The 72089-nt window shown below is 39.5% G+C and overlaps 1 protein-coding gene across 1 annotated transcript; it reads left to right on the forward strand.

Moving 5' to 3' along the window:
* Positions 1–2783: 2783 nt before the first annotated feature.
* Positions 2784–34483, forward strand: hhip (hedgehog interacting protein). Its single transcript, XM_083538718.1, has 13 exons — positions 2784–3101; positions 7084–7276; positions 12884–13028; positions 14814–15015; positions 20546–20697; positions 21254–21427; positions 21687–21830; positions 22671–22792; positions 23677–23800; positions 24120–24250; positions 25150–25234; positions 31326–31474; positions 31572–34483. The coding sequence occupies exons 1-13, from the start codon at positions 2826–2828 to the stop codon at positions 31766–31768; spliced, it is 2094 nt and encodes a 697-aa protein (XP_083394844.1). The 5' UTR covers positions 2784–2825; the 3' UTR covers positions 31769–34483.
* The last annotated feature ends 37606 nt before the right edge of the window (positions 34484–72089 follow it).

Raw genomic sequence — 72089 nt, forward strand, 5'->3', positions numbered from 1 at the left:
ATATATATATATATATATATATATATATATATATATATATATATATATAGGTTTCTGGAAGAAAAGGTGTATTTTTTCCCTATTGTTGTTCCGTGTAATTCCCATAATATCTGCCAACACTACAAACTACCAAAATAGATTTAAAATGGGAAGCACTGATCTGAAGCATTTCCATAGATGTCCAAAGTTTCACAATCTGTGTGGATTCCTGCAGCTCCTGATCTATAGTGATAAAGCAAGCTGAGCCCTGGTCAGGGTTAGACCCCCAAGGAAGTACAGGTGTGGCTGTTGAGCTGATTTGAGGTCTGTTCTGAGGTCTCTCGCTCTTTTTTTTTTTTATTACAGCGGACATTCCCTCATGGACTGGCAATCTGTTGATCTCTCTGAAGACGAGAAGAAAAGAGAACTTGTCCTGCGTTTGGCTCTGTCTTATCAGGAGCCTTCTGAAGAACAGAAATGCCAGGCATTCTAACATCCCTACTTGTGTAATGGCGTAGCATGTTTTAATCAACGGAGACCATCCCGCTGTGGCCTCCTGATTAGCCCTGGAAAGAGTTTGTTTGCATTTAATGACCAACAAAAGTTAAAGGGGAGATTCCATTATCTCATTCCCCTGGGTATGCTAGATGTAGGCTTGGGTCCAACGTCTAAATCAGCAAGAATATGTTTCACTGAGTTTGCAATAAGCACAACTGTCCATGATGCCATAAAACTTGCATCAACAAACATTTCCTTTCCCCAGAGGGGTTTTTAATTAAAATGTTATTTGTCAATAAATGTTTTCACTGAAGCATTTTATTTACAAAAATACCTCATTTTTTTGCATTCTTTGATTATTTAATGTCGTTGTTTTTAGTAATTATTGGATGTGACTTTTTTTCCTGGTATTAATGTAAATAAAAAACAACAACAATAACAAAATACTGAGCTTTCAATGTCCTTAACAGCAAATTATTGGTCAGTATTATTGAGTTTCTACTTTTGATTTTTTTTTATAAAGTTTAAACTTTGTGGGTAAACCTGTGACCAGCAACATTTTTAATTTTCCTCCAAACATTTTAATGCAGCAAAAGTAAACAAGCAAACGGTGGCACAGAAGGTCTGAGGAGTGCATTTCATTCTTGCAAAATTTTCCGACCGATGATTCCCGATTAAATCATTTCGAAGCTTAACACTTTTTCATTTGCAGACTTTTTTTCTTTTCTTTTTTTTGCCCAGGAGTGTACTATAATGCTCCTTTTACATTGTTAAGTCTGGAAAGTTTTTTTTTTTCACCATATTTTTGTGGGTTCTTTCTGAGATATGAATAATTATGATGCTCTACATTGTCTAAGTGTACAGTTTCAGGCAGATAGGATTGGGGTCTTAAAAAAAAAAGTCAAAATAAAAAAAAATATATATTTTTTTGTTGGCTTAATTTTTGCATCTTAATTTTCATCCTGCATTCCATTAATGTGGATGATTTAGTCAAAGTACATAATGATATAAAGAAAGATACATACTAACTGTACAATAGACGTACTCTTAAGGTTTCACCACAGTACACAGACCTTCCGATCAGTAACCCAAAGCCGTAGCAACTGAGCCACCACAGACCCTACAGACCCTACAGACAGACAGACAGACAGACAGACAGACAGACAGACAGACAGACAGACAGATAGACAGACAGATAGACAGATAGATAGATAGATAGATAGATAGATAGATAGATAGATAGATAGATAGATAGATAGATAGATAGATAGATAGATAGATAGATAGATAGATAGCTAGATAGATAGATAGATAGAGCAGGACCACACTTAGGAACCATGGCTTATTTCTTCCACCCTTATCTCTCGTTTATCTCTGACGCTCTTCCCAGCGTCTTAAAATGTGCCTTGCATGCGCAAGTTAAAGACCTCGATGAAGAACCATGGTTCTAACACACATTAACACACACTACACTCTAATACTGAGGAGGAGGAGGAGGAGGACGAGGTGGAGGAGGAGGTTGTTAGAGCAGGGGATGGCCGCAATACGCGTGCAGGATTTGCGCCGCTCCATCCTAATCGGAGCGACGCGTCCCAAACAGGTAGCGCTGCACTGCGCGTTCGCCTATTGCGCGCTCTCGTCGACGCACGTCATCCGGCCCGCTTCTCGCGCGCTGGTTAAAAAGAAGACGGGAGAGAGGAGACGGGGCGAGCACGTGAGCGCGCGGAGAGAGGGATAGAGAGAGAGAGAGAGGGAGAGAGAGAGATTCACACACGACTAAACTTGGTGCTACTTTTTTTTGCGCACCGCTTGAACGGGATTTAACGAGGAAACCGGCTAAGAGTCAATTTTTGGATGCGTATTTTTTACATTATGAAACGAAACGTTTTTTCACGTGTCGGACAATGCAAAGCCGCACTTGTAGCCTGATTTATTGCCGTGAATTTGTTGGTTTATTTCCTTTTTGATATACACGTGATATTTGATTTCGAAGTTACTTTATCAATTTATTTTTAAGTTAATAATAATTGTTTGTGCGGAAAAATAAACCTTTTTTTTCTTGCAAACGTCTTTCCGAATCAACCAGATTTCTTATAATCCTTTACACATACACACACACACACACATATATATATATATATATATATATATATATATATATATATATATATATATATATATATATATATATATATATATATATATATATATATATATACGTACGTGTATATATATATATATATATATATATATATATATATATATATATATATATATATATATATATATATATATATATATATATATATATATATACACATACATATACAAAAATTCTTTCCTCTGCGATGAGGCATCTGAAGTTTGTGCTGATACTGTTGATCGCCGCCACCGACCTGTGGGAGTGCGCGGACGCCAAGTGGGGCGATAAGGGCGAGCTGAGTCCGCGCAGGCGGAGATGCTACGACGGAAGTCTGCCGAGGCGCCTGAAGAAGAAGGAGCGCAAAGTGGCCGCCGGCGGGGGTGGTGGTGGCGGCAGCAGCGACGGGGACGTGTGCTCCGCGCTCTACCCGCGCGCCTCGTGCTGCCCGACCCGCAGAGTCCCGCACCGGACAGACCCCACGGTAACCCACACGCACACACGGCTCATGCATGCTTGTTTTTACCCTCACGTCATGCTCGTGCTCTCTAGTCAAAGCAAAGTGCAATCCTGTTTTCATACACCTACCTGGTCGCTCAGTGGTTAAGACGTTCCGATCGGAAGGTTGTGAGTTTAAATCCCACCACCTTTAAGATGTCACTGCTGGGCCCTTGACCAAGGCCCCAAACTTTAAATTGTATAAATGAGATAATTGTAAGTCACGTTAAATAAGGGCATCTGCTAATTAACGTGTTTTTGCAGTAGAGTGGAGTTAAGGGCCTTGCTCAAGGGCCCATTAATGGCTTGGTTGAATTTTCTTTTTAGTGATTTAGCGTTACTGAATTTAGTGATACCGAGTTTTGAACCCACAGACCTCCTGATCAGTAACCCAAAGCTGTAAATACTAAGCTACCGCTTATATAGTTAAATGTTTCCTGGTAAACCCTAATAATTTATGCTTTATGAACATAAAATAAACTCTAAATATAAAAATGGATATGAATTAACCTCTAACCCTACTCGTTAACCCAAACCCTAACCTTTACAACTTTTACATAAAAAAAAAAATCGAATCACGTTATGAATGCATTTTTTTTCCGGTGTACACTTGACTAAAAAGCATCCTGAAAGCATTCTAAAAAGTTGGACATTACTGAAAGCATCTAAAAACCTTTTTTTTTTCATTTAAATTATTACGTGTTCATGCATATTGTACTTAAAAGCGGAGCACTCATAAGCTTTGCAACATGTCAAGGTGGGTCTAAAAAAACTCATTAAATATTTCCACCTCACCAAAAAGAATGTTTAAGTCATCAACTGTACTTCTGCAAGGTTCGTACGATTATTAATTTCACAGCAGTTTCCTACCTGTTTCATGCATCGTTTTGTAAATGTTTGTGATTATTTGGCATTTTTTATGCATGCACCCAATCTCTATAGTATGTACCTGTCCGGTCCAGTCATTCTCTATTATTAACTATTATTCTCCAACCACCACCTGAACAAATCACGTGTAAACACCTGATGATTTCCAGCACACAAGTTTCTATTTGAATGCAGATTTAGTGTTTAATTGCCTGGTCTTCTGCACCGGCAAACTGAGTCCTGTTGGCTACATGCTTAAATTCAACCATGGAACAAATTAAAACCAAGGTTTGTGATTCTATAGTGAATTCACAGCAAAAAAAAAAAAAAAAGCAAAAGGTGCCCCCTTTCTCATGTAAAAGCCCTCGGTTCGAGCAGCCCATGCGGCTGGGTGGCATTACACTTTAGTAGAAAAAAAGCCATATTGCATCATTTCATTTGCTCAAGTCATGCAAATAAGAGTGGTTCTGAATGGAACAAAAACAGGGAGTGGACATCTCCTCCTCCACGCTACACTGCCCACACACGGAGTCTTTTGAGCCGATGGCAAAAGAATAACAACAACACCATTGTGTTTGTTAGTTTCACTAATGGCTGGAGCTGGAGAACATCACTCTCTCGAGTGCTTGGCCCTGGCCAAGTGTTAATGCCGTGGGGAGAGCGTCCTGCTACCCCACCCCCCTCGCTAACTTACACCTATTCTCCCCGAGGGACTAAAAGTGTTTGGCTTAAGCCTTTAAACACCCGCCAGAGTTCTGGCTCCTTCAGAGAACCAGATAGTAAAAAACAAAAATAGCCAGGTTTATGTGATGTCCCACTAAAATATTCTGTTTATATCTGCGCATCATGTCTGGTGCTGGTTTAGTGAAGAAGAAAACTCCATATTTACACCCTCTGGACCTCTCTATGATGTAATGTGACTCCTTGGCCTCCTGGTTGCCTCTTACCGTGTGGCCTTGTGGGACTTTGGCGGCCTCCATTGTTTAAGGATGAATGACAAGCAATTGTTTTCAAGTGTGTCTTTGTGTGTTTATATGTTTGTTCTGGTAATCTCACTGACAAAGGGAATTGTGCAGATCTTAATAAGTAACCTCAGCAGCTGCAATGGCTGATGAATGAAAAAAAAAACATATGATGGCAATGATAATACAAAGCCTAAGCAACATTTATTGAAGGAAAACCGGTCCTGGGAAATGCACCGAACAGAACTTTTCAAAGTGCAATTGGATCGAGGGAAGTTTTAAAACAAGTTTATTCCATGTTCAGTGTTTGTTTAATGGGTCATTTAAAACATGGCTATTCATGTTTACCTTGTTGTATGACTTGGCCATCGTTCTTGTTAAGTAATGGAAGCAATATATTCATGAAGGAACTTGTCAGGGAATGATGTCTGACTTAAAAAGGCTGAAATCTGCATTACTTTCACTGATGCTTGTTCACCCTGTTTGAGGAAATGCTTTAAAATTTTAGAGCACATGTAGGTGTTTTTTTTTCCCTACCCCAACAAACAAAGGTGCTCTTGTTTGTGGTACGGGTGATGCCATTACTGGAGCCTATCCCAACAGCATATGGGCACTGGGCATGCTTGAGAGCGCACAAATGCTCCTCTCCAAGGACCATGTGCCAGTCCATGGCTCACTAAATCAATAGGCAGTTTAGTGCAGGAGAACTGGTCCTTGATGTGCTGGAGAAACTAAGGAAAAGCTCTAAAACAGGACAGGAGAGGAGCTTGAGATGTTCGGAAGATCTGAATGCGTTTAGCTTCATTTGCTGGCATCTTCATCTTCATTGATTTGCTTCGGTGCAACCCTAGAATTGTAGGATTTTACATAGACATTTTCATCGCTGTGTTTTCTTACTTCTGTAACCGCCAACCACTTAAATGTCTTTCAGTGCTCAATTTGGCTTAATTATAGACTTAATTCTAAAGTTAAAAACCCCAACTTTTGTGGCTGTAGGTTCCTGTTTAAAAGGCTGGGGGCCACAGCTTTAATTGACTTGGACAGACTGATAATTTGTTGATCCCAGCGGTGAAATGATGTGCCTGTCTATCTCTAAATTGGTGTTTACACACGGACCTCACACAGAGCAGGCGAGTGGTACCAGGCGGCTGCTGCTGGGCCACAGGCGCACGCCTGTGGAGCGGAGGCCCATTACACTGTTGTTTTATTACAGCTAATTTGTTACGTAAATAAGCCTGCTAATTTTCTCGGCCCCAATCTATTTGTTTGCATTTGTTTGCTTGACTTAAAAGAACTCAGAATGAATTTGTTTTGTTTTGTTTTGTTTTCCATTTAGCTTTGCTGGGTCCTTTTTTTAGCATGGAATGCACTGTGCAAGTTTAGATCGAACTGATTTCAATTGTTTGTCAAAATCTATGAAATAAATATCGAAGGTGAATTAGTTCTATCAAGTGGCTCAGGAATCTTTGTGAATATTAAATCATGTTTTTTAAAGATGTGTCCATCAAATATATGTTTTATTCTGCTGTAAACCACTTGGCCTATCAAACTGACCTCAAAGCCTTAAAAAAACTGTAAAAACTAAATCAACAAATGTCAATCAACACAATTGTAAATATACTCCAATCAGGCTTTTTACAATAAAAATTGACTCCCCAAAAGCAGCAAGATTCAAAAAGTCAGGGGACTAATACCAAAGCCAGAGAGAGTCAAAAGCCAGACCCTTATCCCAATACCATCCAGGCTCACCTCAATACCAATGAGAGTACTAGACTCAGCACAGTTCCAGTAAGACTTTTCCTAGTTTCAGTCAGAATATTCTGCAGTCACACACTTATCGTCCACAAAAACCCAAGACCCAATCACCCCTAAAGACCAGTAATATTCCAAAAACCAGAACCTTATCCCAATGACACCAAACACTGAGTAAACAATGTCAACAAGACTCACTCATTTCCTATAAGTGTCTACGACCAGGTAGACACACCCCAAAGTCAATCAGATTCACTCCAAATCCCATCATCCAAAAGCCTTTCAAGACACCCCATAGTATGCCATCCAAACGCTTTTTTTTTATCAATAATCTTTAGCGAAATCTAAAATGTTGATGCATTAATACTGGCCACCTGATCTTCTCAGATATTTTCCTCCAATAACACGGAGTGTTCCAGACTGCTGGAGGAGATCAAGTGTGCCCGATGCTCACCAAATGCCCAGATGCTTTTCCACTTATCCGAACAAGAGCCGGCACGGCACCGTGAACCAGACCTGCCACGTCTTTGCCTGGACTACTGCCAAGAGTTCTACTACACCTGTAGGGGACACATACCAGGTAACACAAACCGACACAAAAAAAAATTCAACCAGAAACCCATATTTGATGCTTCAGAGCTGTTTATAAGACCAACGCTTGCAAACCTTAAATGGCAGTGTGGAATTGCACAGCACTTTAATTTGTTCCCAAACAAAAATGAACCGAATGTTGTAACAGAAATGGCTTAGCTTACACTGTGTTCAACAACGTTTCAGCAAACATCCAATACCGTGTTTATTCCGAAGGTCTTTTCACTGTATAATACAACTCCTAAGCTCGGTGAGCGCATGGTCGTTTACAGCATGCATGCTTCGCCTCAAGCCAAAGAACAAGACGTCAGAGCCAAACCCTTTCCAAATGTTTGAATACAATCCCAGCAAAGGTTAGAATACAAGGATTATCATTCCACAGATGCTACGCAAAGACAATGTGCAAAAAGGTATTGCCTTATCCCATAGCGGCGGCCACTGTTTATGGGTCACACAAATAAATATGGTGCTGTAGGGCTACTGCCAAACCCTAACAAAGCCGACTGATTAGTACTGGCATCCAGGACGTACCACTTGTCTTGTTTCTCCTCACAATGCCATCCCACGCCTTGGAAAGGTTCTATAAGCCGCTCGAGCCCTGCCTTTCTGTCCTTTCAGTTAAAGGATTATGTGAATGTCTAAATATTTCAGCTTTTTAAAAATTATTTTGGTACGTTCTAAAACACAGCAGAATCCTCTTGGATTCATGCTACTTGTATATTATGGTACAAAATCTAGCATCAGTCTTCAGTGTTAGCACAGCAAACTTCGGCCATAAAGTCAAATCACAAGTGGTGTTCTCACACGCTGTCATGTCGCAGCTGTCAGACACACCTCAGCAGCCATGAGTGGACACACACACACACACACACACACACACACACACACACACACACATACACACAAACCCAAACAAAGCCCGACAATAGATGCGAACGATCGGTTTAATGACAAGTTCCTTTTTTTCTTATTCCTGGCAAGCATCTGTGTTTTTGTCAGTGGAGCCTGGGTGCACGAGCATGACTAAGGTCTAGACAAGGCTGACCCTGACACCTTGCCCTAGTACACGATGCGGCTGAAAATACCAGCTGTTTTTAAGACAGCCGTCTGCTTCAGCAGTTTGTTTTTCCTGCCGGTGCGTTCAAGAACGTGAAAAAGCAATCGAGAAAATCGCGCCGTTTAAACGCCAGTTAAACAGCAGCCGCAGGGTTTATGTTAATTTCTCCATAGCATGAATGGCATTACGAACAAACTTCCTGTGTTTGCCTGGGTGTGTCACCATGCAGGGCCACAACTGTCACTGCTTGGCACATTCCATCAGATGGGATGGTATGTAGATTAGACAGGGGGCTGATACGCAAGCAGGCCACACACATGCACACTTATGCACACTTATTCACAAACAAATCAGTCATCCTGAACACTTCGTTGGTCAAGCGTACTGAAAACGATCGAGAAAAAAAAAATGTTGCGGTAAAAGTCCCAGTCTGAAAGCGCCGCAGACTAAAGACCAGAAGTCCACAAACCTCAGCTCTCCTCCTCGACTTCTTCCTCCCTCCTCCCCTCTTGTTCTCTTTCAAAATCAGCATATGTGGTGACGAATGACACATTTATTTTTCTACAAAGGTTGTGTATATGTAAAACTGCTGAAGTGCATCAAGATGTCAAGTACTTTGGGTGGCCACCCAGGTTGCTCTGGAAGATAACCAGATGGAAGTATAACCATAGAAGCGGCGATGTGGACAGTCTCGCTCTCAGAGCAGAGTACAATAAAACTGGGCTGTGCTGTGTGGACGCTCAGACAGTGTGTGGCCACATAGTAATTTTGCCATATGCTTAGGCAAGTTGTTCACTATAAATGGCCCAAATTAGAACAGGTTTTTTTTTTTCTTCAAGTACATATAATTTATTTTTAAGTGAACATTTCTATAATCTGGGGCTTTTTTCCTTCTGCAATTTCTTATACATACAAGACTGAAATTAAAAGAAAAACTCTTTACTCCCTTTTCCACCGTGCTGATTATATATCAGTATCATAAAGATCAGAGCACTAAGGATGGCATGCTTCACACTGATGAGCTCGATTAGGTAGGTAATGCTACACGGCATGATAGTATAGGAAGATAATAAAGGATTGGGGTGGTGTGATATCGACGTACGAGAATAATAATTATTTCCAATAACTGCATGTTTTATAAAGCATTTTTTTGTTTTTGTTAAATTGAAGTAAGCTGCAAATCTTTATATAAGCTAAAATGATCACGTGACGGACAGGATTTCTAGCAAGGATTTTGTAGCTTACTTTTTGAATGCTATAAAATGCTATATAGTGTCCTACAAAAAGCATAAAATGCATTGCTATTCATTTTTTTTTTATTATTTTAAAGAACTTCTGGATTTGCCTGTATAGATGTATAGATTCATCAATGCCCTCATCCACAAAAGGTCATGAATTAGCACTGATCCAAATGATGAATTGTTTTCCAATAATAGCACATAATGTAGTATTTTTGCCCTTTTATACCAACAATAGTTGCAAATATTTACAATTGTTAATTTGCAAATGAATATAATACATTAAGCTTGTTTATAGTTTTAATATTGTGGAAACGTCCACAAAACCAGTTATCCAGTTTCCTGTTATCAAGCATGCTATCCAGAAAACTTTGTTTCCCTTCTGTTTTTAAGTTAATAAGGCACAAAAATTGCAAATCTAAAATCTAAAACATTTTCTCTCTAAATAGAAAGCTAACTAAAAGGAAAATTTTAGTTAGGTATTATATACATGTATTGCGATGTATAATATCCTTACTGCCAATATCACACAATACTGTTAATATTATTGTACAAGCAACAATTTTCCTTCTTAATTTATTCAAATTCTAGTGGTTGCAAAATTACTTGGTTAATTATTGTTACTTGTTAAAAACCTAATGAATGCTAATGACTTAGCTCAATCCTACACCAACCTGAGAAGAGTCTGGAAGTCTGGATTGTGCAAAATGTATACTAAATGAGCTTCATGATCATTTAGGTCTATGTCTGGATCCTAATGATTTTTTCCAACATATCCAGGAAATGAGTGTTAAATCCTACAGGCCATGTTATAGGCAACAGTCTGTGAGCTGTTAGATTGACTCATATGGATTGACTTTATATTACAATATTACAGATTTTTAATAGATAAATATGGAGATATTTAATATAAGCAGCTGGTCAACCTATGGTACATGGTTTTCTTCCATTTATCTACATTTTACACACTTGTGTATTGCTGTATTGCTATTTTGTTATCTAAAGCGACTTTGACACGGGATACGACTGATAGGGTAGTAATGGATATATTATAGCCAGAAATAAATGCTGGATAGATATCACAGAAAACACACACATACAGCAAGAACTTTTTTTGTCAATCACCATTTTTGTAAAATGGTTAAAAGGTGACTAAGCATCAGCATAGTTTAGCTAGCGGCACTTCACGTGACGGACAGGATTTCGAGCAAGGATTTTGTAGCTTACTTTTTGAATGCTATAATTTCTCATTTGCTATATAGTATCCTACAAAAAGCATAAAATGAATTGCTATTCTTTTTTTTTTTTTTTTATTAATATTATTCTAAAGAACCTCTGGATTTGCCTGTATAGATGTCCCTATTCATCAATGCCCTCATCCACAAAAGGTCATGAATTAGCACTGATCCACTTCGGCAGAGGTTTCCTAGCCTATAAACGGTAACTTTTACGGGCTTCTTATCAATCCTTCAGCACTACAGACACCCCAGTCCACTTCCAGACTAGGTAGTAAAGGCAATTATGGCTTTGCCTCACTCCGTCGCACTGCTGTGACCCAGCACTCGCGCTAGCAGGCCTGAGATAACCACTTGCGCGTGGGTGGCATGGCTGAGTGTGTATGTGCGTGTGTCTTTGATCTCCCTGTTTTGTTTAGATGTTTAGGGATATCCTATCACCTCAGTTGTTGGTGTGGTCACCCCCAGCACCAGCACCAGCGCATACACACAAACACCCACTCCTCAGGCGCGCAAAGGGAGAAGATGAAAGTAAGGAGGGGAGCGTGTTTATGTTTGTTTTGCCCTCCCTAGCAGACGCTCCTTTCAGCGAGGCTTTAGTTTAAGAGGAAATTTGTTTATTAGGTCGCCATGGAGCTGTTAACAACTTACAATCTTACAAAGACCACTGTAAAGCCTTACCAAGTAGGCCACGATTAGGTTTTAGAATTCCCACTTCCTAAGTTTGCGTGTTGTGGGCTTTTCTGATCCTTCGACATTCATGTTGGCTGTTAATCGAGGAATAAATCAGTGTTTCCCCTGATAGCAAGCAAGCAAGAGCTAATCTGCGCAGCACAATCAATCAAATTTTAGTGTTCATTTATCATTTCTTTGAATTTGACTGACATGTTCCAGATGAAAAATGTGCTTCAGACTGAATGTTTGACAAGTTTGAGTTTGACATGCTCACTTTTGTTTAAACCCTCCACATATGTCTAAATGAAGTGTGTAATATCTCTCTGCTGTATGTGGTGATAGTTGGACGATTCCATGATTGTGGTGTAACTAAACTTTATTTTTATGACTTTTAACCTTAAAAAAACAAGCATTTACTCCTTCTGAAAAACAAAACAAAACATTGTAGTTTTTGTCATGAAGACATCTGCATTCTGTTTCTTCCCTGAGTAACAGGGTTGAAAGTAACAAATCTTTAGCATCTAATAAGCCAAACAAACACATGCAGGTATCATCCATGCTAATAGAATACAAACTTTATTTTTAATCCATTTTCAAAGTCAGTCAATAGCACAATATATTTTAACTTACTTTTCTTCTTTCCATGATCTTGCAGAAATTCAGAAGACAAAACCTCCTGTAGAATGATTTTGGAGGAATATTTCAAATATTTCATGGCCTGAAGCTTGTGGCTGTGTAAATGTTATTATTAAAATAAATCAGTAAATCAGTAAAATCAGTAAAATAAGTCAAATAAAATAATATATAATATATATAAAATAAAATATTTATATATATATATATATATATATATATATATATATATATATATATATATATATATATATATATATATATTTATATTTTATAAAAAAAGATATATATTTTAATTATTTATTATTATTATTATTATTATTATTATTATTATTATTATTATTATTATTATTAATATTATTATTATTATTATTATTGATTTCTGTTACACATTGCTTGCATTTTAGTTTGTTTGGTAAAGGACATTTTAAAATTTATTGTATTTGTAAATGCAATATCAGTGGTACACTTACCATGGTCTCACCTATGTTGCGGATTTGAGGTTCACGAAACAAATGTTACAGTGAGTTGTTCTAAATGCTAAAGTGTGCATCTTCATGTCCAAAAAAATCGCACCAGAACCACAGATGGGATTTAGCTTGAGCCTGTGGTGAGACGTCTCGAACTGTGTGAGCTTGCCTGGGGAACAGCTTTAACTACAGGGGATTCTGCTGGTCTTGGAGGTGATGACATCATCCTCCAAGACTCGCGTGGTGTCTGTTTCAGGCTGAGCACGGTTGTCTGTCTGTGTTTGGCAGAGCTCTTCCAAGCCGATGTAGACGAATTCTGCCAGTACTACGGGCGGAGGAATGGGGGCCTATGCTTTCCCGATTTTCACCGAAAGCTACTGCGTGGGCAGGACTCCAACTACCTGGGAGATGAAAGATTAGAAGTAACCAACAGGTATGTATAAAAGGACAGTTAGATTTTATTGATTTATAGGTTTGCTTCCTTAATGAGAGCAATCCCGGATATTTAAAGTTCCAGACAGTTTTTGTAGCAATTCTGCAGCAGTTAATTTCAAATTGATGATTTTGAAAATTGTATTCATCAACCCTTATCAGATCCATCTTTCCTGCTTTCCTGGATAAGACCATAGGTCACTGATGTCCCACCATGCATGAATGAGCCTACATGTAAAAATATTCCCGCTTGTGCTTTCAGCCTGGCTTGATGCCCCCTCCTTCCCATGGCCGAGCCACGTTTGTTTGTCTAGTGCTGGTTTAGCCAGCATTAAGGGCACAAAGAAAGTGCTTATACTGCTCCTGCTCTGATCTGGACCAGTGGGCTTTGAAGCTTATGTGAAAAGACATGGTGTGGGACGGTCTCTAAAAGCAGCTATCTCAGCTGATAGAATCAGAGGAGCACCAACAAACAGGGTCTGTCTTTTGAAAAATGGTTCAGCCTAAAGACCCCAACTGTTTGAACACATTAATGTATTCATTGGTATTCATTGATATTTATTGATATGGTAACAAATTTAGTTTTTTTAATGTTAATTTAGTTTGCACTTATTTAGTACACTTTGATCCATCCCGTAAAATTATTGCTCATTTGTGCAGTTCATGAACCCTGCACAAAGTAAATTACTGTTTAAAAAATCCATACCCATGTTTCATAATAATTGTTTTACAACTTGCATAAGACAAAATTTCAATTTGTCATATCCAAAAAAAAAAACTTTTGTTTTTATTTTTTTTATTTTCCAGACACAGAAGTTTATTTCGCCTGTTATTCTAACCAAATCTGATCTAATGTATGATTGATAGAACAAATCCTTCACATCATAACAGTTTCTTCACCTGAAGTAAACTTCTGTTTATAAATTGGAAAATCTTCATTTGTTTATATGCACCAAACTAGGTCATTTTAAAGTATGAAGATTTACTTTGACCAAACAAATATATAAATGTATAAATGTTAAACTTTATTTTCATTGACAAATCCTCCCTTATCATGAATAAAAGCTTCACACACTCTTGGCATTCAGACAGCTTGTTTCTCCAAACATTTAGCTGAAACACTTTGCCATGCCTCTTGGAAAACCTGCCAAAGATTTTCTTTGCTAGTTGGATATTTCTATCTGGCCTTGCAAACCAGTTCATCCCAAAGCAGTTTTATAGGATTACAGAATCCTGAAGTGTTATCCAAAATAGATAACACTTCACGTATGGTCATATGGACGTATGGTCATTGTCTTGTGTTATGGTAAAGTTGGCCAATGAGCCGCAGTCCAGGCAGAATTGCATGGTATTGAAGTATGAAATGGCAGCCATGTTGGTTTAGTATTCCTTACACCTGGAATAGGTCTCCAACCTTCCCTGCTTGGAACAAACCCAACCATTAAGCTTTCACCTCCATGTTTGATAGTGAGGATGAGGCAGTCTGCTAACATCTCTCCTGTTCTTCATCTTACACTCTTCTGTTTGAGGCAAAATGGCCCATTTGGACTCCAAAAAAGTTTCTCCATCATTCATTGTCCAATTCTTATTTATTTTGGACTTTTACCTAGTCTGTTGCATATAAACAAAAATAACATTCATGTGTCTCAAAAAACATAAAAGACTACGTGTTTCCCAACTTTCCACAGGCTCTGTAACAGATTTTTCACTGTCTAAACACTAAATTGGTAAACAAGAGGTGTAAAAGTTATTTCTAATGATCTGACCGAGCTGCTCTCATTAACAGGAAGCATAAGCACAACTGCTACTGTGCTCAGGAGATCTTGAGTGGGCTACGGCAGCCCGTGGCCATGGTGCATTGTGGGGATGGATCACAGCGCCTCTTCATCGTGGAGAGGGAAGGCTTTGTCCGCATCCTCACTCATGATATGGAGCTTCTTAAAGAGCCGTACCTGGACATCCACAAACTAGTGCAAACTGGGATCAAGGTAAGAGACATTATGGATGACTTAAATGCTAGTGGGTGGAACAGTGTAAACATGTTTTGTTTTGTATTTTTGGCTCAGGAAAAAAGCACAGTAGACTTTTAGCAAGGCTTATACTATCTATGGGCATCTGGAAAAACCTGGTGAGCATTGCATGGGCTTAATTCAATTGCTAAAAATCAGTCGAAAAATTTGGTTTCAAATAGAAATTGGGTTTTTCTAGTAATTATATATTTTGACACCCACCACCAACATATTACAATAATGAAAACTTTCACATGGCAAAAACAATCTAATATTGTTAAAAATTATTTGTCATAAAATTCATATAAAGTTAGTAATCATAATCATGATCATTAAGGAGTTTTGAGTATTGCATGGTCCAACTTTATTTACAGAAGCATTTAGGGGAAAAATAATGCTATATATATATAAAAATATAAAAATATATATATATATATATATATATATATATATATATATATATATATATATATATATATATATATATATATAATTTTATATATATATATATATATATATATATATATATATATATATATATATATATATATATATATATATATATATATAAAAACTATAACCATATGGTTCAGGGACCTTTGTGATTTGTATTACCTAAACTCATCATGGAAGCACCTTGCTTCCATGTAAACACATGTAAACACATGTCTTTAGTGTCTGGCATGGTCATAAATTGTTTGGGGAGAAAAGTGCTTCTTTAACTATACACATTGCACATCTTCATGGATTTGCAGGAAGATGTGGAAATGTCTGTATTGTAAAACAATTTGCACCTACTGGAGATCCAGCAATCCTGGCTTTCCACAATAGGAGAAGTTGGATCTTCAGTTCTGACAGGATGCCTTACAGCAAATGCATTTTCAGGACATATTCTCATACTAAATTAAAAAGAGATCTATCAGGTTTGTACAAAAACCTACAGCAATACATTATATAATCTACCTCGCTCTTTGCATTGTTCCCTTCGATCCTGGAACCTTAAAAAGCTCAAGCAAGGTATGATGTTGGCAAAAAGCACAAGATGGAACAATGTTAATAGCAACATATGGTAGTGGCAACGGGAAAATGTAAAAGAAAATCTAATTTTACTGTTATTACCTCAAGAATGCTTTCTAGTGTATAATTAAGCCCACTTTTTGTCTTACACTGATTGATAATGTAAGCAAAACATAGCAGAACATTCTACGTGCTATCACTTGACAAACTTGACAAAGTTTTAATCATGGCCATTTTGCACAGTGCGACAGGTAATAATGAAACAAATTAAATATAAGACACTATGTATATTACATATACTTGCAGGGTATTGCATATGCAGCTGTTAATAGCGGCAATGTTATATGTTTTATTTGAGCAGAGAGAATGTGGCCACATGATTATAGGAAATCCTCCCATACGTCAATGGAAGCTTTGCCGTGTGCCACTACGGATGTTTATCTGTCCGCATTACAAAAATACTCTGTTTAAAGACATTTATTTGCAAAAGTGTCCCTAGATGGAGGAAGTGGTTGACGTTCTGACAGGAAGTTTACATATGTCGCATGCTTCTTTTACTTCCCCAGAGAGAGCGATTATGGGCTTCCGTGAATTTGACATGCGAACGCTTCGCTAGGAAGACCTTGTGCACCTTATCGTAATTAAACATAATTGGCTGTGGATCCAACACTCATTATGTCACAATTAGGGGAGTCTCAAGCCCTGGTAGTCCCCAAGAGTCCTATTCTGTAAAGTTTGGCTGCTATCGTAGAAGCTACACAGAACGGATGGTGTTTAACGCGAAGCAGCAACAGGATGTTGCTCTCTTTGTGTGCGCGGTAGGTCCCCTGGTTCCTAAGGAAAAGTAGATAGTGTTTTTATCACAACTTTGATTCTAATGTTCTATGTTTCCTCAAACCTTCAATCCTCCCGCTGCCAATTACACCAACTCAGAAACAATGGTCCGTCCACTGTGGGGAGGTCCCTCAAGCGCTGTGGGTGTTCTTGGATTAAATGGTATCTGCTGTCTTTCCAACCCCAAGGGCTCAGAAACACATGCATATCTCATCTCTGTCATCATTATTCCCGAATGATGCTTGTTTTTAGACTAGCATAGTTTGCAAGTTTACCATTGTGCCCGAAAACACAACGATTCTTCTGAACTTCTTTCTATAAGAAGAGTCAATAGCTAGTGTTTTTCCTCTCTCTTTAATTACTAAACAATCCTGCAAGCCAGTGCAATGCTTAAATGGAACAATTAAACCATGTCAGTTGACAAACAAGCCAACTGGCTAATCTGAATGGCTTGCAGTTTCTCAGTTTGCCGTTTGAAACTTTTTAAATTCTTATTCAGCTGTGCATTGTGGGATAATGATCTTGCTCGATTTAATCCTTCACGCCATCACAGCTGTTCTGTGTTTACCAGGTTAACCAGCTGCTAACATCGCCTGAATATGACAGAGCAAGACTGTGCTTAAGCACCGGTGCTTCGCCAATTAACTTGTTTTGGGTTTGCGTTGAGTCAAGCTTTTCCAGATGCCGAAATGAACTCCAGCCCTCATGGTGACACGTAAAGACCCTGAGCATGTGTTGATCTTTTAAAATATTTGTATGAGGGAGATGGTGATTAAGAGTTTAGCCTTGATTTGATGCACGTTGAATTGTTAGCAGCGAAAGCACGGGACCGCTCCACTGTTGTGTCTGCTGAACCCGGGTGCATGGCGGTGGAGATGAAGACATCTGTATGCAACGTGAGCATGGCTCTATTGCCAGAGTGAGGGCAGCCAGCTGCAATAAAGTATTTCTTGCTGAAGCAAATAGTTCACGGCATGTCATGCTCTCTGTCACACTACACACACAGCTGTTGGGTTTTTTCAGTCCGATGAGCAAGAAGGGCTCTCAGACCTGTCTGAGATAAGTACCCCAGCTTTGACAAATGTCCGTTTTCCTCCCCCTTACCCCCTCCTTTTTAAAAGATCACTTCAGGAAACGATCACTGCTGTCATCTCACTTGACTTAACTTCCCCCCAGCACTGTCTTCATCCACAGAAGAAAGTTTTGCTCTTGAAGAATATTTCCAGGCAAAGTAATATATAATAACAGGTGTAGGAGTGTGTGTTTTGGAGAAGGTAAAACACTGGATGTGTGTGAATCCCAAGCTCAGAGTTGAGGATCAAGATTTCAGCTAGCTTTTGAGGTATGCCTGTTTTTTTATTAGTTACTGGGTGATGCTTTTAAAACCTTTTTATGCAGGATTTCCCAAGCACTGGGATCAAAATGTGCACCACAGCAATGCTTAAGCTAAGCTAAGAATCACAGCTTGAAAGCTAAAAGCCAGGAAAATGGCAATGGCTACATAAAATTTAGGGGGAGTGCTGTTTAGTTTGCTTTCTGGCTCTGGTTTCACTACTGGCAGAACATTTGTAAGGGCAGGCTCTTTTGGCTATCACTTGTTTGCTTTCTTGAATCTGGATATTATAAAACAGACACACACTTGATATGCTAAAACGCTCTTTGGGAGGAGTTTTAAAGAATTTGGTGTTGGTATAATGCACTTAAAATCTAAGTCAAAAAGTGAATCCAGAAGGTTATCATAGCCGGCCTAATTCCCACTGATTAGAGTATTCTGTTATGGTTACAGTTATATAAAAAAGATATCTTACAATATGTCCAGCTTGTAAATTCCTGAGGAGGTTGCAAATACATGGTTGGAGTGTCTTGGCTTCAGTTGAGGATGCTTGTGCCAGCGTTGCAATTAAGCAGACCTGTTCAATCTGTACGAGTCTGCCAACAACTTGCCCCCATTGGTATTCCTACTCTTCTAATGATAAATGAACCACAATTGAGTGATTCTGGCTTCATTTCAGTTCACTTCAGCTGTTAATTTGTATCCAGAGGAGTGGAGTTTTCTGCACAGTATCATCACTGGGGTTTGCATTCTCCCTGTCCAGAGATCATTAAACTCCTCAATTGACGTTGTATTTGAGTTATAATATCAACCCAGCATATCAATCTGGTGGTTCAAAAACACATTTTGGTCTTTCAATTGCATTGTACCTTCCAACTACCCAATGAACCAGCATTTGATGGCAATAAAAAAACCCACAATAAAAGGTCTTGTCAAGCCTAATGAGCCCATAAGTCATTATTTATCTGTCAGCTCTTATGGCTTTCCCATTCTTGTGGTCAAATTGAAAAGACTCCGGAGTGTGATTATTCAAATGTCTGAAGATCTTTTACACACTTCTGTGTAGCATTCCAGAGATGGTGCAGACTCACGTCCACATTTGTGCCACTGGCCTGTCCAACTTGGATTAGTTCAGCACAGCCTAACAGAGCTTCTCTGACCAATTTATGGTCTGTGTGTTTTGGCTCATTCTGCAGGCTAAACCACAGAGTTAACTCAAGCAGTTCACAGAAGACCTCTCTTTACTCAGTTCCTGTGAATTATTGAAAAGGAATGCCGCATAACTGACATGACGGCATGCTGTATTTGTTTATTGGACATGCTGCATTGGCTCATTGTGGGGTGAAAACACTCCTCCCATGTTATATCCGATCCCAAAGCGCTAAATCTCGGCAATTCTTGTTCAAAAACAAGCTCGCTTGAAATGCTGTTATTCACACGTTCTGAACACATACGCCTGGCATTCTGTACATTCTTTTCATTTTCCCAACAATGCAAGAAAGAGAGATGAACGCCGACCCTGATCATTTGGCCAGGGATTGAAATGATACAGCTGCTTATTACAGCTGACGATGATGAGAAGACCACCAGAGTTGTGACAACTGATGTAGCTGCCCCTGGGGTAAAACAAAGGTTTACCTATTACACAAGAAATTTCATTGAATTTTTAAACATGTTGCCAAGACAGTGGGAGTTATCAGCTTGCTCCTTGTTTATATTTATTCTTTTCTTTTTATTTTATTCCTCTCTTAGAGGAATGAAAAAAAAGGAACAGGGGATAGGAGGGAAACAGGGTGGGAGTCGGGGTGGAATAAGGAGGTGGAGGCCCACAGCTTGGGCTGAAGGACTCCTGGGCTTTTTTGTGCTCTCTATGAACTGCCAGTGAGCTAATAAATTCTTTCAGCCTCTCGCCACTGCATCCGCGGATATCCCCCCAAAGATTACACACACAAATCACTAGTGTGGCGGAGGCTGCAGGGAGGGCCCGTGCATCATGGAGGGGCCTCACCCCGAAAATGAGCCACACATAACCAAAAGAGGGACAAGAAAGAAGGGGGTTGCTGGGAGTCAAATGTTTTATAATTGTTTGTAATGCAGTAGTCAAGGAGGTAGAAAGGAGGGCGAGAAGAAAAGAAAGCTGGAGCAAGAGGGCATGGGGGTAACTGGCTCCCATATGGAGAGAGCGAGATAGAAAAGGAGAGAATAAGAAAGAGAGGGACAGAAAGGGACACGGGGGGCCTGGCTTTAGGCCTGGCCCTACGCTGGCTTTTAAAAAGGGAACATAATTAACTTCTAGATTCTTTGTACTCCCCATCTGACTTGCAGGGAGGAGATGAAAGGGGCTTGCTAAGCCTGGCATTCCACCCCAATTATAAGAAAAACGGCAAGCTCTACGTCTCCTACACGACGAACCAGGAGCGCTGGGCAATCGGCCCTCATGATCACATTCTTCGTGTGGCCGAGTATACAGTGTCCAGGTAACAGTCAGCCACTTACGCACCGCTCACATCTCATACTGACCCATTTCCAGGGGTAGAAGGTAAATAAAATGGGTTTAATGATTGTTATTAAATGTTTCAGGATACATGTGGTTTCAAAACCAGTTTTTTTGGCTGCCAAGGATGGTGTAAAATATTTTATGACACTGATGGATGTTTTATAGAGATTTAATGGTGGTGCATAATTAAACAATTTCCTTGACTGAAATTCTTTTCTGCTGCATTGTAAAACATGGTGCAGCAAAGATAGCAACTCAATTATAGCAGTTTATGACCAATCTCAAATATTAAACACGTTATAAATAACAATCTAGCAATCAAGAGTGAACGTTTGGTTTGTTTTGCAGGATTTGTGATTATATTATGACATTCCTGCCTAAAAACATGCAAAAGATTTTCTCATTATAAAGTTCCATAAACTTTGTTTTTTTCATGAGGAAAATCATATAATTTCATAATTTTATATCATATAATTTGGCAGAAATAAACTTGATGAAATAAACCTAGACTCTAAAATGTTCTTATTGTTTTCAAGGAAAAACCCCAACCAGGTGGACACTAGGACCTTTCGAGTCTTAATGGAGGTGGCCGAGCTCCACAGGAAGCACTTGGGTGGGCAGCTGCTCTTCGGACTTAATGGACTTTTGCATATCTTTCTTGGAGATGGGATGATCACTCTGGATGATATGGAGGAGATGGATGGATTGAGGTGATTCTAACAACAATGTACAGCAGGACCATCAGCATCTAGTCATTGAGAGTCACACAAAAACACAACAGACCTTTATATATAATAGATCATTTAAAATCACTAACCCACACACTCTATAAACCTCGAAAACCATGTGATTAGAATCCAATTATGGTGTAATGAGCAGTGAGATTGTAGTGTAGGACATCTTGATCTTGTTCTTAGCTATGTGATTCTAATTCTGTAAACCTACTAAGATAGATATTTGCTATTGCAGTGACTTTACTGGATCGGTTCTGAGGGTAGATGTCGACACAGATCAGTGCTCCACTCCCTATGTCATTCCAGGGGACAACCCATACTTCAACAGCACCAATCAACCACCAGAAATCTTCGCCCATGGACTGCATGATCCTGGCAGGTGAGTGGTAATGTGAGGGTGCTTCAGAAAATGTCGGCATGCGGAACAATTCATAAATATAATGTATAAATAGAATACAGCTAAGGTTTGGTTGGAATTATGCTGGTATGGTTTGACTTGACCTCAGCTTGGAGAGAAACATCACTATACATAAATGCAACGATATATGCTATGGACATCAGACTTACCATATCTTTCCACCACCATCTATTCACTACCATCATTCAATTCACTTAAATTAATGTTTATTTGTATAGAGCTTTTAACGATGGTTTGGTCTCAAAGGAGAGAAAGAGATTTAATTAGTTTGTCCGTTATAATTGTGTGTTTGTTCCTAATTAACAAGCCAGTGGGAACTGTGGCAAGGAAAAATTTCAGGAGATGTCATGGATAGGAAACATGGAAAGAATAATCTAAGGCAATATCTTTTTGAAAGAACCCTGTTCCTCCCTCTGGGAATGTTCCATAGATGATTTCGAGGCAAACTTAAGCTGTTCTATTGGCTTACTGGTTTGTTACACATTTCTAGATTATGTTGTAATCAGAAAAACGTTCAATGGTACTTTTTCTGGTAAAGTCCTGCCTTCAGATTCTTGCGAAAACTTTTTATTATTATTATTGGAATAGTTTTTACAGTGAATGTTCTAAGTTAAATAATGTTTAGGTTAGACCAATGTAAAAAACAAAAAAAAAGTATATTGTTGCTTAATTACATTTGGAATATGCAGAAATGTGGAATTCCGCAATTAAACTCTACTACAAATGATGTATTTCACACAGCTCTCAGTGATCCTGCTATAACCTAATGGTTGCCGTAATCAGCATCCTGTTTTATTGTAGGTGTGCAGTGGATAAACTTCGCATGGACACCAATGGGAGCCTCCTGATCTTGTGTACTGATACGGCTGGAAGAAACACAACAACAGGAAGGATTCTGCAGATCAGAAAAGGGAAAGATTATGGTATGTCTATCTATCAGTGTAAAATTCTATGCATTATCTAGCCTTTGTCTTTAAGCATTAGCATTATTTAGGATACAATATGTCTCTTAAAATAACAGTATATACTTGAGACATTATCTGTGGAAGAGAAATGAAGATTATGCTTTTGAATATGATTTATCATTGTCATAGACAATTCGCATGTATTTGAAGAATTGGCACATTTCAGCACAACCCACTTAATTAATAATGAATGTTTTTTCCTTTCAAATCTAAGAATTTGCTGGTGTATATGGTCATATTTTTACCCCCATGGGCAATGTTCTTTCTAGCATATGGCCCCATGCTAGTAAATACCCCACCAGTACACGTCCCAAAGATGGTCTATGGATTGAGAAAATTACTAGTCCTTTAACACCATTAAAACATCACTGTGCTGAAAGTGTTCATTAATGGCACCCCCCACACACACACAAACACACACACACCCCACCACCACACACCCCACACACACAAACACGCACACACTTACACACACACACACACCCTCACTCAAGCTGGACGTAAAGATGCCATTTGGTGAAAAGTAGCACAGTCAGCTACTCATAAAATAAAGTTGCCTTTAATGTTTTCAAGCCATTTGTCATTAAAACATTGGTATTCAGAGAGATTGCTGGAAAATAGTTGATATATGTTACTATTTATCATGCCTTTCTTCAAGGTATGCTGGGACAGTGTAATATACCGTAATAGCAGAATGCAAAAGGGCTAAGGTCAAGATATTTAAGTAACATCTCGATAGAAATCAATGCTCTTTCCATTCTTTCAATTACTAAGCAGAATTTAAAAGTCTTTAGAATTATGGCCTGTTTTATAAATATGTTTGTATGATTTTTTTTACATAGAAAATAAACCATCCATTTATGACTTGGAGGCTAATGGTGGTGCACTCCCAGTTGGTGGATTCATCTACAGAGGCTGTCAATCAAGAAGACTTTATGGAAGTTATGTTTTTGGTGACAAAAATGGGTAAGACACTTACATCTAATACTAATAATGAATGTTAGCATGTAGTCAAATAGTAAAGGTTCCACTATTTTCTTTACATTAGTCTCTGGAATGATAAGGTTTAGAAAGTTAGTTAGTTAGTTAACTAGTTAGCATGGTAGCAGGTGATATCTTTCCAGTGGTTTCCAAATTGGTGTCCAAGATTACTTATTTCCATTCACCCCATAGAGGAAAAGGTTTTTTAGTAAAATTGAGATTGTGTCAATTGTTCCCAAACTTGTAATGCCAAATCTGTTCTCAGTGACATGATGATAAAACTTGTACCATGTTGGTATTTCAGAAAATTAAGATTACTACAGAGATCTGCAGAGGACCGACCATGGCAGGAGAAGCCATTCTGCCTTGGAAGTAGCAGTTCTTGTGGTTCCACACTAGTTGGCCAAATCCTTGGTTTTGGAGAGGATGAAATAGGTGAGTGTATTTGTTCTTTCCTTTCTTAAATAATCAATATTATCACTTTTTTAGCATAGGGTTTGAGATACAATAGAGATGTTCTAATTTTTTTCACATAATGTAGATCAGTCTCTTATAAAATAACAAATATTGTGTAAAGGATACTTGATGCAGACATAAAAATACCTTTCTTCTATGGCACATTCCATTATGACAGAGTAGTTTAACTTCCTGACACATGACTTCCTTTCTCTCTTGCTACTGACAGAAGATATGACTGAGATTCAAAGGTCAGAATGATTTGTCAGTGACTGGGGGTTTCCATTTACAATTACCTTCCCCAAACCTAACCGCAAATTTAACCTTGTGCCCAATGATAACAGCCATTCTACTCTCTAGGTCATTTATCTGGACCATGTGCCAAGTTCAGTCCATGTTAGAACATAGGGATTGTATTGCAGACCTTGCTGGAGATCAAACCTCCAAGTGACTCACGGCAGCCTGCGTTTCATCATGCTGTACAATCCCGCTTGGCCGCTTATCACCAGGGAACATGAACTTCTTGTACCAAATGCCTCAAAGAAGCAGAGCAAAGCACTATCCTTTTGCCATTCCTGCTATTGAGGTCTACAAGGAAGAACGAGAACATTTTAGTGCACATATACGAGATGTTATTTATTTAAAGAGCTTGGCTTGAGACCCAAAGGAATGCTACTTGCAAAATGCAGCTCAGAACTCCCCAAACCCAAAATCTCAATATTCAGCTGAAATTTGATCAGCAGGATCATGGTATTGGAAAGAATACTTTATTTGAAGAACAAAGGGTATTCCAGAAACAAGTTTGGAAACCAGGCATAGAAGACGAAGTAAGCCTTGCACTCACATCCTTATGGTTTTCCCATCTTTCTTTTTACCAGGTGAGGTCTACATCTTGGCATCCAGCAAAAGCTTAACCATGCAGTCACACAGTGGGAGGCTTTACAAGCTGGTGGACCCTAAAAGGTACAAAATGTTTTAATATCATTTACTTAAATGGTAATTTTTTGAGACCTACTAACCTGTAGAACATATTTCCAAACTTGTGAATACACCGCAACCAGCTAACATAAGAATATATAAAGTAACCTTGACTTACACCGATCAGGCTTATCATTTTTGGCCACCAATCAGGCATAACATTATGACAACCTGCCTAATATTGGGTTGGTCCCCCTTTTGCTCCTAAAACAGTCCTGACCAGTCGAGCATTAACTTCTTTAGCAACGTGAGCTACAGGAGCTCATCTGTTGTATTGAACCACACGGGCCAGCTTTCACTCCCCACTATTTCTTGAATAGGCTATGAATCCCCTGCCATCCTTACCAGAATATAGAGGTTAGTGTAGCTGAATAAATGAATAAACTTCATATATTCCAGAGACAAAAAAAAAAAAAGCAACGTAGTCAGCGATATCCAGCAGTAAATCAGCACTCTGTCTTCATTCCACTAATGTGAGCCTGGACCATTTCAACATCCCCTGTGATGTAATGTCAAATTATTGTCTTGTGAAATAAGACTCTGGTTTCTGTCGACCACTCATTTCCAGCGATCGCCTGCGTAGTAAGCTTACACCAAGAAGAACGGAATGAGAGCTTGGGATTATCATAGCTTTTTGACATTCTTTCGCTCTAAGTACATCATACTCTGTGTCTTTCTTTCGTTCTCTGTCTCTTGCATGCACACACACACACACAAGAACTGTGCCCCTTTAAACAAATCATCACACAACTGCCTGCCCCAGCCAACACAAATCTCAGCCATAATTGGAGAGTAAGCATACCATTTCCAAATGTTAGTGTAATGTGTTTCTAACACCAACACTGTCAGGGCAGTTCAGGCGTCACTGGTTAACTGGGGAGCATGTGTGGTCTGCTGGGATATTTTCCGAGCTTTGACAAAACTTGCACACCTGTCATCAAGAGGAGGGATGTTTTCCTTATAACGGCAGAGAACATTCATATGTCAAGGAGTGTTCAGGGACCTGAATCCACCTAAAAATCTAATCAAATACTGTACCATCAAAGATCTTGCTGTTCTGAGAACGATGTAAGCTAGTTTACTGAAAATATCTTCCTTACTGAAAATATAACTATAATTCTATGAATTGTATAAGGAACATCCTAATTATCAGTTCATTTCTTCTTTCTCTTTCTTATGATAATATCTTATTTATTGTGATGTTCTCAGCAGGTTAGAATACTCTAGAATCTAAAGAAGGGTTCTGCCCTCAATTTAACATAATCCAAAACTACAAATTCGAACTGTTTCTCTTTTTCAAAAACACAATCAGAACCAGGTCTTTTCTAAATCTTTCTAGGCAATGACAGTGCCACCCAAGTCTAACTCAATTAATTATGCAACAGATGTTTCCTCCTTGCCCAGGCCCCTCGCACTTTCTTTTTTTATTTATGTTTTCTGGCAATGCAAAATTTTTTCCGAGGAACAATTCTTTCCATGATTGATTGGGGTTGTTTAGTCTGCAGGAACGACGGTGTTGGGTGTGCTGATTTACACACTCTGTCGGTTTGAGGAATCTCATTACCGAGCGAAGGGGCACCGATCGCACCGCTAAGCCCACTCGAACACGCCGCGACGGGTGGTCTTGCCCTGTTGTACCAGCGACTTCACGGCATGGTAGCGCCGTGTTTTGGCCTCGCATTTTTTGCGAATCGAATGGCTTCACAACAAACACATGATGTTTTGATTCCGATCGGCTGTGTTGTTTTTATCGGGTGGCGAGGCTCCAGGCACATGACTGGGGGAATGTATCACATTGTGTCAAACGTTCAAGATGTTTCGATAAACATGTTGCGACAGAGTAACTCCATCTATCCACGTTTGTTTAGCAGCGCATTAATGTCGAATAATAAATAGGCAACGTTTCTAGGTTAGGCCCGGGTTCCGCCTCAACTACGAGCAGGATAAAGCGGGTATTGATGAATAATGAATGTATCGTTGCTTTTTTAATGCCCAAAGGCACAAACGTTTTCTTATGTCAACCGACCCACCACGTGATCGCAAAATGCCATATAATCTTACAGCTGTGACTGGAAAGGATTTTTATGAAAGAAACTTGAGCAGAGAGTATTTCATCCTGAGTACTTTAGTAGAACGTCCACTTGTGCTTTTGATGTTGAGGACATTCTTGCTGTGCTCAAAAAAAAAAAAAAAAAAAACACTAATTCCGTTTCTGACAGTTCATAAATTGAAAGGTGACTCTAAGCCCAGTAGGAAGTCTATCAGGTCAAACACAGTGGAAAGCCTAGATGTTTCGCTCAAGTTTCTCACCTTTCCGCTGTTGAAATATTTTTCTTCATTTCATTAATCTACAAAGCGACACAATTTCACCAAATATGCAAAGCAACAAAGAAGCAAATCACTTTTTTTTTTTTTATCGAAGAAATTCGAAACTCTGCAGCCGTCAGCTGGCTGTGGTGGGTCCATTTTCGGTTACTAAACTATACAATGGAGCCTTAGAGCTTATACTGTAAAGTATAACATAGTATATAAAGCATACGCTTCATGCAGATCGTGTGCTTTCACTGTATTGGATTTCAGCGGTGAGCTCTTGCATTCTAAATGAGCTTTTTTTTTTTTTTTAGAAGCCTTTTAATGAAGTACTTTCGTTATGGAAGCCACAAATCACTTCAGGCCTTTTCTCTAGAGGTTAGGAGGTATGCACGTGTGTGCACAAGTGCACGAGAAAGCCAGAGATGCATGAAAGAAGAAGTAGGATACAAATACGTTGAAAAAAAAAAAAAGTGGTCACATTTTCTGTTACTATAACCCCCAATTCTTTGGCAAAGACCCCTTTATTTGACTTTGTCCCCTAAATCTCGCAAACTCTCCACCACGTCCTTCGCTTTGACAAAGCCCCTTTGCAATGTCACTGAATGGCCTACAGCTACAATACACAGTAAATTTTTCGAGGCACAATGTACTCACAAAAGCTGCTGGACAATAGCAAGAGATGACAAAAAAAAGGGATAGAGGGACTGCGGCATGCAGCGTGACGGAGCTCATTCTGCCATTGGACGATGTACGTAACTCCCACAGTACACCCCACTGCTTGGATAACTCCATGGTTTTATTGTCAAATTCAGCAAATTGAAATCCCAGAGAATATAATCCCCTGAGAAAAATCCGTGTTGTAGGACCGCTACGTTTTTCTCGCTATATATTTGAGTAGCTTTTAAAATATTAATGGCAATTCAAAAGGATTCAGTGTTGAGGCATCAAATATCAAACGTACACATTTCTATACGTAGCTTTATGCATAATATATTCCATTAATAATGCTAAAGATTTCATTAAAAAAAAATACTGTGGAATGTGGAAAGCATTTTTACTAACCATTAATATTCTTTATACACTAAAGTAGCCATGATTACGAAACCAAAGCAATACATTGATTATGGTTTCTTTATTTTATGCCAAAAAAAGTATAAACAAGAATAACATAGTCACAAGGGATTCCTCTGACCAGTCCAATGGCAGGCAGATGTGTAGTCAGACCTTTCTTCCGTACCTCACTCGTACTGTAAGTGTAGTGCCACGTGAACAATTAGATCAAATTGTACCTTTACAATATGTTTAATTCCAAGTGTATGAAATCCTAACTAATAAAAATCAAGCTTGAAAGTTAATAGCAGAAATTGTTGATTCCTCTGGTGAGTGTATGTAGATAGTAGGGATAGCTTGTTTTGCTAATCTAGCAACAAGGCTTGAATGAACTCTAGCATGTTTCGCAAGTTTAGTATTTAAGAAGTTTAAGAAGTGCATTTTCAGACATGATTTAATTTGTGTTTATGTAATAATTAAAATTGTGTAGAAGCTTTTAATTCGGAATTAGATAGCGTCTATGGATCTCAGTTGGGAAGTCAGAAGGTGCATATCCAAACGAGAAGCTACGTGCAAGATGAGTGGATTGTCACTCAATAGTGTGAATAGGGTGGTCAATTGAATAAAGTCACAGAGAATTTTCACACTTAATAAGCATTCATCACAGATTTCATCACCTCCTGGAGGCTCATAGTGAACCGGTCCCATACTACCAAAGGTCATTTTTACTGTAAGTTTCCAATCCGAACTAGGATCAGGATACTTGAGGCACTGGACAAAGAGCACGCAAGCAGATGATGTGTTCAGCCTCCTATTCAGCACGGAAGAACGACGGGATCCAGGAAGGCCTTAAACTAATAAGCCATGGCCCTCCTTTAATTTATCAGTCTGTGTTTTATGCAAGTGCCCTCCCAGAGTTGATACATTCCCACAGTGCCTGTTGACCCAGCTGCCTTTGTCGAGGGCTGCAGCAGCAGGTGTTGTTTTCACGGCCACCCTGCCAGTAATGCAAACTGTTTAGTAGCTGCGCTGACCCCCGCGTCATTAACGGCGTTAGCCCAATCCTCCGGGGAACCACCTCTTTCTCTCCTTTCTCTCGCGCTTTCTTTTCCACCTTCCATCTCAGTTTCTTTCCCCTTATTTCTTTCGCGCTTTTTTTTTGTTTTAACAACGTACAGCCTGTCACAACAGCACAAAAAAAAGAGTGCAGATGAGAGAAAGGGGAGAACTGATGCGGGTGGTGAAAGCAGTGGTGGGAAGCATGGGAACTACCTCCTGCTACCCCCTTGAGATCCCCCTCCACCCCAACTCACCCTTGAAATGCAGCTTGCCAGAAGCCCCTTGTTACCACCCTACTCCTGCCATCAGTCACTAAGGCTGTCAGGCTGGTCCAGCACCACCAACACCACCAACACCACCGCCACCACCCCACACACACTTATATACATAAGTCATTGATTTCTCACCCCAAAAAGCCTCAAATATACCGAAGAGAATGATCTTTTTCTTCATATTTATTCGACAGTAGTTACAACACAATTTCTTTATATGAAGGATTCTTAATTTTGTCTCATAAGCTCTAGTGAAGCATTGAAGTGTAGAGAAAAGGCCTAAATGGTGGCTTGTTCTCAGTTTTCCACTTTCCTCACATGCTGGCCACCTCACTTTCCCAGGCACCACTCCCAGTGAAACACGCAGGATGTGAACTAAGTAAGTGCTCTTCAGCCTGTTCTTCATAGTCACTGCTTCAGTAGAGTCCAATTACAGTGCACGAGTGTGTGTACGTGTGTGTGTACGTGTGCGCATGTTGGGTATCTCAACAGGTCTGCCCGCTCAGTAACAGACAGCCTTGAAGAGATTCGCCTGGCTCATTAGCCGGTGTGTGAAGGCATTAGGTTTTTTGAAGAGCTGCAGCTCTCACAGTTTCATTAGTATCTACTCAGCATGATGGCAAGGTTTCGCCTTCGAGCCCCATTACACACAAAACGGTGCTGTTTTCACTTCCAGATGTTGCCAGACCAAAAGAAACGTGCCGTCATCCATCATATGAAGTCTTCTTTGGTTGCAATAATAATTTATTTCCACGCTTGCACGTTTTCACATCTCGAGACAGTGGGATGCAGATCCACCCTGATCGATATGCGCCTTGGGGTATATATTTATCATTGCTTAAGTCATAAATGAAGAGCTTGGCGGGGTGTTGTCATAGGCAAATATGAAACGAAGAGGGGGTTGAACCAGCCCGACAAAAAAAAAAAAAAGAAAAAAAACGTATTCTTACCACCCCGAAGTTGATTATTTTCCAATATCAACACATCCTGAAGTTGGTTAGTTCCTGTTATTCCTCACATTATAACTGCTTTTTTTTTTACTCTCTCTTGAAGTTAATAAGGCAAAAGAATTGGCCATTCATATTTCCAGAAACCGCAAAGTGGTTCCAAATTCTTGGAAAACATACAAGTTACAGCTTTGACTGGGCTGACACTGGAGACTCCTTTCAAAACTTCTTCTCACAGAAAATGCCACTGTACTGATGATAATCATTGGCAACATGTTTTAATCAATGTGATTATTATTAATTTAGATTATTATTGATTATTATAGCTGTTAATTATATTCTTTAAATTACTTGGTGTCTTGAACGCAGTTAGAGAAAGCTGATGAATACCTTGCGAGCGGTCAGGTTTATGAATGGTATGTGATGCTCCTCTAGGCCTCAGGTACCTAAGGAATGCAGAAGGCCAGTAGAAACACCAGAGATGCTGAGCAGCTCCTGTTCTCGGGAATGCAGAAATGGCCACTGCACTCCCACCGGAAAATGCTGCTGCAACAGTGGCTGGGAGGGTCCTTTCTGCTTAAGAGGTGAGACATATACAGACGCACACAAATACCAGTACATAGCATAATATATACTGCCGCAGAGAAATCCTAAAGTCTTATAATTGTTTATCATTCACAGCCAAGTGCGAACCTGCTTGCCGAAATGGTGGCGTCTGCATTGAACCCAATAAGTGCTTTTGTAAGGAAGGCTACTCCGGGGCGCAGTGCGAGAAAGGAGAACGAGGCGTTCAAGAGGAACGGGACAAAGATGGCATTTTGGATCACATTATTGACATGACATCATATCTGCTGGACCTCACCAGTTACATCGTCTAGAAAAAGCACAGAGAAGGCGGAACTTTAAGGAGGCGTTTTTGAGGGTTTGCATTCAGGACACCATCACCCCCAATCTCCAAATGCATCCCATCTTCATTACCATAATCATCACTGACTGCCCTTGGGGTGGACCATCATTGGTCAACTAACGCTGGTATTTGCTCCAAAAATTTGGTTGATGCATTCAAATTCCTGTTGCTTGGGTAAACCACGTGGACTCATCCTGACATTAAGCAGGGTTTTTTTTTTATTAAATTATTGACAAAGATCCCACACTGAGATTCAGTGCAAATAACCTTGGTTCAGAATTATATATGCATATTTTGCTCCACATTTCTGATATACAAGCACTGTCCTATGCGTCGCGCTACACATTTATATATACATAGTGATACAAGCGGGCGTCCAAACGAAGCCTTTACACGATGCTAAGAATCCAGCACTCAGTGCTTTAGCTATTTCTTTGCTGTGTATATTTCAGGACTCAGCCCTAATTCCTGCTTCTAAGGTTTGCCATTGAAAAGGGACCCTTCAGATGCATTAAATCTTTGGACTCACAATCTGTTTGGACAGTCTTTAGAAAACCTGCACTTGGCCATTAAAATGTGCAACCAATGAAGACAAATCTACAAAATCAAACCCTATAATCAAGGCTCACTATGGGAAATCAAATGGACAGTCTACCTGACTGAAACTCAACCACCGGAAGTCACGACGGCCCTGGATCTATTAACCTCAGACCAAAGGCTTAGCCAAATAACCAATATGATAAAAGAAACAGAATGTTGTATCTATTCTGATTAATCTTAGTTTATCCCACTTATCATCAAGATAAAAAATAAATAAATAAAGAACTGGTGATGATACATAATGCTAGTGTAATTCCAGTAATATTCACACTCACTTGGGACTTAATGCCAGTTTGGCCTAGGCCATTAACAACTCTTAGGAGAAAAAAAAATTAATTCAAACCTGACTTTTGCAATCAGTGCGTAGATTGTGTAACGATAGCAAGTTGCAAATCAAGAATGTCTTTTTTTTTTTTCAACAGTCACTTTGATTCCGATATTTTTTACCGATATTCTTCATGACCATGCACGCTGCTTTTAATATAAATAATGTACCATAGATTTACATACAATTCATTAGGGTTGTGTATGTTTCCTTGTTCCTGTTTGAACAAACAAGCTAGCTTCCTATAAATCTTGTATGGAAAACCATTTTCACAGCAGTATTTGTTTGCGCTAGTTTCACTGCCATGACTATAAAAATCTTTATTAATTATTAATTAATTCATTTCCATTATTTCACTGGGATCTTTTTTTTTAATTCGTCAAAGATCCATGTGTCTTTTTTATTTATTTTTTTTTCAATCACTGAATGGTCTTCATTTACAAGTGTCAAAAGGGAACAAGCATAGTGCTGTACATTTCTGATAGTACTGTACTAAGATAATTACTACTTAGCTTTTGCAAAGTAATATAGTAATACTTTTGTTTCAATAGAGGAAGGTTTATTTTTCTAAGCGTAATAATATATGACAGGAGGAAGTATTACTAGAGAGCAGTTTTACATTAAGCCTATGGATTCACATTGTGTATTTTCTCGCAAAAGAAATCCATATTTCTTTTTTACACATAGAAAAAAAAGCTATCGTAAACGCATCTGGGTTTCTCTATATTGTGCATAGCTTTTTGATTCAATCCCGAGATTATTAGAGGACGTTTATCTCTTAAAAAAAAAAAAAAAGGTTGATTTAACATGGGTAAATGATGCAAGTCAGTGTTTTTCTTTCGATAATGGCCCATTGTACTGAAGATGTTGAAAACAAAAAGAGGCCTAAAGGCAGAAAGAGAAGAATGTGTAATCATATACTCGAGGCATGAGTCACCAATAAAATGAATGATCCTGCCAATGGAGCATTCCACATTGCAAAACACTGTGTGATTATCCTGACTGATTAGAGATTTCCCTCCACCGCAAGCTGATGACGTAAACAGATTTGACGCTTATATAATACAGCAAACTTGAGTTTTATACTTATGTGATGCACAAAATGTGTTTTATGTCTGCTTCTTAAATTCGGCATGAACATCCTAGACCTAGATTTTGTACACTAATTCCGAGCACCACTTGTATGTCAGTTGGACTCCAGAAAAACATCCAAAGAGCTGGAGATTTCCTCTACTCCATTTACTCTGTGAAACATTCACCCCGAATACGTTTTCAAAAATCAGGACCGTGTGTTATTTAGTACTACGTATTATTAAACCCCCTATTGTTTTTCTCTTCTCTCACTGCTCCTGAGAGCGATTTCGTACTTTCTTTCTTTTTTTTTCGAAGAAGTAACACTAACGACGATTTGTTATCCTCGATGTGAAACCGACTTTATTGCTTTCCGTAAAAATAAATAAATAAATGTAAGGATTTCATGCTGTAAGTCTATTCTGTAATATTAGCACTTAATGTGAAACTTGCATTGGAGCTGCTGGGAAGGTGTCATGTGAATAGAGTAACCCTTTTTTCCCGTTTGTTTTTACTTCATTATTTAAGTAGTTATGCCATAAAGTTATTTAAGCTGTCTGCAATGTTTGTTTTGTTTCATGTGAAGATTTTGCTCATGTATTGTAAATAAAACTAGGGCTATCTTGGTTGTCTTTCCAAAAGTATCATTATGTTTATTAAAGTGTATAGCATGTTTAAAGAAAAAAAAAACAGATACCGTATTTTTTTTTTACTCTAATACGCTCAATAACTGTGACGTACACAAATCTTCAAACAAGACTATATTTATTGAGAAGACACCAATATACAGTAACCATTATCTCTGATAGAATTATCTCAATGTATCCCTATGCACCACTTTTGATTGGTCGGACGGTGTTCACTCGTTCCAATAACAAGATTTATATTCACACCTTTACTGAATGGAGGCAATAATACCAATTTTGTGTATATATATATATATATATATATATATATATATATATATATATATATATATATATATATATATATATATATATATATATATATATATATATAAAGCCATGTCACATGACCAGAAAGTTGGGTTTGCACTTGCTTTTTTGCAATTACATGAGATATGGGCTCAAATATTATTATTATTTTTTCAATATGTAGGTGGAAAATGTAAAAGATATCTGGAATCAATCATTTTTTGTAATTTTCCAAAAAAAGTTTATATAGTTTTTGTCAAATGGACTCATTATTCTTTCTTTAGAATCACAGGGATATTAACTAAATAACCCCCGGTTTATCGCGGAATTGCATTTGCGACATAACTAATTTGTTTAGCTGATTTTATTTTTTAAGAATAATTTTATTTTCCCCACACAAGTAAATTGTTATTTCTTCGCATATCTCAGCAATGTAAGAAGCTTATACAGCGTCCTTGGAGGGTTAAGGGCCTTGCTCAAGGGCCCAAGAGTGGCAGATTGGCAATACCGGGGATAAATATAAAAAGTTATACCATGTGGGAACTGTGGTTATGGCAGCGCTAGAGAGAGACATTGGTGCACGGAGCTCCTAAATAATTGAATCTAAATAACTCTCCCTAAAATACTTTTAATACGACAAAAGTAATTTATCTGGAATAATAGCTTGTTGCACTTTGAACATTCCGATAAATATGCCGAATCCAATGAAAACGGACAATAAGGAAGAAGATACTCAAGAAAAGTCTGCCATTATTCGACCCGTCGTATGATCTCATGCAGAAATGGAAAAAGGATTTCTTAGAATTCGGGAGTGAATTGACAAATACCTGAGTAAGTTCACAGAATCCTTGGAAAATTTTTTAGAGAAAATGAGTAATGAACTACAATCAAAAAATGTGAGAATCGTCGGTGTAGAAATGAAGCAGATGGAGACAGAAAAAGACCTACCTTCGACAACATTCTCCACACGTGATAGCCAGAAGAGACACTAGTAAATGACACATTAAAGATTTCACAAACAAGTGCACAAACAGTCAAAGTGTAGGCATGGCAAATAAGAAAAAAATAAATTAGTAAATCTATAACTACAATATGTTAATCACACAATAATTTATAAATTGCTGTATAAGTCTCAAGAAGTAGAGAAAGCTGAAATTCAAATGTTTTTTAACAAAAAATAATATCACTTATTTTTTTAAATACCATCGCTTTTTTATGGAATTCAGAAGAGATAGGACTAAATATTCTTTTGATGTTGGAAAAAGCATATACTTTGAATAATTTCCCATTACCGTATTTTCTGGACTATAAGCCGCTACTTTTTTTTCCCACGCTTTGAACCCCGTGGCTTAAACAATGAGGCGGCTAATTTATGGATTTTTCCTGGGTTATTCCCGGTTTCACAAACTTCAAGCCAAAAACCTGAACCCTATAACATTAGACCAATGAAATTTCCGAACGGGTTCAGGTGAACCAATGAAACTCTTTATATTAAATCAGATGCGCTCCCACTGAATCAGACCGCACCACATTATAAATATGGATGAGGTTCTTCTGACGTTTGACCTACTGCTCATTTACTAACTCCAGTTGCAACTCCAGTTTCCAAAACTCGTGCTTTTTTATTTTTCTTGGCAACAGCGTTACGGGTTAGTCAAAGAAACTTAGAAATGAGAATCAGAAAATAATAAAGACATATTCTTCGGCCTTGCACACATGCAGTAATACCGGAAAAAATGTGGCGGCAGGCTATTCCCAAAATGCCGCTCTGCTCTTAAAGGAGCCACAACATATTTCACCCGTTACACCGTGTAACAGACACTGTCTTTCGTTAAAGCCTGCGTAAAGTTCATTAGTTTCAGTGTAGACATATCGGCTTATTTATGTTTAAAATAAAAATCTTTGTCAAATTCAGTGGGTGCGGCTTATATATGGGTAGCACACCCATATATAAGCCGCACCCACTGAATTTGACAAAGATTTTTATTTATAGTCCGGAAATTACGGTACTTAAAAAGCTAATGAGATCTGGAAAGATGGAATTCACTACCGTTATCACTAATTGGCAGGATAAATTGCATAAAACATTCTACCTAAATTTTCTGATTCATTTCAAAACCTTCCCATTTTTATCCCACAAATGTTTTTAAATAATCTCAATAGTTTAATAAGATCATTTATTTGGAATAAAGCAACTGAGGGTTACTCATAAGACATTTCAGATGGCATCCAAAAAAAGGTGGATTGCAGCTTCCAGATTTTTTGTTTTATTTCTGGGCAACACAAATAAGAGTGCTATGGTATTGGCGGATGAATATTACATATTCACCTACATGGATACAAATTGAAAAATATCATGCAGGGGAAATACCTCTAGGCTTAATTCATCCATCTGACTGGTGTTATGAAGGCAGTTTATAACCCATGTATTAGACACACTTGCAAACAGGGAAAAAAATTATTGGCTACTTTCATTGTATAATAACACTCCATTTTATTGGAACCTATCTTTCCCTGAGGCATTAAGAAATGGGATAACACAATATTGGTATAAAAAGGGAATATAAGTGTTTGGAGTTTATTTAAAGAGGGCACACTAATGACATTTGAACAAATAATAACTAAGTTTTCTTTTCCTGTTAAACATTTATTCCAAATATTTGCAGGTGAGACTTTATATTAACACAGTACAAAGAGGTCATTTGCGGTCCCTCTTTTCACTGCTAATATATAGTATTAAAAGAGAGAATAAAGTATCCAAAGTTTTTGTGTCTTAGGCCAAATTCACTGACTTGTATAAGGAGGATATATCATCTTTAAAACTTGAATAGAAAAGATATGGAATGCACATTTGAACTTTGGAACTAAAATAGCTTTTAACATTTTTATTTAATAGTAGACATAAATTAATACAGTCCAATATTTGACACAGGGTGTATTATACACCTGAACGATTACACGAGATAAGTGATTTATATTTCGAATTTTGCCCTGGATGTAAAACAGAGGTTGGTAGATTATTACATATGTTTTGGACATGTTCTATACTTAAAATGTATTGGAGAAATATAATATAGACTATTGACAAAAGTAATAATGTTAAGCTTCCATCTGATCCGAGAATAATATTTTTGGGGGATGAATCAGTTCTTCAACATTATCAAAGAAAGAATTAACGTTTAGTTAAGATGGCTCTGATTGCAGCAAAGAAATGCATAACTATACATTTGAAATCAGTAGAACCACCAAGTCATACTGTATGGCTTAGAGACCTATCATCCTATGTTCCTGTGAAAAAACTTCTTCTTTTTCTTCTTCTTTCAGCTTCTCCCATTAGGGGTCGGCAAGCGGATCATCCGTCCCCATACCCCCCTGTCCTCTACATCTGCCTCTTTCAAACCAACTACCTACATGTCTTCCCTCACCACATCCATAAACCTCCTTTTTGGTCTTCCTCTTTTCCTTCTTCCTGGTGGCTCCATCCTCAGCATTCTCCTAACGATATACCCCATGTCCCTCCTCTGCACATGTCCAAATCATCTCAATCTTGCCTCCCTCACCTTGTCTCCAAAAGGCCTTACATGCACTGTCCCTCTAATAAACTCGTTTCTAATCCAGTCCATCCTCCTCACTCCCAAAGAAAACCTCAACATCTTCAGCTCTGCTACCTCCAGCTCCACCTCCTGTCTTTTACTCAATGCCACTGTCTCTAAACCATACAACATCTCAGGTCTCACCACAGTCCTATAAATTTTCCCTTTCACTCTTGCAGATACCCTTCTATCACACTTCTCCACCCACTCCACCCTGCCTGCACTCTTTTCTTCACTTCTCCAACACACTCTCCATTACTTTGCACTGTTGGTACCTAAACTCCTCCACCTTCTCCACCTTTTCTCCCTGCAACCGCACCACTCCACTGCCCTCCCTCTCATTCACACACATGTACTCTGTCTTACTCCTACAGACTTTTATTCCCCTTCTCTCCAGAACGTACCTGCACTTCTCCAGGCTCCTGCTCCCTACTCCCTACTCTAACTTTGTCCGTCAACTTGTCCATCACAACTGCGAACAGAAAAGAGCTTAGAGCTGAATCTTGATGCAGTCCAACCTCCACCTTGAACCAGTCTGTCGTTCCTACTGCACACTTCACTGCTGTCACACTCTAATCATACATGTACTGCACCACCCTCACATACTTCTATATTATGTTATTTTTCTTTTTATAGATAACATTTAACTCTAACACTCAGCAAATTTGGGTTCCTTTAAGCAGCTAACCAAGGTTTGGAAAGTAAAGCTAATTATGCTAACAAACAGAAGATGGCTATAAAAGCTAGCAAAACATTTCCAGGAAAATATTTCCACAGTCGGAATTAATATTAAAGAGAAGATCAGACTTAAATAATACTATATAATACTATACCATATTAAAAACCTGCCTAAAGGTTTCACCACTCTCTCAAAGGAGTGGTGATTCAGGTGTAACGCACAGAAGACAATGCACATTTAGATGAAATAGTGAATTTCTGTTGATAGCAGTAAATTAGTCTTCTTTTGCTTTTTGGACCTACCTCATCCACCCTTACATTCTACTTCTGGATGGAGTTATCATAATTTGGAAACCATTCGCTGCAGCTGTGGATTGGTCCACATGAACAGCCAAAAGATACATCAGATTACTGTGGATGGTTCCACTTAGGAGCCATGGAGATGGCTTTAAACTGCAAGTAATATAAAAAGATTACAATAATGGCTCAGGACTACAAATACCAAAAGCAGTTTGCACTTAAGTGTCCATTAGTATGCAGTTTATTACCTCACCAATGTTGGAGTTATAATGAATAAATATCAGGTGTCTAGATGAGGATGGGTTTGCTCATAAGTCGGGTTTCTTTAATAGTTTCTTACTCATATCTTGTTTGTATGAATCTGCCACTGAGGAGTTTGTTTAGTGATGGACTCATACAACCATGATGAACCGCAGAGTGCCACCGGAGATCATTTCCGCCTGTGGCCATCAAACTATATAACTTTTCCTTCTGATGGTTAAACAGCTACACAATAATATAGATGTTATAATGATATAAATAGTATAAATATAGTTACATTCATATATTTTCATGCCACATTTTTATATTCTTGCACCTTGGGCAATTATGTGCAATATAATAATTAGATCGATGTGCAATAACGTTTATAACTATTATTGTAATCTGACTTTTCTACCATTCGTATTTCACCAGTTTCATACAGCTTCACAATTCATTTCTCTAATACAGTTTATCGCAGTGGTTACGTTAAAACAAAACATTTCCCTATATGTTTTTTGGTCTATCGTGCTATCTGCGAGAAACCGGGAAAATCAGCCAAACAAATTAGTTATGGGGCAAATGCAATTCCGTGATAAACCAGGGCCCAAGATTCCAACTGCGGTAAAGTGGGGGATCACTGTATATGCATTAATATGTATATTTATTTATATTTTTTACTTTAATCTTTACTTTGATCTTTTACTGTGAGCAACAGCAAGCAAACAATTTTCTTATGGGAACAATAAAGTATTCTGATTCTGATTGCTCCAGGGCCTAAAAGCAAGAACCCCAGAGCCTTAACCACTGAATTATCACTTAAATATACATTCCAGATACAGTTACACTTAAATGTAATGTATATGCATTAAAATACAGCATGGTATTTTTTTTTTATACATTTTTAGTAACAAGACAGTCCATGTGAAAATGATCTGTGCTAGAATAGTGCAATGTAACAATTTATAACACTGTATTATTGAAACACAGCTGCATGATCTGGGGTGTGTTATTTCCCCTTATACTACAGTGACTTGATGGCGGTAAGAGCGTTTAACTCATCAATAATGACGTCATGCATTTTAATCGTTTGAACCTACATTTGATGTTGTGAAACATCAGAGAGACAATTTAGTTCCTGTTATCACTTAAGCTGAAGCCACATTGAACAGTGTTCTGTTTCTCCCTCTCTCTCTCTCTCTCTCTCTCTCTCTCTCTGGGTGGGTGATACCATTTATTTTATTTTTAATCCAATACCAAGTACAAGACCAGCACTGTCGATATTGATACCAGTATTTTTATTGAATGTTTTTCTCTGTGATTTTAATAATCTAGATTACATTTTTAAAAGCCATTCTAAAAACCAATTATTAATACAGTAAAACCCTTTTGTACGAGCAACTAATAGTACGAGCAAACGGAGATACGAGCGACCTTGCTCGCAAAATTGTACCCTATTTCACAAGCAAATTTCGAACGCACGCGCAAACCCACGCTGCCGGTTCCCTGTTTTCGACCGAGGGTCGCATCAGTCGCTTAGTTGATGACGTATCACTCGGTCGCTCTCGTTGTTCAGTGCAGCAAAAACTAAATTTTTTTTAGTGTTATATTTTTTTTTCACTAGAAATCTTGAAAAATGTCTCCCAAGAAAATCAGTGACGGTGCTGTGAAAACGAAAGTAAATAGAATTACCATGGAAACCAAGAAGGTTACGAGCGTGGTGCGCATCTCACACTCGCAATCAACCACTACCACATGGGTAAGTGTTAAATTATGTTTACATTACGGTAATTTGCGGTGTATTTGTTTGTTAAAATAGGCTACAAATACTTTTTAAGTGCAGAAATAAGCGATCGAATGAGATCTCGGAGTGGATTAAATCACTTTTACATTCATTCTTATGGGGAAAATTATTTCGAACGTACGAGCAAATGGACCTACGAGCAATTTTCACGAACGAATTATGCTCGTCCAACGGGGTTTTACTGTATCAAAAAAGATGGACTCAACTTCTTTATTGTCTATTCTCTATTACCCGTGATTTAAAACAGGTTCAAATTGTCACATAATACATACATTTCTTTTTAATTCTGCACTTTAATTCAATTGAGTTTTATTTGTAGAGCAATGTTTACAGTGAATATTGTCCTAAAGCAACTTAAAAGAAAGAAGTAACAAAATCTAAATGAATATGTTAAATCCCTGAGATGGTATGATTACGAAACCTTAAGAGAATCTAGACTCAAGGGAGCCCATCCTCATCTGGGTGGTACAGAATGTACATTCATAACAGTTCCTTAATTACTAACATGTGCTGTGTAGTGATGGGTGCTTAAATGCAAAACTGTTCATGCCAATTTTACCTCTAAGCCATTGTAGTAGTCTGTTGATATTAATTACAGTCCAAATCCGTCCTCAAAGTCCTTGAGTTGTTCAGTAACTTCATGGATCGTTAGGCTGTTCATGTGGAACCATCATCAGCTCTACAGAGTGGTCTCTAATTGGAAAAAAACTCCATCCAGAGGTTGGGCATCAGGATGAATCAGGTGGATCTGAAGTGAAGAAAGGAATAGGAGCAGTGGCCACTGGAAGCCAACTTGTTGAACTTAATTGAGAGAGAGACAGAGAAAGAGAGAGAGAGAAGTAGAATAGTAGAAAAAAGGATTATTAAGTATCTTTATTGTTACATAAAAGACAATACAGTGTTATCAGGGTGTAATTAGGGACTGCAGCAAGCTTGCATTGGCAGCATAACTAAAAGGTAGAACCTGAAGGTAACACAGACATGAGGAATCTCTGAATTAAAAGTCGGCCCACCACACCGCCGTCAACAAACCTAAGCGAACATGTGAGTGTTTGAGGACGACAGCATCCAGATATCCCAGTCTACCAAACCATTAAACCAATACATTTTTAAACCTATAAATTGAATATATACAGAATGCATCGATTGGCAAATCTCATAAATCCATATTCTATTTATAATATAAAAAAGGAATATATACCATTTTAGAGAGAAAAAAAGGACATTTTGAATTTGATGGCTGCAACAGGTCTCAAAAATTGTCTTCTGTCTGTATACATCTGGGAACTGGGGAAAACAGTTGAAGTTTGGGGAGAGGAATGATTTTCAATGTGTGTCTGATAAAGGATTCTAGCTGCTCAACAGTTCTGGGTGTCCGTTTCACAGTGGTGGGCCATCAGGGCCAGCAAAGCCTTCCCTGCTGGTCTAAACACTATCAAAAGCACTGACCTACATTTACAACCTAAATTCTAATATTTGTTCCATGAAATTGTATTAATTTATTTCCAACAGTTTATTCTCTTCATTTTGTAGCGTTTCTCTTGGCTGCACTGCTTCCAGTACGTGTATGTAGATGTTAGATTGTTTGTTCAATCATGTGTTCACTCTATGTGCTGCCATGTCAATCTAATCTGCCCAGGGCCTTCAGAATCAGTAGTGCTGCCGATGTACCTTAAACTATCTTAGAAACAGGATTGTTTCTTCTATCAATTAGATTTCAAATTCGACCCACAATAACGTCAGCATTTTTTCATCCTCTGAATGGTTGGTCAGAGCAAACCGGAGCAAACAAGCAAAACACGTCTATAGTGATCTGATTTTTTTACGCCCACAATAGTTGATGGAGGAGGAGAATTTGATTTGGTCTTAGACATACTTAAAAATTTATTTTTAAGGCAGACTTTTTCAAAAAAGCTAGACATTGTGAGGAGAGGTCCGCCAACCCCGAAGCTAGCTTTTGTCTATAAATAATCAGCATCTCAGGTGAGAATGATGGATTTTGTTTAAATGTTTTATGTTTTTGTCATGTTATCAGATAAATATTATTTCTGAACTGCTCCAGATGATGTACATAGCACAGTTGCGGTTGTAGTGTAGAGGTTTGGAGTCTTAACTGGGTTTCTTGCTTTAGTAAAATGATAATCACCTTCAATTCCGTGAAAAACCTCTCTCTCTGTAATGCCATTCCTTGTTGCATTTTTGTATAGTATTGATGGTTTCAATAATTGCGACCTGATAGTGGTGATATTAAGAGGTGGATTAAGTCAGGTAAGTCCTCACTAAAGGCTCATTTACCAAATGCATGGTTTAATGATGTGTTTCATCGAATTTTTAAATGGTTACAAGGTCTATAATACAGGCAGGCCAGTATTGCACCCAGACTCTTTTAATACAAAGTCATGCTATTGTAATAGATGCAGTTTGCAATTAGCATTGTTTTGCTCAAATATGCAAAGCCTTTCCTAAAAAATAAATTTTTCTGGATGGAAGCATTTGTTGCTCTGAAACCTGTATATACTGTTCAACATTGATAGAGCCTTTCCAAATATAAAAGCTGCCCATTCCACAGTCTCTAATGCACCCCCATACCTTCAGCTTTTTGACCAAGTGCTGATAACAAGCCAGATAGTCCTTTTCCTTTTTAGTCTGGAGGACATGGTGTCCATGGCTACTAAAACCAAATAAAAAATTTTGATTCGTCTGACGGTCAGTTTTCCACTTTCCCCAAGTGCATTTCAAATGAGTTTCGGCCCAAAGAGGATGGCGGCATTTCTGGATCATGTTTGCGCTTCCCTTGTTCTTTGCATGATGAATATTTCACCTGTATTTGTAGATGATATAACAAACTGTGTTCACAGAAAATTATATCAAAAATCATCTAAAATATCTTATGTTCTGAAACATTATTCTGAACTTGTTCCACAGTTTGTAGACACAGTCTTTCACAGATTGGTGAAGCTCTACCCATCTTCAAATCTGAGAGACTCTGAAACAGTATTAAAATACACTATTTATACCCAATCATTTTACTGGCCTGTTGTCAATGAACCTATTTAGTTGCAATATGATTCTCCAAGTGTTTAATTTTAATAACACTTACTTAGTGTTGCCCTGTCCCAACACTTTTAAGATGTGTTGCAGCCATCAAATTAAAATAGTCCTTATTTACATTTGATATGTTTTCTATGTTCTATATGAGATTTGCAAATCATTGCATTCTGTTGTATTTACATTTTACACAGTGTCCTAACTTTTTTGGCATTGGAGTTGTAGACTCTGATTTTCATATCCTTGGCTTGACTGTTTTTATGCATGCCTGAGCACAGATTATCTGAAACTGTGTCCACACAGGTACAGCAACACCCTGGGAGGCTTCAGTGTGCACACGGTGTCCAGCACACGTAAATATTTTAGCATCCTGCCGCAAAAAATATCAGAGAATATTTCTCTGTGCAAACAAGCTAAATCTTTTTTTTTTTACGTAGGTGCCCCTGGTGTCTGTTGTGGCTCAGTGCTGGGAAGTGTCTCATTTCTTGTGCGTCACTGGCCAAATTTCCAGTGAGTTTTTTTTTTTTTAGCATCGTACAGTGCACAGAGAGACTTTCACATGCAGCCAAGGTTGCCGCTAGAGCAATATAAAGTGTTATAAAAAAATGTTAATCCCGAATTAAAACCTTGGATGGCAAATGCTATGCTCTCATGCTGCTTTTACAATACCTGAAACAGACCAGAGTGACCTCGATCGCACCAAGTTTCCATTTTCATACTTCACACAAGGTGCGGATTTCAGGAAACAAACACGATCAGGTTTCAGGGGTTTACGCCAAATCTAAACAAGCTGCATATGAGTTGAGTTTATAGCGCACTAAGATATGCTGGGTCCAAATGAACGTTTGCGTTTTCGCAGTGCAGACTGACAGTGTTTAATTAAATTCTTCAAATAAATGCAACATATCACCCGGGAAATATCACCAAATATCAATCAGATTGAGTGCTAGTTATCATAACAAATGAGGACCACCCACATCATTCCGTGGCCACTGCAGTATGTTCGGAGAGTCGCTCGATGCCTGATGTCTTTTGAGCACTTGGAGCCAACTGTAATAGCGAGAGCCAGGGCGATGGGGTACGTTCGAGTTTATGTGTTATCTGTGGCATGAATTATTTCTTTTCATTTGGAATACGTTTTTTTTTTTCTTTCCCCTAAAGAGCCCTTCTCTGGCTATCTTCAATAAACAGTGTAACCCAGCACTGGGTAAACATGACGAGCCTGTATACTAAATATTTCTCTGACTTGGTTGGATGGTTGGTGTAATCGAGGTATATTTCGGTTCATTGTTACATGAACAAAAGTTATTCTTCATATGAAGCAAGTCTTCAGACTGCTCTGTATTTATTCAGGTTCATCTTCCTTTGACAAACCCTCACTCTAACCCTCATTAGTTCCTTTTTTCAGGCTTATACACAAATATTCTATTATAAAGATATAATAATTTAAAATAATGGCCACAAATGTGTAATTGTATTGATACGGTCCAAAAGGGATCGCATAAACAGCTGATGGAAGTTCATTGCATGACAATCCCTCGGTTTTGTATCTGGTCTTGTCACGGCCTTGATTGCGCAGCGTATTCTGTTACTTCATGTGTTTACATAACTGAGTCATTGAGGACTACTGCTGCAGTGTGTGTGGCCGCAAGCAAGGAATTCTGATATTCCTGTCAGTACACACTTGCAGAAGAAGGCTACGACTCGAGCAAATTTGCACTTTTAATGATTTAGAGTAGCCTCCATTGACATAAAAGGTTTTAAAATTAAAAAAGGAGAAGAACCACTATGATTCTCGAAGCTTTTATTGTCATTTCAACCATATATTGCTGACGCAGTACACAGTAAAATAAGACAACATTTCTCCAGAATTCTGGTGCTACATAAAATTACATAGAGCTACATCACACAGCATATAGCTACATAACAGAACAGGGGTAAGGACTGACATAAGTTGTCCTAGTCACATAAAGTACATCATGTGCAAAATGGTGCAAACGATGCAAGAAAAACGACAGTGCAAACAGACAAAACAGTGTAGTACAGATATACAAAACACAAGTTTTCCTGCCAGTAAACCTACTGTATAATGTGTTACACAGTACAATGTACAAAAGAGAACTGTATACAACAGTGTAATTTTAAATATCAGTAATATAGTTATAATAAAATAATACAAAATCGGTGGTGAACAAGAGAAAAAGAAAATTTTTACATTTTAGGTCAAGATAGGTACTAATTTTAGGTAACCCTAACCCAATATTTAAAGCTGATTGTGATTTGATGCCTCTTCCGTCTCAGAGAGTGGCAATATTTGTATTGAACTTCAATAAAAGCTGCTTTTTTAAAGTTGTTGGTAATGGCAGTTATACAGCCATTTCTTAGTCAGTCTCACTTATTTTTTTCTTTTTCTTGAAGTAGATCTTGTGATATTGACAAATAAACCAAAAAAAACAAACAAAAAAAACCCCTTTTTCTTTCTGTTCTAAAAACTTTACAGATAAAGGTTATAGCTTTATCTCTGGGGGTTATGGAGCTCCAACGCTGGAGACTCCAAAAAAGTATCATCTTCACACAAAATTTCTTTCCCATATAATTGATTTTGTGTGTTTTTTTAATCCATTTATTAGAGGATCCACTATACAAGTGCCCGCGTCACCTGTTTCTACAAGGTAGGTATTGTTTTCTTTATAGTCCAAAATACTGTCGCTACTGCTTTTATAGAAATTGAATGAACACCAATCAGAATCGAGCCCTGTGATCCTGAGTTTCTTTTTAGCCACCCCATTCCACATTTATCCTGGACCCTGTGCACGCTAGGTACTGAAATACATACTGTATTAGATGCCTGGATATTATAGCACTAATAAAAAGACTGTAATTAACAAAAAAATAACTAAGGCAGTGTGTGCCATTTAGAAATGATGCACTCTACATTATGCACTCTACATAGTCCCTATACCAACCATGGTTTCTACACCTTATACCATCTGGTTCGTGGCGCTTTCCCAATTTACATCCATCACGCTGCCACACTCACACTCTAAACCTAGCCAACAGATGATCCAACCCAAGCATGTATGTGTTGGCTAGAACATTCGCTCAATCAAAAGCCTTGGTCCTCCACTCCTGTTTACTGCCTGTAAGCCGGTACGCTGACTTGCATCCATGAAATGATGCAATTAAGGTTCCCACTGGGGCCCAATCTGTCATGTAAACACACACCAAGCCCAATCTGATGGCAGGAGACTGGCAGAAGAAGACAGGTAAGTGTCAGGAAAGGAAGGCCAAGGGGATGGGTGTGGAGGAATGAGGTCATGGTCTGAGTTCTGTTGTTTCTCTGTTGTTAATTACCCGTTGGTATCCAACACATCAGTATGTGTGTGCAGGTACGGCTGTGTGTGTTTGTGTGTGTGTGTGTGTGTGTGTGTGTGTGTGTGTGTGTGTGTGTGTGTGTGTGTGTGTGTGTGTGTAGATTTTAAAACCAAAGTGTTTATATGGGAAAATGTGCGTTAAATAAGAGAAGGTGTGTCAAGGCCATTGTGTGTGGTTGTGAAACCAGACACTTGTCTTTTTTGTCTGTTTGTCTCAGCTGTGATCCCTTGAAGAGCGAAGTAAACAACTGGATGGGTGGAAAAAGACCACCTAGGAAAAAAGTTTCCATGCTGAGGTATCTTCACAAAGCGACTGCGCAATTTTTTCCAAACACATTAAAACAAGTTATGCAAATGGTTTATGGTGGTACTAGTGTGGAGTGATGTTATGCTAACCTGCACATGCTGCCATTCATCTTACCCACTTGCATAACTTTCTGGTGGGTGTGGATTTTTTTTTACCTATTTGTGCTCGAAAGTGAACAGAATTCAATAAAAACACTGGATTTACTGGAAATGTATTTATTAAACAGTTATGAGCCTAAAATCTGGAAAAAGAAATTAAATCCTTTTATGATTCTGAAAAAAAGGAAAAAACATCTGGCATGATTTTTTAATCTATTGTCAATAACAAAGCAAAACTATTTTGTTTTTTTTTCCTTGTTTCCCATGCATTATTTGCACTTTATAATGAATTATTATAATTAATTTGTTTTATCATATTTTTACTACTTATAGAATTATATTATTTTATATTCTTTTTGACATTTATATATTTGTTTGGTCAAAGTAAATCTCCATATCGTTATATGACCAAGTGTGTTGCATAGAAACAAAAGGGACATGCATGCATATTTGTCAGGTGCTTTACATTTGCAGTATTTTTTTTTTGCTTTAGAGCGTTTTTCAGATCAGAATTTAAATTCTCAAAACTCCTTGTTCAACCTCAAACCACATCATTTAGTCACTTGTGCAACCAAGAAATGAATACATACATTATTACAGTACTGTAAAAGTGTGAATCCTGTCCGGTCTCTTGCAATCAATATAAATCAAATATGCAATCAAATAAATTTATTTGATGCCATACAGAAGAAATTCAACCTTGTGCAATACTGAAACTGTGCAGTCGTCATACTGACAACACGACTAAACATTTTGACCATCTTGTTTGTGATCAATGACAAAACGACGTCATTCTAATGGGAATTATATGTTCATTGATGCAAATTATTTTTTTCTTTTGAGAAATAAACTAAGGATTATAAAAAAAATTACAGGCTTTTGCAAGAAATTCATTGTTGTGCTATTTGGTCAAGTTGTTTTGAGAAAGGCACTTACTGGTTAGCAAATATTATGGATGATTCGAAAAAAATACTCCAAAGCAACTGAGAAAAACTGTAACTCCCACAAAACAAGTTAGTTTCAGCCTGCCTCTCAAATCATTTCAGCATGCACCTTCACTTTCGTGTTTATGTAACCATGTGTGTTTGTTTTGGTCACGTGTGTCTTGTGGATGTATCTGGTTTGTTCATGTCATGTCATGTCTCCACCCTTGTCCTGTCCTGTTACCGGTTTGTGGGTTTGTGTGTTCATATGTTGTCTCTTTCACAGCTGGTCTCACTTGTGTGTGTGTGTGTGTGTGTGTGTGTGTGTGTGTGTGTGTAAATATATATATATATATATATATATATATATATATATATATATATATATATATATATATATATATATTTATATATATATATATATATATATATATATATATATATATATATATATATATATATATATATATATATATACACACACATACACATATATATATATATATATACAGAGATCATCTTTGTACATATCACTCTGTTCTCTACATCTGCCTATTCCAATATTCCAAGCCAGCCACCTGTGTCTCCCTGCACCACGTCCATAAGCCTCCTCATTGGCCTGCATTTTTTCTCCTGGTGGCTCCATCTTCAGCATTCTTCTACCGATATACCCCATGTCCCTCCTCTGCACATGACCAAACCATCTCACTCATAGTACCTGTTCAAAATGACATATTATAGCTATTATAATTATAAATCCCTTACCAGGTAATACAACAAAGACTCAGCATGTAATGTGACCAAGAATCTCCAAAGCCCTCTAACCTCCAGACAGCTCCATAAAGATATGCATTACATAGGATGGAGTGGAAGATCTTCTGCTATAGAGCTCTGACCTCAATCCTATTGAACACCTTTGGGATAAATTGGAACGATGACTGCACCCCAGGCCTCCTCAGCTCACCTACATTAGACGTTACCAACATGTCTGAATGAAGTCAAATGTTGAGGAACATCTTGTGTATTTTAGAATATTGCCTAAGTGCTACTATAGACAATTAAATAACACTTTTTCTGAAGCAATGGTCCACATGGGGCAGGTAAATGAAAAAAAGGAGACGTGCAATAGCAATACAATGATAATGCTCAGTAAGGTTAATTATATTTACTATTATTTAGTGTCAAGAAGACTACAAATAATAAGAAAATGCCTACAGTAGAATAAGAAATGTGTACTAGTGTATGTTGGTTAGATTTGGTGGTTAGGTTTTCCATGAGACTTGTGCTCCAGTGTGCGTGATGATGCCCTGTGCTTGTGTTGGCAGCTGGCACTGAGTCGTTTCTCCGAGCTTGAGGCGGGAGAAAAAAATGTGCTGTTTACAAACTGCATTCACAATGAATCAGAACAGTGAATGTCTGCTCGGTGCAGGCCACACGCACGCTCCTGATCCACATGTGCCTGTGCACGCACACACACACACACACACACACACACACACACACACACACACACACACACACACACACACATTCACATGCACACAAACACTTGCTTAATGGAAAACATCCTGATTCACCGAGAGCACTGTCACGAGTTTTATTCTCATCTTCGGCATGGCTGCCTGCTCTAAATTAATGAATTCCTGCACACGATCGCCTAATAAATATCAGTGGAGTGTCGTGTTTTTCTCACATCCCTAATGAGGGCTGATACTTTGATATCATTCTTCCTTTTGGATTCACATCATTTGCATTTCCTTGGAGCAGGATACCTCTATTTTCTCTAAGTTGCTTAGACTGGTGTGGGGCTGTGTCGTGATTCCCCACATGAAGGTGGTGCATAATATTTTTTCAAATCATCCTCAGCCCCCTCGGAGCTTTAATCTAAGCCAAATGATGCCCTTGCATTCTATTTTAAGCGCCGGCTTTAAAGGAGTCTGGCTGTAGGTCAATGCTTTAAAGGGAGCCTTTCAGCGTGAAGGATAAAGGCTCCCTCTGCTGAAGTCCTATCAACAACCAGTTCTGCTTATTCTGACAAGACAAGATTTAAGGTCAATTTGATCAACACATGGTAATTTCACTCAGCCTAATAAAAATGATGAAAATATATTATATGTTGAAGATCAGGGGATTAATAACTGGTTATTGTACTGTTTTCTGGATGAGGACCAATTAAAGTGTTTTATCAAATTCAAAAATAATGTAGCAGCATTCAAATGAATTGCCTCAAGTTCTTTAAAGTTTTACCCAGTTGCTTAGAAGCTTTTTTCTAATCATCCTCAAGATTTGCAAACCAGTAAGTGCATTTCTCAAACCATTTAGAGCCAAAAGCCCGTAATTTTCACAAAATCCTTATTCATCTCTCAAAAGTAAGTATTTGTGTCACTGAACATCTCATTGCCATCAGAATAAAAAGTCCTTTTGTTATTGTTCACAAACAAGATCGTCAAAATGGTTAGTCATGTTATCAGTATCACAGTTTCAGTATTTACTGATATAAACTACAGTTTGGGTTACAGTAATAGAACAAGGCTGAATTTCTTCTGTTTGGTATCTATGAATTTCAGCAGCACAATTGTATTTATTTTATTGCATATTTGATTTATATTGATTGCAAGAGACCAGACAGGATTCACACTTTTACTGTACTGTATTAGTGTTTGTTAATTTCTTGGTTGTTCATCCTTTTTACAAAATTCTTTGTTTTGTTCTGTCTGTATACTGCAGTTGAAGGTTCACAAGATTCACCTTTGACCTGTTTTAGAGAACTGGATGATCATTGGTTGATCTGATCGCCTTCGTTAGTGACATTCAAGATTCATCTGCACAATTCATCATTTCAAGTCACATTTACAGAAAAAGGATAATAGAAGTTTTAGATGACAGATGATGACAACTGATGTAACCATTTTGCATTTAATGACTTGTACAATAAACTGATGCTGAGATGTTTTGGGGGTTAAAACTATTCAGGGTAAAACAGCAGACACTTGTACACAATCAATAAAACTAATGTACCATTTGCAAGTGACTACACTATGTGGAGTTTGAACAAGTAATTTTGAGAATTTTATTTCTGATCCTGGAAACACTCCAAAGCAATTGGGAAAAAAATTTAAGGGACGCTGTTGTCCCTATTCAGCCATATTGGTTACTTGCCCATGTCCATTTCAAGTCATTAGGTCAGCAGTGTGAAAACCAAAGACATTTCACAGCCATTTTGACTTTAACAGTTGTTGTAAGATAAATACAGTACAAATACCAAGCCATGCAATGTGATATTCATCTATGATACACTCATCCGTCTCAATGCAGGTGCCCCATCACACCCAACCATCCCTATGGCCTGACCTTTGACCACACACCTGGGAGTCAGTTCATTGCAGCGTGACCTTTGACTATAGTGTGTCACTTCCAGGCACCTGTTAAACTTATCACAATGGCAGGCCTTTCTTCTTCATGTGGCTCACAGGACAGCAGCTGATAAAAGACTTCCCGTGCTAACATTTTAAGGCGAGTCAAAGAATCTGAAAAGCTTTCTCTTGTTTTAAATATTGCGACTTTAATACAACCAACTGTGGAAGGAATAAGGTTTCAGCACATGCTGCCAAAAAGCCAACGTTTCTTCATCCAAAATGATAAACGATCCAAAATAATGAGATACTTTGTGGTTTTAGGCCTCTGTCTTTCCAGTACAAACAGAAGGTGGCAGTCATTCCATGCAGCTGAACCAATCAAGACAATCAAGGTTCCAGTTTAGCAATAACCAGTGACTTTCTCCGAACTGATCCCAGCCCAAAAAACAATCGTGAACACGTCCTTGTTTTCAGCACCTTGGAATCACTGTACAACCCATGTTGCAATTTGTGACTGAATTTTTTTTCCCCTTTTCGAACCTCAAAATTATCCGTTTCCACCGCACATTAATTTGAGCAGAAGTGTACTGTCATCTGCTGAGATGGATGAGCTATGGAGGCTCTCGTCTTACAGATGAAGTGGCTCATGTGGGGTTTCGAGGAGGTAGCCATTATAATCGGCATGACAGAGAAACCCTCTCAAGAAACCCATCAATCTTGATGCCACACACCGAGACAACCAGGAAGCTCTGCCTCAGCTGTCTTCTACCCGCTCTCTCTCTCTCTCTCTCTCTCTCTCTCTCTCTCTCTCTCTCTCTCTCTCTCTCTCTCTGTCTATCGCTCTCTCTCTCTCTCTTTCTCTCTCTCTTTCTCTCTCTCTTGGCAGCCAGGACTATATTTAATTGTGTTATCATGATGAACAGGCTCTGAGGCTTGGCGGGGAGTCAGAGGCAGATCATGCACAACTGTTTCTCTGTTTCTTCCCACTCAGTGATGTGCAGCGGAGCACTTTAATAAAACCACTCTGGCTTCTCTGGTTCCAAACCACTCTCACTCTTCTCAAATGATTCGGTATTTGGAGAAGGTGCTGTGGATTGCAGGCTTTGAATATCGCACATATACTCTTATTCCTCACTAGAAGAGCTCATGCATTAGCAAAAGGTTTTCTGACACATTGCAGTATTTATACGGTGCTGCCTTAAGAATGACTGGCACACAGACAAGAGAAACATCACCCATGATAACAAATATATTGGCATTTAAATGTTTCACATTGCGCTTGAAGTAGTTTACATAGGCAGTACAGGTGTGCTGTTTAATAAAGGATTATAGGATTTCACCATTAATTGGATAATACGAGGTGGTATCAAAAAGTTATTAGCTCTGTTTACAAGAAAGTACTTTTATCTACATGTAAATGTAAATGTAAATTAAAACAGAGTGCAAATCGCATAAATCCAGATTCTATTCACAATAACACCAAAACTACAAATCAAATATTTAAACTGAGGGGGAAAAATTAAGGTACTTTTGAATTTGATGGCTGCAAGTTGAGACAGGGCCATGTTTACCACGTTTACCACTGTGTAGCATCATACCTTCTGTCTGTAGTCTGGAAACTTCAGTTGCTGAAGTTTTGGAAGAGGAATGTTGCCCCATATGTGTCTGATACAGAATCCTAGCTGCTCAACAGTCCTGGGTGTCCTTTGCACCAAATGTTTTCAAATGGCGAACGGTGGGTCTAGACTGCAGGCGGGCCAGTTCAGCACACGGAGTCTTCTACAACAAAGTCATGCTATTGTAATAGATGCAGTATGCAGTTAACATAGTCTTGTTCAAATATGAAAGAACCAGTTCCCTGCGAGTTCATCCAATACGCTATAATCTCTTTCAGAATATCTTAAACAGAAAACGCTGACATAGTATATGATATTTTATTTTAAAAATGATCATCCATCCATCCATCCATCCATCCATCCATCTTCTCCCGCTTTTCCGATGCCGGGTCGCAGGGGCAGCAGTCTAAGCAAAGATGCCCAGACTTCCCTCTCCCTAGACACTTCTTCCAGCTCTTCCGGGGGGACACCAAGGCGTTCCCAGGCCAGCCGGGAGACATAGTCTCTCCAGCGTGTCCTAGGTCTTCCCCGGGGTCTCCTCCCAGTGGGACGCGCCCGGAACACCTTCCCAGGAAGGCGTCCAGGAGGCATCCGGAACAGATGTCCGAGCCACCTCAGCTGACCCCTCTCGATGTGGAGGAGCAGCGGATCTACTCTGAGCTCCTCCCGAGTGACTGAGCTTTTCACCCTATCTCTAAGGGATCGGCCAGCCACCCTGCGGAGAAAGCACATTTCGGCCGCCTGTATCCGGGATCTTGTCCTTTCGGTCATGACCCAGAGCTCATGACCATAGGTGAGAGTAAGAACGTAGATTGACCGGTAAATCGAGAGTTTCGCCTTGCGGCTCAGCTCCTTCTTCACCACGACAGACCGGTACATCGACCGCATTACTGCAGAAGCTGCACCGATCCGTCTGTCAATCTCCCGTTCCACCCTTCCCTCACTCGTGAACAAAACCCCAAGATACTTAAACTCCTCCACTTGCGGCAGGAACTCCCCACCAACCTGAAGTGGGCAAGCCACCCTTTTCCGACTGAGGACCATGGCCTCGGATTTGGAGGTGCTGATTCTCATCCCAGCCGCTTTACACTTGGCTGCAAACCGTCCCAGTGCATGCTGAAGGCCCTGGTCTGATGAAGCCAACACGACAACATCATCTGCAAAGAGCAAAGACGAAATCGTGTCGTCACCAAACCGGACACCCTCCGACCCCTGGCTGCGCCTAGAAATTCTGTCCATAAAAATTATAAACAGAACCGGTGACAAAGGGCAGCCCTGCCGGAGTCCAACATGCACCGGGAACAAGTCTGACTTACTGCTGGCAATGCGAACCAAGCTCCTGCTTCGGTCATACAGGGACCGGACAGCCCTTAGTAAAGGGCCCCCGACCCCATACTCCCGGAGCACCCTCCACAGGCCGCCGCGAGGGACACAGTCGAATTCCTTTTCCGAATCCACAAAGCACATGTGGACTGGTTGGGCAAACTCCCATAAACCCTCCAGCACCCTGTAGTGGGTATAGAGCTGGTCCAGTGTTCCACGGCCTGGACGAAAACCACATTGTTCCTCCTGAATCCGAGGTTCTACTATCGGCCGTATTCTCCTCTCCAGTACCCTGGCATAGACTTTCCCAGGTAGGCTGAGAAGTGTGATCCCCCTATAGTTGGAACACACCCTCCGGTCCCCCTTCTTAAAAAGAGGGACCACCACCCCGGTCTGCCATTCCAGAGGCACTGTCCCCGACCGCCACGCGATGCTGCAGAGGCGTGTCAGCCAAGACAGCCCCACAACATCCAGAGACTTGAGGTACTCAGGGCGGATCTTATCCACCCCCGGTGCCTTGCCACCGAGGAGTTTCTTTACTACCTCGGTGACTTCAGCTTGGGTGATGGACGAGTCCGCCTCTAAACCCTCAGCCTCTGCTTTCTCAATGGAAGACGTGACGGCGGGATTGAGGAGATCCTCGAAGTATTCCTTCCACCGTCTAACGACATCCCCAGTTGAGGTCAACAGCTCCCCACCTCTACTGTAAACAGCATTGGTGGGGCACTGCTTTCCCCTCCTGAGGCGCCGGACGGTTTGCCAGAATCTCTTCGAGGCCAGCCGATAGTCCTTCTCCATGGCCTCACCGAACTCCTCCCAGGCCCGAGTTTTTGCCTCGATAACCAACCGGGCTGCAGTTCGCTTGGCCTGCCGGTACCTGTCAGCTGCCTCAGGAGTCCCACAAGCCAACCAGGCCCGGTAGGACTCCTTCTTCAGCTTGACGGCATCCCTTACTTCCGGTTTCCACCACCGGGTTCGGGGATTGCCGCCTCGACAGGCACCGGAGACCTTACTGCCACAGCTCCGAGCGGCCGCTTCGACAATGGAGGTGGAGAACATGGTCCAATCGGACTCAATATCTCCGGCCTTCCTCGGGATCTGGTCAAAGCTCCGCCGGAGGTGGGAGTTGAAGATCTCTCTGACAGGAGGCTCGGCCAAACTTTTCCAGCAGACCCTCACAGTACGCTTGGGTCTGCCGAGTCTGTCCAGCTTCCTCCCCCGCCATCGGATCCAACTCTCCACCAGGTGGTGATCAGTTGACAGCTCCGCCCCTCTCTTTACCCGAGTGTCCAAGACATACAGCCGCAGGTCAGATGAAACGACCACAAAGTTGATCATCGACCTACGGCCTAGGGTGTCCTGGTGCCACGTGTACTGATGGACACCCTTATGCTTGGTGTTCGTTATGGACAAACTGTAACTAGCACAGAAGTCCAATAACTGAACACCGCTCGGGTTCAGATCAGGGGGGCCGTTACTCCCAATCACGCCCCTCCATGTGTCACTGTCGCTGCCCACGTGTGCATTGAAGTCTCCCAGTAGAACGACGGAGTCCCCAGTCGGAGCACTGTCCAGCACCCCTCCCAGAAACCCCAAGAAGGCCGGGTACTCTATACTGCCGTTTGGCCCGTAGGCACACACGACAGTGAGAGACCTATCCCCGACCCGTAGGCGCAGGGAAACGACCCTCTCGTTCACCGGGGTAAACTCCAACACATGGCGGCTGAGCTGGGGGGCTATAAGCAAACCCACACCAGCCCGACGCCTTTCACCATGGGCAGCTCCAGAGTTGTAAAGAGTCCATCCTCCCTCAAAGAGTGTGGTTCCAGAGCCCAGGCCGTGCGTAGGGGTGATCCCGACTATCTCTAGTCAGAACCTCTCAACCTCACGCACAATCTCAGGCTCCTTCCCCGCCAGCGAGGTGACATTCCACGTCCCTAGAGCTAGCTTCCGTGTCCAGGGATCGGGTTGTCGAGGCCTCCGCCTTCGACTGCTGCCCGATCCTCTTAGCACCGGCCCCTTACGGTCCCTCCTGCAGGTGGTGAGCCCACTGGAAGGCGGCCCCACGTCGCTCCTTCGGGCTGAGCCCGGCCGGACCCTGTGGGGGAAGGCCCGGCCACCAGGCGCTCGCATACGAGCCCCAACCCCGGGCCTGGCTCCAGGGTGGGGCCCCGGCTGCGCCATACCGGGCGACGTCACGGTCCCTGATGTAGTATCTCTCATAAGGGGTTTTGAACCGCTCTTAGTCTGACCCGTCGCCCAGGACCTGTTTGCCTTGGGAGACCCTACCAGGGGCATATAGCCCCGGACAACATAGCTCCTAGGGTCATTCGGGTACTCAAACCCCTCCACCACGTTAAGGTGGCAGTTCATGTATGGCAGTAAAAATGATCATCAACAAGGTTATACATTTCAAATAGATGAGACCACGTAAATGATTATTATATATTCATTATATGGAAAAAAATTATTTAGGCACCTGATTTTTTCCAGACTTTTCCTCAAACTGTTACCACAAAGTTGGAGGCACGCAATTGTATAGCATGTCTTTGGAAGTGGTAGGACGAAATTCTTCTTCTCTTGAAATATGAGACCCAAACCTCTTCCAGGATGACAATACCCCTGTGTACAAAGACAAACCCCATAAATATATAGTTTCATGGTTTGAGACAAACTGGAATACTGATTGCACCCCAGACCTCCTCACCTACACTATATTAGTATCTGACTTACTGACCCTGTAGCTCAATGAGCACAAATCTTCAGTATTGTTGAATGTCTGCACTATTTAGTTTCTGGCCTTATTCTTTAAAAAACATTGACCAGAGTTGCAGCCAAGTCATTCTTGTGCCTCAACAACAAATCCTTAACTTTAACCTTTAAGTCATAATATGCTTTATTACCATAATTTAACTTCATAAACTTTAAACTCTGTATGTTTTCAGAAATGTATGATGATTTTGTCTTGGAAAACACTAAACATATTTTGCTTTTGCATCTTATATTCTTGGTTTTAAATGTTGTGGCTGTATTGTTGTTGCAAACAAGATAATTACGGTGTTGTACATGAAGGCTACTACCTTTGGAAGCATGGCAACCAATATAAAAAAGAGCCTATGTTGTCAGGAAATGAGCAGTTTCTCACCTTTGCCGTGCAGACTTGACAATGCTGATTGGAAAAAGGTAATAATTGGATTTCTCTTTTTTTTTTTTTTGGAAAAATGCATCAAGACATTTGCGTGACCCTGATACACTGGTTAAGGCTCTGAGTTACTGTTCATAAGGTTGGAGGTTCAAGCCCCAGCAAAGCCCAGCTGCCACTCTTGGTCCCTTGAATAAGGTCCTTAAGCCTTTGTGCTCCAGGGGCACTGTTTAAATAGAGTTGGAATATGCAAAGATAGAATTTCACTGTGCTGTAATGTATATGTGACACTTAAACAGTACCCTTTACATTTCAAAACAAAGAATTAGAGTAAAACTAAAGTCACACTGTCATTTTAGTCAGAGACAAGTTGAGTCAAAAGTCAGCATGTTTTTGAGTCAAAGTCATGTCCAAGTTGTGTGTTCACAACACTTATACACACTGCACAATGCAAACCTTTTACTTAACATGTCTAAAACTGGAAATGCTGACATCCAGGCTTATTACATGTAATAGTAAAATATATGCTAATTATCATCATGCAACTAGAGTTATAACAGGCCTCTATGTTCTTCTGTCCTGTCATTGTCTCCACCTTTCTCTCTCTCTCTCTCACACTCACACACACACACACACACACACACACACACACACACACACATATGCAAGCATTTCAAAGCAGTTCAAGCATTTGAAACTTTCTAATACACATTCACTGTGTAACTAATTCTATTTGTTATTATAAAACAATAGTGAAAAAACAGTGGTAGACATTATGGATTCATTTGTTTTGGACTTTTTACTCCACATCATTTCAGAAAAACTCTTTTGCCATTCCTCTCTACATGAGGTGTAAAAAGTACCTTAAATCCATACTTGAGTAAAAGTAAAGATACCTTACTGCAAAACTTACTCCATTACAAGTCACCAATTTCAGTATTTTAACAGCACTTGAGTATTTTACATATAGTGAACGTAGGCTCAAAGATGCACGAATCCTGAACACCAAGACACGTATTAGCAAAAAGCCAAAATCCTTTTTTTTTTTTTTTTTGTAAAGAGAGAGGTTTTTTCCTGAAATTCAAATAAAATTGTACATCTCAACACTGCATTAACCAAAGTCCACCGCTTCAACATTCCAAAACGAAACAAGGTCGGTAAAAAAAAATAACATTTCAGTATCATGTCACACAGTAAAAGAAGCATTAGCTTCAATTGACAAATAAATGTACAAACACACTGCTCACATATTATTGTAGCCCAGTTTTTGCTAAATACATTGTTATAAGACTTTAGCCATTTATATGTTTATAAGCAACTGAAAAAGCACACATGTCAAAACTTCTCCAGGGCCCAAAACCCCCTCAGACAGAGGGTTAAGTACAATAACAAAGTACATTTATTTAAATACTTTACACCACAGCTCTCTACTTTGAAATGAGTAAAATAATCGTGTTAAATTAGATGCTGTCGTGAGACTACACGTGTAACTCCAGGATTCGAATGATATTTTGTGTGGAGAAAGAGTTCTCTTACTGTGTGTCTGTATCAAAAGACAACTCAAACACTGAACTGCATCCTTTATTATTTACATATACACTAAAGAAAAAAGAAAGGTGCTTTATCTGGACAAAAGGTTGTAGAAACCTTATCTGAACATCCCATAACACATTTAATGAAATTGGAATGGGAATAATCTTCTGGGAAGTTGGTTTACTAGATTTTACCTCAACCCTTTCGAACACCTTTCTGCACCTCAGGCCTTCTCACCTACCTGTACCATCAGTACCTGACCTTACTAAAACCCTTGTGTCTAAATAGGCACGAATCTCCACAAATCAAGCTGTGCTCCTGAGCCATTGTAGCAAACTGGCAATATTAATTATAATTCCATTCCAAATCCATCCTCAAAGTTGTGGAGTTGCTCAGTAATGTGGATGGTTCCACCTGAAGCTGTTCAGGTGGAACCATCCTCAGCTGCACAGAGTGGTCGCCAAACTCCAACCAGAGGTGGGGCTTCTGTACATTCAAAGAGAAGAAAGGGACAGGAATACTGGTCACTGGAGAGAGAGGGGGGGGGGGGAGAGAGAGAGAGAGAGAGAGAGAGAGAGAGAGAGAGAGAGAGAGAGAGAGAGAGAGAGAGAGAGAGAAGAGAGAGAGAGAGAGAGAGAGAGAGAGAGAGAGAGAGAGAGAGAGAGAGAGAGAGAGAGAGAGAGAGAGAGAGTGCAAAGGAGAGAAAATAATTGACAGTGAGAGAGAAATAAGGATTGCTGAGCATTCTCACTGTTTTATAAATGTTTAAAGACACTGTACAGGGTAATCAGGGTGTGGGTAGGGAACACAGCAAGACTAGCTATGGCAGTATAACTAAAAGTATCAGTCTGATCAGTCCAATACTTTTAAAAGATGCATTAGTTATCATAAATAGACCATGTTATACACCAACCAGGCATAACATTATGAGAAGTGAAGTAAATAAAACTAATTATCTCTTTATCATGGCACCTGTTAGTGTGTAGGATTTATTAGGCAGGTGGACTTGCAATTACATTTATAGCATTTGGCAGATGTTGTATCCCACTTGTATCACACATGACTTACAAAATTCCTATGAAGTCTGTAGACTTCAGTTTTTTGCCACCATTCTGTGGTTGCTTGTGTTTTTATGTTTTTAACAGTTTTCCCAACTATTTTATAATCCTTAGTTAGGATGTTTATGGCAATCAACAATCTGTTGCAAGTCATATAGTCATACATAATGGCTGAAATATAAAAATGAAAAAAGGACCAGAATTTCAACACTGAATATATTCTACATATTTTAATAATATACCATATTATTTATTCTTCACTGCACTTCCTTTTTATTATCTTAATGGAAGACATAAATGAGTGCAACCAACCCAGCAGGCTTTGCTCCCACAGCTGTATGAACACACCAGGCCATTTCCGCTGTTATTATGGTCCTGGATACACTCTGAATGCTGATGGCAAATCCTGCAGCCGTATGTGAACGTGAAGTTTATGAACCATCAGCAATTTCTAGCAGACACTCTAATCTTTTACAACATGGAAGTCAGGCTCTGGGACTCTTTTACCTGCAGTAATATAGCACCAGAGCATGAATGTGCAGTATGAGGAGTGTCTAAAGAGAAACATAAAGAAGAAGATCAGTTCCATGTCTTCTGTGCATCAGCTACTCACTGTTAAAGAGCAGCTTTATGGAAACCTTAAAGATTTTAGCTCTCTAATTAACAAGCCAGATGTGACAGTGGCAAAAAAATAAATTAATTTATCTTCTTAGAATGACAAGAGAAGTGCACAACCAATAACGGCTTTTATTAGAGCAGTTTAGAGCAAAATTGTTCTCAGAATTAGACTTTTATAGCTGTCTGAGTAAGCCCTACATCATTCCCTTCTTGCATGCCATTTCCTTTTTTTCCCCTCCTAATTTTTATTACTCTGTGTACTTTATCCAAATGTTAACATGTGTTCCAGCAGTGATAATTGCAGACACCTCTTAAAGGCTAACATTAGATATTGCCCAACTTAACTACACCCATCACAACCGCTAAAGTTAAAAACTAAATTCTCTGTCATGTGAACATAAATTACAAACAAAAAAAATAGATTTTTCCTTTCAAATGTTTTTGAATAAAGTGATCTATCTATCTATCTATCTATCTATCTATCTATCTATCTATCTATCTATCTATCTATCTATCTATCTATCTATCTATCTATCTATCTATCTATCTATCTATCTATCTATCTATCTCTCTAGCTAGCTAGCTAGCTCCAGGATGGTTTTATTAAAGAACTTTTTCTATTTTTTTTTCTTTTGAGGTCCAGAGAAGGCCGACTGAAGTCACTACCACCTAGGTTGCCAAATTGGCCAAAACTGTGCATCGATCTGCTCATGCCAACCTGGATTCCAACAGGCAATAGATAAGAGAACATGAAAAGGTGCACCCGCACAGAAAAATTGATTCTGTTGATTTGTTTTCTATCACAGCAGCTCTGACAGTAGACTAATATTTTTTTCACAGCGGTAAAGTAATCAGGATGGAGACTTATTCTTGCCTCACAGTTTTTCTCAGTTGCTTTGGAGCTGTTTTCAGATCAGAAATGAACGAATGAATGGGTAGGGGGTGGGAACGGGAACAGAGAAAAGCAGTGCTACACGCTCTCCGGGTGAGAGTGAGGCATCTGGTAGCACGGCCTTGTCCCTGTCAGGGATTTCGGACAGGGTGAGTACCTAGCCGCCAATCCTGGGGAGAGATAGCCTGCTAGCATGTCTTCAACCAGTGACATGACACCATAGCCATAGTCCCTAAACCCCAGGACGTTGGAATAAACCGCGGTTTTAGGGCTGAATGGGCGGGCCGAGAAATGCACACAGGACCTGGACACAAGACATGGAGAGAACACAAACTGTGAAGAGACAGTGACTAAAACTCAGGACGGAAAACGTGTTTGGTCTACTGGAGAATTACATAATTACATAAATACATAATAAATGTTTTGGGTGCAGATTAAAAGCTTTGCAGTTTATTTATTTATTTATTTCATTTACATTGAGCATTCCACTGAACTACCAGTCTATGGTAAACTGGTGGATAAATGCAAAACTGTTAAACTTTTAAATGTTCTGCCCCAAAGTTCTCAGAGAACATTCTAGAGAAGTCAGATTTCTATGCAGTAAAAGAGCCTAATGTTTACAAACTACTCTGTTTTTACCCACGCAGTCATGGAGATGGTCCTCAGTCCTGTAGACTAGTCTACATCAGGATCAGGAATTCCCAAAGCAATCACATGACCGGTTTGGAAATATCATCGGTCAGTGTTCAACATGTTGTTTCAAAGCCTACAGTGAGGTTTCCTTCGATCTGTTTTTATTGGACCTCTAAAAAAAAGTGGACGGAAATGTCAGAAATCTGGAAGAATGTCTAAATACGGAAGGTTTTGATGTTCGACTAAGGTGGAAAAAAAACAGAAGACGCAATATGGGGTGATGGAAACAAATGGAAACACATTAATACGTCATTGTTTATTTTCGAATAAACAACCATGTAGCAAGTGTGTTCCAGACTCTCTCTCTACACACACACACACACACACACACACACACACACACACACACACACACACACAGGTTTGGCAGTTGCTGTTTTGATGACATCATCGTATTTGTCCTTTTAGAATATTTACCAGAACAGTAGTTGAAAGTACCATTTCAGTTTCAGGAAACAATTCAGCTTTTTTTTATGTTACAATTTTTTTTTTTTTTACAAATAATTTTTTTTCACATGATCATTTTCAGTTGTTTATTATGTATTCATACTTGAGTGTTTTTTACACAATGTATTTCACATTTTATTTATTTTACAATGTTTATTTTCTGATTTGTTTTAATGTGCGATGGCTTATTTGTGCATTTTTTTCATATTCTTAATTTTCCCTGACAATTCAATAATTTATTGTTTAATTCAATAGCTTGTTATTTTCACAATCATTTTATTTTCATGTATTTGGTTCACAATTTGTTTATTTATACACAATTTATGAAATGTAATTCCCCCCCCCCCCCCCCCCCCCACACACACACACACACACAAACAAAAAACATACTCAATTCATTTATTTTCACAAATTTTTCTTTTCACAATTCATTAGTTTTTACATGATTCATGACTCATTTTTCTACAAATTCTACAAATTATGATTTGTTTCTCCCACAGTTCCCTTGTTTTCTAATGGATTTTTTTTTTTGCAATTTATTTTCATAATTATTTATTGCCAAATGCAATTCTTTCCACACAATTCATTCTGGGCAATCTAGTGGATGTGTTCTTAATTTATTTTAGAATTTTTTTAGTTTAATCTTACATTTTTTTAAATTAATTAATTAATGTGTGTACATCAATTAATTAATTGATGTACACACATAGCGCATGCATTTTTATTTTCTTTTTATTTTTTTTAATTTTTTTACTAATCACTTTTTTTTTTACATATTTACTTCCCTTGATTTCCCATGAGAAATTTCAGGAAATGCCTATTCACTTGCCTTATATATAAATGCAGATATTTTTCACACATGATCACATATTACTCATAATGTAAAAAAAAAAAAAAAAAATTCCCTATCACTCTGTTTACTCCACAATCACTCACATCCATAAAACATGTAATTACAGGCAGCTTTGATTAGTTCATCTTATGGGAAGATGATGTGTGTGTGTGTGTGTGTGTGTGTGTGTGTGTGTGTGTGTGCAGCTGCGAGAACTTTGAAGTTGTTGTCGGAAACGAAGGGTGTGCATTCTTTGGAAATTAGAGATGTGTTAGTTGTTCACAGTGTCCATGGTGTAAAAGTCACAAGTTAGTTTGGAAAGAAATGAGTGCATGGTCTGTAAACTATTTGTGTAAAGGTGAGAGAGAGAGAGAGAGAGAGAGAGAGAGAGAGAGAGAGAGAGAGAGAGAGGGAGAGAGAGAGAGAGAGAGGGAGAGAGAGAGAGAGAGAGAGAGAGAGAGAGAGAGAGAGAGAGAGAGAGAGAGAGAGATGTCAAAGTGCAGACTGTCAGAGTGGTCATTTACGGTAATTCTGGCTTTGTTTCATCACAACAGGATAGTGTTTAGGGCATGTTTTTCCCCTGGAACAGTGAATCCAGGTGCACTGAACACGTGTACGAATGTGTGCTGGTTATGCTAGCTTTGTGAATAAGCTTTGAATGCTGTGACTTACAGAAGTGCGTAATCAGACTCACCTTTATTGCAAATATCATTGTAGAAATTAATGTATATTTAGTTTATAAGTGTAAATTTATCTCTAATGAGCAAACCAGTGGTGACTGCAGCAAGGAAAAGCCCAAAGCAGAGTAAGAAACATTGAGAGGGAACAGACTCGAAAAAGAAAGCTTCTTGATCTGCGTGGCACCGAATAATCATTCATTACAGTTCACTGTTAAGTGATAGGTGCTTAAATGCAGAACAGTTCATGCAACCTGCAGTCTTAAGCTATCGTAAAAGTTTATTGATATTAATTACAGGCAAATCTATCCTCAAAGATATGAAGTTCCTCAGTAACTTTAGAATTCTTTAGGCTGTTCATGTGGAACAGTCCTCAGCTGCACAGAGTGGTCTCCAGTTGAAGAGAACATCCAGAGCTAGGGTATCAGGATAAATCAGGTAAATCCGAAGAGAAAAAAGGGACAGAAACACTGGTCACTGGTACCTCAGGAGCATGTTTAACTCAACAGAGAGAAAGGACAGAAGAAGGCTGACAGAGAGAGAGAAATAATGATTAATAGAAAATGATCATATATATTATTATTGTTATGTTAGAGTTATGATTATTAAATGGTCATATGATCATGTTTTCCAAATAAGTCCAAACGTGCAGGGTTGCAGTATAGTAGTCTTTGTTGTTAGCGTTATGTAACGCATATGAAATGGGGCTTATATTAATGTAATGGTGGAGCTGGAGGTAGCAGAGCTGAAAATGTGTAGGTTTTCGTTGGGAGTGACGAGGATGCACAGGATTAGAAATGGGTTTATTAGAGAGACAGTAGATGTAGGACATTTTGAAGACAAGGTAAGGGAGTCGAGATTGAGATGGTTTGGACATGTGCAGAGGAGGGACATGGGGTATATCAGTAGGAGAATGCTGAGGATGGAGACACCAGAAAGGAGGAAAATAGGAAGACCAATAAGGAGGTTTATGGATGTGGTGAGGGAAGACATGCAGGTAGTTGGGTTAAAAGAGACAGATATAGAGGACAGGGGGGTATGGAGACGGATGATCCACTGTCACATTACTACACCGTGAAATTCTTTCTTCGCATATCCCAGTGATGTTAGGAAGCTGGGGTCAGCGCACAGTGTCAACCATGATACAGCACCCCTAAAGCACAAAGGGTTAAGGGCCTTGCTCAAGGGCCCAAGAGTGGCAGCTTGGAGATACTGGGGCTTGAACTGCCGACATTCGGGTCAGTAACCCAGAGCCTTAATCACTGAACTCCCATCTACCACTTTAATTAGATTTGGGAGCTTTTTGCTGTGACTGTAAATGTAAATGTGATTTATCAAATGCTTTGAGCTGAAAGAAAGGCTCTGGTAATTCAAATATCCATTTTGTTAATCTGTGGTGAGCACATCTCAGGCTCACCAAAACTGGACAGATGAAAAAGTTGAACTGCACCATAGGGACCGAATCAGACATGAACAGCTTCACTTTATGGTTTAAACGGCTTTGGGCGGTGGTGTAGTGTTGGTGGTGTAATGGTGTCAGAAATGTTCTCTTGGCACTTATTTTACACAGACAGTGTCACAAAGCAGCTGTACTGGAATCCTGATCTAATATCTGAATCCAAATTCTTGATTTATTCCTAATAAGCAAGCCATAGGCAATAGTGAAAAACAAATCCCTGAGAAATGTGAGGAAGAATCCCTGAGAGGACTTAAAAGGGAAAGCGATTATAAATCATTTCTGGGGAAAAAAAAAAAAAAACTCATGTAATGATGTAAATATGAACCAGACATTCAAATAATTTTTCCAATCCCTTAAACTACAAAGTACATGCAGCAAAAAAAATCAGACTGGGTTCTTCCCAGTATTAATATAGTGTCTTTAATGAAGTGTTCTTATATATGTGGAGGGTTTCAAGCAAAGTTTGTTAATGCCACAAGGATAGACAATACAAAAACATTTCAAATGCCTTTAATATTATTTTTCCTTTTGCTTTATAGTAAAACGTAAGGCATTTGTGACTCAACAGTAAGTAAGTTTGAGCCAGAGGATCACCAAGCTGCCACTGTTGGGCCCTTGAGCAAGGTCCTTAACACTCTTTGCTCCAGTATCATGACTGACCCTGTGCTCTGACCTTCACTTCCTACCAACTTAAATATATGAGAAAGAATTTCACTATAATGTAAAATAATACAAGGTGGTATCTTCTTCTTTCGACTGCTCCCATTAGGGGTCGCCACAGCGGATCATCCATCTTCATACCAACCTGTCCTCTACATCTGCATCTTTCAAACCAACTGCCTGCATGTCTTCCCTCACCACATCCATAAATCTCCTCCTTGGCCTTCCTCTTTGCCTCCTTCCTGGTGGCGCCATCCTCAGCATTCTCCTACCGATATACCCCATGTCCCTCCTCTGCACATGTCTAAACCATTTTAATCGTACCTCCCTCACTTTGTCCCCATAATTTCTTACATGCGCTGTCCCTTTAATAAATTTGTTTCTAATCCTGTCCATCGTCATCACTCCCAAAGAAAATCTCAACATCTTCAGCTCTGCTACCTCCAGCTCCACCTCCTGTCTTTTAGTCGATGCCACTCTCTCTAAACCATACAACATAGCAGATCTCACCACAGTCCTATAAACTTTCCCTTTCACTACTGCAGATACTCTTCTATCACAAATCACTCTTCTCCACCCACGCCAGCCTGCCTGTGCTTATTTCTTCACTTCTAACACACTCTCCATTACTGCACTGTTGACCCCAGGTACCTAAACTCCTCCACCTTCACCACCTCTTCTTCCTGCAACCGCACCACTCCACTGCCCTCCCTCTCATTCACACACATATGTACTCTGTCTTACTCCTACTGTCTTTCAGTCCTCTACTCTCAAGGGCCTCTCCAGGCTCTTCTCAACCTGCTCCTTACTCTCACCACAAACCACAACATCATCTGATGTACCGATTGGCCAGACAGAGGGACCGAGCTGGGAAAGATGTACTGCAAGTTAGAGCAATAAAGAATGGAGATGGAACTGTGTTGACTAGTGAGGAGAGTGTGTTGAGAAGGTGGAGGGAGTATTTTGAGCAGCTGATGAATGAGGAAAATCATAGAGAGAGAGAAGGTTGGATGATGTGGAGTTGGTGAAGCAGGATGTAGATAGGATTAGTAAGGAGGAAGTGAGAGCAGAGATTAAGAGGATGAAGTGTGGAAAGTCGGTTGGACCAGATCACATACCGGTAGAAGCGTGGAGATGTTTAGGAGAGATGGCAGTGGAGTTTTTAACCAGATTGTTTAACAAGATTCTAGAGGGTGAGAGGATGCCTGAGGAATGGAGAAGGAGTTTGCTGGTACCGATCTTTAAGCATAAGGGACATGTGCAAACCTGCAGTAACTACAAGGGAATTAAGTTGATCAGTCACACCATGAAGTTATGGGAAAGGGTAGTGGAAGCCAGGCTGAGAAAAGAGGTGACCATCTGTGAGCAGCAGTATGGTTTCATGCCGAGGAAGAGCACCACAGATGCCTCATTTGCTTTGAGAATGTTGATGGAAAAGTATAGAGAAGGACAGAAGGAATTGCATTGTGTATTTGTGGATTTAGAGAAAGCGTACGACAGAGTGCCAAGAGAGGAGTTGTGGTATTGTATAAGGAAGTCTGGTGTGTCAGAGAAGTATGTGAGGGTGGTGCAGGACAGTGTGACAGCAGTGAAATGTGCAGTAGGAACGACAGACTGGTTCAGGGTGAAGGTTGGACTGCATCAAGGATCGGCCCTGAGCCCTTTCCTGTTTGCAGTGGTGATGGACAGGTTGACGGACGAGGTCAGACAGGAGTCTCCCTGGACTATGATGTTTGCGGATGATATTGTGATTTGTGGTGAGAAGGTTGAGAAGAGCCTGGAGAGGTGGAGATATGCGCTGGAGAGAAGGGGAATGAAAGTCAGTAGGAGTAAGACAGAGTACATGTGTGTGAATGAGAGGGAGGGCAGTGGAGTGGTGCGGTTGCAGGGGGAAGAGGTGGAGAAGGTGGAGGAGTTCAGGTACTGGGGTCAACAGTAATGGAGAGTGTGTTAGAGAAGTGAAGAAAAGAGTGCAGGCGGGGTGGAGTGGGTGGAGAAGAGTGACAGGAGTGATTTGTGATAGAAAAGAATCTGCAAGAATGAAAGGGAACTGTGGTGAGACCTGAGATGTTGTATGGATTAGAGACAGTGGCATTGAGTAAAAGACAGGAGGCGGAGCTGAAGGTAGCCGAGCTGACGATGTTAAGGTTTTAGTTAGGAGTGACGAGGATGGACAGGATTTGTAATGAGTTTATTAGAGGGACAGTCCATGTAGGATGTTTTGGAGACAAGGTGAGGGAGGCGAGATTGAGATGGTTTGGACATGTTCAGAGAAGGGACATGAGTTATATTGGTAGAAGAATGCTGACGATAGAGCAACCAGGTAGGAGGGAACGAGGAAGGCCAAGGAGGAGGTTCATGGATGTGGTGAGGGAAGACATGCAGGCAGTTGGTGTGAAAGAGGCAGATGTAGAGGACAGGGTGGTATGGAGACGGATGATCCGCTGTGGCGACCCCTAATGGGAGCAGCCGAAAAAAGAAGAGGAAGAAGAAGAAGAAGAAGAAGTATAGCTATTGTGAACATGACTTGTGATGGAGTTCCTTAATATCCCCATGTATATCCCCAATATCTAACCAGACCTGCACATGCATGCATAACTTTTTTAATTGTTCCTGAAGGTCTGAGCACAAAAAAAAGGCTCCTTTTCACTCATCAATATCTGTGACATAATCAAAAAATGGGGAAAAAAACTTTAAAATAGTTCAATGTTTTATTTAAACAGTGAATACTGTTATGTGAAAATTAAAGTACACCCTCTCTGAATTATTTGGTTTTATGTATCAGCATATAAATATCTGGTCATTAGTATGTCTTGAAAATAGATAAACACAATCTCAGATAAAATATCTAAAACTTGGGCTTTTATAACAGTGAGCAATTAATCAAGGGAATTTAATTTGCAGCACCTGTATGCTACTTAGCCTCTTAAATCCTATGAAAGCAGCAATGGTGTTAATAAATTATTACTGCTACCAGCTTCTTGCTAGCTGACCTCCAAGATACAGGTGTAACAGTTCCACCTAGTGGTGAAGTTGTTATATATCATATTTCAAAATCTGAATTTATTTTTATAGTTAGAATAAACATTTATCTTTTACAATAATGTGTGCATGTCTGTGAGGAGGTTTCATTCACATGCTGTCACATCGCCCTTCAAGGGCAACAAATAGAAAAACATTGCTTAAAATATAAAAATGTAACATTATGCACTTTTACTGGTGGGGTCTGGTGTGTTGTCATTTTGTAGAAATAGCATGTCCCAAAGTGATTTGTATCAATAAATATCACCAGACAGGAAGCTACGCAATATATACAGGAGTAGCTCAAAGGAAAAGACTTTCAAGAGTCAAGAAGCTTTTATTGTCATTTCAACCGTAATCTAGCTGATGCAGTACACAGTGAAATGAAACAACGTTCCTCCAGAACCCTGGTGCTTCATAAAGCCCTGGTGCAAAGACAAGACAGTGCAAACAGACAACACAAGACAGTATAGAACAAATACACAAAACACAAAAGAGTGCCACCAGTAAACCTATAGTATATTATACAGTACAGCTCTCACCTCTGCGGCCCAGGTTCGATCCCCGGTCAGGGAACCAACCCCAGCCACTCTTAGTGCCGGTCCCAAGCCCGGATAAATGGGGAGGGTTTCGTTAGAAAGGGCATCCAGCGTAAAAACATGTGCCAAATTAAACATGCGGATGATCCGCTGTGGCGACCCCTAATAGGAGAAGCCGAAAGAAAGTTAGTGTGCAAGAGAGAATTGGATACAGGAGTGTGCTTTTAAATAAACAAAATGTAAACACAAATGGTTGTGCAAAACAGCAATAGCAGCAGTTAAATGGATGTGCAAAAACAGCATGTAAACAATTATGTAGTTATAATAAAATAATAATATAATATGGGTGGTGCTGAAGACATGGATGTGTGAAATGAGTATGAGTGTGTGTTGAGATTTGTAGTGGCTCAGTAACACACAGTTGAGCGAGTGTATGTGTGGTTTCAGTTCCAGTTCAGTTCTGTGTTAAGGAGCCTGATGGCTTGAGGGAAAAAACTGTTGCACAGTCTAGATGTGGTGGTCCAAATGCTTCAGAACCGCTTCCCTGTTGGTATGAGAGGGAAATGTGTGTGTGGGGGTGTGGGGGGGCGTCCAGAATGTTGTTGGCTTTGTGGATGCAGTGTGTGGTGTAAATGTCCGTGACAGAGGGGAGAGAGACTCTAATGATCTTCTCAGCTGTCCTCACTATCCTCTGTAGCTCTTGCGATCCGAGACAGTTCTCAAACCAGGCAGTGATGGAGCTGCTCAGGATGCTCTCGATGTTCCCTCTGTAAAACATGATCAGGGTTGGGAGGGAACTGGGCTTTCCTCTGCCTTCTCAGGAAGTATAGTCACTGCTGGGCTTTCTTGGAGATGGAGCTGGTGTTGAGTGACCAGAATAGGTTCTCTGCGAGATGAACAAGAAATTTGGTGCTCTTGACAATCCCCACAGAGGATCCATCGATGATCAGTGAGGAATGGCTGCTCTGTGCTCTCCTAAAGTCTACAACCATCTCTTTAGTTTTGTCAACGTTCAGAGACGGATTGTTGGCTCTACACCAGGCTGTTAACTGTTGCACCTCCTCTCTGTATGCTGACTCGTCGTTCTTGCTGATGAGACCCACCACAATCGTGTCATCAGCAAACTTAAT

Source organism: Silurus aristotelis (assembly GCF_946808225.1).
Source record: "Silurus aristotelis genome assembly, chromosome: 4".
NCBI lineage: Eukaryota > Metazoa > Chordata > Actinopteri > Siluriformes > Siluridae > Silurus > Silurus aristotelis.

Coding starts and splice junctions, on each gene's coding strand:
- hhip (XM_083538718.1), top strand. CDS start 2,826: ATGAGGCATCTGAAGTTTGTGCTGATACTGTTGATCGCCGCCACCGAC. Junction 3,102..7,083: donor CGCACCGGACAGACCCCACG/GTAACCCACACG, acceptor TGATCTTCTCAG/ATATTTTCCTCCAATAACAC. Junction 21,831..22,670: donor GGACTGCATGATCCTGGCAG/GTGAGTGGTAAT, acceptor GTTTTATTGTAG/GTGTGCAGTGGATAAACTTC.